At 43.4% G+C, this 60948-nt stretch overlaps 1 protein-coding gene across 2 annotated transcripts; it reads right to left on the bottom strand.

Moving 5' to 3' along the window:
• Positions 1–2739: 2739 nt before the first annotated feature.
• Positions 2740–38983, bottom strand: DRD3 (dopamine receptor D3). 2 transcript variants are annotated; one of them, XM_060149339.1, is made up of 7 exons: positions 38714–38983; positions 27268–27380; positions 15957–16099; positions 8714–8910; positions 4224–4359; positions 4077–4124; positions 2740–2936 (listed from the first exon to the last, which is right to left on the bottom strand). In XM_060149339.1, exons 1-7 carry the CDS (start codon positions 38981–38983, stop codon positions 2740–2742), a joined length of 1104 nt encoding a protein of 367 aa, XP_060005322.1. The 2 variants fall into 2 exon arrangements, with proteins under 2 accessions (XP_060005322.1, XP_060005321.1); XM_060149338.1 differs by having other exon boundaries at positions 4077–4359.
• Positions 38984–60948: the final 21965 nt, after the last annotated feature.

The raw sequence follows: 60948 nt of genomic DNA, 5'->3' as shown, positions 1-60948 counted from the left end.
GGTTTGCCCCACGAACTCTGCTCTGCTTTATTCAGGCCAACATCTCTCCAGAGTCATACTGGCTCTGAAAGTAGAGAGCTCTGAGGTCAAGCGTACTGATTCATCTTGGGAATGTAGAGTTGGAAGAGATAGAATGCAGAATCCCAGGATGAAGAGGCTGAAGTGAGTGCTTGGGGGATGTGTTTGGGATTCCCCTAGGAGGCTCTTCCTGGATCAGAAGAAAATCCCGGGAAGGAGATGTTGTCTCCTAACAGATACTATCTAGGGAGAAAAGTGCCTCTCAGTTTAACGATGGAGATGACAATACGATTTTATCCTTGTATCTGTATGGAGTTTATAGTTTTTATGGGCTTCTCAGGGAGTAGGGTAACGTAGAAAGAGCACTGAACTAGGATTCAGAGGATTTGAATACTTGTGTGTCATTATCCAACCATGGGACAGCAATTCCTGGCCTCGCTTTCCTTTTCTGTAAATGAAGGAGAGGGTAGAACCAAATACTCCCTCGGATCTGTTCCATGATTCTATAAATATAGGTTATGCATATCCCATGTGACTGGTTCAGAGGTTGAATATGGCAGGACAGTGAGAGTAATGCCTTGTGCTGGGTTCTCAGGAAAGTCTAAGGCGGAGGTAGGTGGGGCAGGGTGAGGCTCTCCCAGAGATCTTGCTCCATCTTTTTCTCCCCACCCCTTTGCCACTCTGGTGGGAGGCAGTGCACCATGGTGGTTAATTGCATGAGCTTGGGAATCAGGCAGGCACGTCCTTGAATCCCGGCTCTGCCACTTACTGACTGTGTGACCTGAGGCGAATTTCTTAACCTCCCTCTGTCTCAGTTTCCTCACCTACAAAATGATGTTTATCTTCCGAAAGTCATCATAAGGGTTGATGACCTGATGTAAAGAAATGCAACAAAATATTTGCTATCACTTTTCCTCACAAATCTATGAATACTGATGCTGTTTATATTTCTCTCTGTAAAACTCTGATTTTGACATGAAATTCTGTGGTCTTTCACCCCACTCTCCCACCCATTTGCGTTTATTTTGCTTGAAAAAACTTAGGAATCACGTACTTTGACTTCTTCTGATATTTAATTGTCTCGGTCCCTAGTTCTGCTTGTACCATAAACCTGTTGAGCTAGACGGCTCCAGGTACAAGAACTAGTGGGCAGATAGCATTGTTATCAACGATAACATTTAAAAATATTGGCATTAAAAGCTTTCAGTAGTAACATAACTGACTCACTGGGGAGGGGATATATATTTCCTCTTTATATACTTAAGGGTTAGAGGAATAAGAAGGGGCAAGGGACACCTCAGATTCCATGTAAAATTCCTGTGTATTTTGAGGTTTTAACAGCATTGCAGCAGGTATCTGTCACGCCTATGCCCTAACAGGTCTTAACAGTAAATTTATTGAAGCTCAGGATGATAACATTTCATAAATTATCTACAGATTGTATCTTGATTCTGTAATCAAGAAGAAATAGCTTCTGTAGGTGAAAAGGTAAATGTGAGGATATTCAAGTTTCTTATAAATGCAGTTTTGAATGACATTTACACATTGTTTCTATTATACCTTTAATCTCAGTTGTGAGAGGATGATGTTTAGCATCTGCATTAGGACTTTACAAAGACTGTCCATATGATGGCTTTGGACAGCTAGTCTGTCTCAGTTCTTATGTCCTCTGGCAGTTTAGGTGGGTCCCTACCACCCTTAGACAAGTAACCTGCCAAATACAGGAGCAGGCGGTGGGCTCCTTGAGCGCAGGAGCTGTCTTATTCAATGTCATATATCCAGAACCTGGGAGGTGAATGGCACCTTGTAGACACTTAATAGTTAATGGGTTTCAGGGTCTGAAAGTATTGGATCTCTGTTAAGCAGGAGATGGAGATGCCTGGGTAGGAAAATCTCACGGAGTTATGAAAACACATCTAAAGCACGCTCTGAACCACAAGATTCAACAGTGATACTGTAGTGGGCATTGCCGTTCCTTTGTCACTTAACATCCCCATCTTAAATTACTCTGGAACTGAGACTCTGAGAGTAAGGAAATGGCAACAAAGGGGCTTCTTAGCTAGAGCTAAAATACAGGGGGAGCAAGGTTTGAAAAGGAAGCCCAGGTCCCAGTGTGGGACCATGTTTCCCTCAGGGTGAGGAATTTCCCAAATCAAATGTAGCCAATCAGATTCTACAGAGAGGTGGAAGCATTGGCCTTGCTATTGTATTTCAGGATGCAACGAATGAAAGGAATGACCAAAGAGAGTGGGCCCACGAAAGTACAAGGTTGGCCTGACAGTTAATTAGAAGTTTGAAGGAAGTGAGACTGGCTGTCTGCAAGACGGTTTACTGGCTGAGATTTCAAGGACCCTTGGCAAGTTGAGAATGATGAGATCTGTTCATTTTTCCTTCGCTATAATGAATCATGCTTCTGATGAAAATTGTGTTTGTGTGTGGAGTCGTGTTCTATCATCTTCTCGCTGAATTACCGCTTATCACTTGGGGGCCTCCGAACGACTTGAAGATTGCCAGAGTGAAGTCAGAGTTTAGCTGGGGAGGTAGAACTGTCTGTTCTGGAGGAAGCAGTTCGTTACACCTGCTACTCAGGGACATCTTGCCTTCGGGAATCTTCTTCCCGCCACATGCCAGCAGACATCGCACTGTGTTTTGAGCAGGCCCTGGCCAGTGGCCCGGTGGCCTGGCAGCTAAAAGTGGGCACAGGGAGTCTTCCCTCCTCCTTCAGCAAGACAGGATCTTGAGGAAGGCTTTTCGGAACTCGATGTTGAAGGTGGTATAGATCACAGGGTTCAGGGCGCTGTTCACGTAGCCCAGCCACGTGGTGGCACTGTAGAGCTCTGGGGACACGTGGCATGCTTGGCAGTGGGTATTGAGAATGTGGGTCAAGAAGAAGGGCAGCCAGCAGACAATGAAGGTCCCTAGGTTGCAAAGGAAGAGAAAAACAGGGTCAGGGGTTTGTTTACTCCCTTTGTTGTAACGTGGAAATGAGTCACAGTTGTCTACTTTACGGCAGCTACTACGCTGGAAGTTTCACATACCCTTTTAATTTTTACACCAACCCTATGAAGCAGGTGTGATTAGTCACTTTTTTTTTTTTTTAGGTGAGAAAACTAGATGCTAACATCTTTGATTCAGCCCAAGCCTTTGCTCCTAAATCAGTTTTCTGGTTTGATCTTTAGATAGTCCTTCGCTAGTCTTTTCTACTTCTCAATTCAATTCAAATATTTATTTTATGTCTATCCATGCAAGACATGTTCCTAGGTACTGATAGGAAAAAAGACCTTAAAGATGCAATTCATATAGTTAAGGTTGTTGAGGGGATTAACATAGAGGTTCCCTGGACATGAGAAGTCCCTAAGACATGAGTAGTTTGGGGCTTGTCTGTGACAGTGAACAGGATATGTTCACCATCACTAACTCTGTATGGTACCGCAACTTATCAATTTTTAATTTCTTTATTTAAATAAATTTATATTTTTCTACTATAAAAACCAGCCCTGATTTTACACAGTATGGAAAACTGGGTAAATATGCAAAACTAGAAAGAAGTGAAATAATCACCCACCACACAAAGACAATCAATTACTTTTGACATCTGAGTGAATTAATCTTCAGTCTTTTTTTCTCTGTATTTAAAATAATCTAGATGTTATCATACCATATGACAGTAGTCTTTTGGCATCCTCACATTTTTCACTTAATATTTTAAAATAGGTAAGCAGGTAGGAAATATCCAGTATGTGCTAGATGATTTAATGAATCATTATCTTACTTATTATTTGATTTATCCATTATAATTCCAAGTGATAGACACGAAACACAGCTCAATTATGTGACTTGTTCGGTTTCATAAATTTCAGTCTAGGTGTTTTGAATTTCCACCAGAGTTAAGATTTATTCACAAACTCTTTTCATTTACATTATAAACATTTATAAATATTACAGTCGTTGGATTTCCAATTTCTGTTAACTATGGTTACCTTAGTATCCTCCACCAGCTCCATTGAACTCAACCTAATTCAACGTAATCCAACCCATCCCAACTTAACCTGACTCACCAAGCACCATGACCAGCATCTGGGTTGCCTTCTTCTCCCGCAGCGGCACTCCCCGAGGTTGCAGGGGGCCCAGCTTCAGGGATGTCGACAGCCTGCCATTACTGAGTTTTCGAACCTCTAAGCTGAGCTTAGGTGCCATGGTGGGGCTAAGGGAGTTCCGAGTCCTCCCTTCCCTTTTCAACTCTCCTTCCCCTTCTTGGAAGCCTGGTCTTCCCAAGACAGTATCTTGGCAGATGCTGTAGTAGCGCTTCAGCTCCATGTGTGTCTGACCAGGGGAGAGGGGCTGTAGGTGCAACAAGAGAGGGTCCTGACATTTCTGGGGATATTGTTTATCTTCTGAATGTTCCTGAAAGGGAAACAGAATGCAGTGAAGGAAGAAGGAGCCATCATTGTGTGAAACCTACAGAGGGTGCATCTGAGAGTGGTGGGCTCATGGGAGGTTAAGGTAAACAAAATCTGCTTCCGCCTTTACAACTCAAAAGCACCTACCACATAAAGAACATTTGAGAATCACAATAATCCCTTGAGGAGGGCAGAATAGAATTATAGTCTGGCCTTTTTAAGGTAGAATGACCTGGATACACAGAGGAAAATGTTAAATGGCACCAGTGAGATGTAAGCAGAAAAATCTGGAAAGTGGGAAACGATAAGACAAATGACTCAGTTTCTTCAACAAATAAATTGCAGTGACAACACCACCACCACTTACCAGGTATGGGTCTTATTTGAATTTTGATTCAAATAAACCAACTATAAAAAATCTGTAAGACAATTGGGGAAATTTGAACATTGACTGGATATTTAATGATAGCAGGGAATTATTATTAAATTTTTTAGTGTGATGTGGTATTGTGGTTAGGTGTTTTAGAAAAGAGCCCATATCCTTTAGAGAGTCTTAGAGAAATATGTTTGGCTGAAATGTTGTTATGTTTGAAATTTGCTTCATAACAATCCAGTGGGGGGGTGTGAATGTAGGTGGGAGTGTAGTTGAAGGAAGACGGGGCCGTGAGTTGATAACTGCTGGAGCTGGCTGATGACTACTGAAGGCTTAGTTATATTTGTCTTTCTACTTTTTTAGTTTTGAAATTTTCAATAATAAAAAGTTTAAAAAACCCAGGATTTTCATCTCAGCTTCCTACTTAGTTGATGCATCCTGGGCAAGTTAATTAAATGTCTCTGAGCCTCATTTGTAAAACAGAAAATAAATGAAAAGAAATAGGTTTGGGATGAACAGACTCTGAGAGTAGGAAACTGAAGATATGTGAAAGTTTCTGGTATTTTGGGAGGACGTGTGTGTGCCAACGTCTGAACTTCTTTCCATGTTTGAAATATCAGATGCTGTGTCAATCTTGAGTAGAAGGCAGGACTCCCCAACACCCTTACCAAAGCCATAAAAGCCAGATATTCACTTTCCCCGACCTCCCCACTGGGCAGCTAGAGCTGTGGTACCTGAACCAAGCCCAGCCAATTGGAGATTCGCACCTACAACCTTGAATTAGAGCTCATGAAGCAGGGAGACTTCAGAATTCATCTAGCGGTGGTGACAGTCAATGTTCAGTGTCCCAGGTATTTGAACCAGATTCTTCCTTAAGCATGAACAGCATCTTCTGAAGCTGTTCTTCAGCCTTCTCGTTGAGTCTGAGCTACTTGATATCCTTCCAGTAAATTCCTTTTTTATGTAAGTTAGTCAGCATCAACAACCAAGAACTTTCACTAGTCTCTCCTTAGTTCAAGGAATCATAGTTTTCTAGACACACAGGGCTGGTACACTGTACAAACTTAGAAACATTGTTGGATAAATGAATGAATGTAAGTGGGCTTCAAGATTATTTAGTGTTTTAAAAACTGTGCTCCACAGAGGTGTTTGTAGGAATTCTATCATAAGATAGTTTTTTTTTAATTTGGTTTTCATTTTGATGGAATTTTCTAATAATTAATGTAAGTATACCATGTTTTACCTGAATGACCATTTGTAACCAAGATTATATTTTATGATTGAGCTGGCATCTAGTGATCTTCTAAAAGATGCATTATTTCTGAAACTAAAGGACTAGGGACAAATTTTTGAGAGTGCTTATGAAATCTCGGATTTGGGACTTCCCTGGTGGCACAGAACTTAAGAATTCACCTGCCAATGCAGGGGACATGGGTTTGATCCCTGGTCCAGGAAGATCCCATTTGCCGCGGAGCAACTAAGCCCGTGCGCCACAACTACTGAGCCTGCACTCTAGGACCCGCGTGCCGCAACTACTGAGCCTGCGTGCTGCAACGACTGAAGCCTGTGCGTTGAGGGCCCATGCTCCACAACAAGAGACGCCACTGCAATGAGAAGCCCATGCACCACAGCGAAGAGTAGGCCCCGCTCGCTGCAGCTAGAGAAAGCTCACACAGCAACAAAGACCCAGCATAGCCAAAAAAAAAAAAAAAATTTATGAAATCTCCTATTTGAGAACACTGATCTAGTACAGCTTGTCTCCATTTCACAGATTTGGAAATTCAGTCATGTAGAAGGAAAGTGATTCTTCCAAGATTCTATATTGATGAGTGTACTTTTCAGCTCTCTCTGCAAACTTTTATCACCAGCTCCATGACTGACATGAAGAAACATTGGATTGCGTTGGATCTGCCTGGCAGAGCCCTCCATTCCCAGATGGCAGGACAGAACCTAATTCTCCACACTCCAGGCAACGCTAGCTTCTTGACTCTTCCATCTCTCCTCCGTAGTCAACGCTTTTCCTTCTTTTGGCCTTGGAGCCTTCTTGGACTTTAAATCTCTCATCTATTAAAAAAAATCATTTACAGCAAGAGTCTGTAACAGCTACATCCGGCCCGTGTAAAAGTGGTTAATTAACTATACGGAGATTAGACAAAGCTTAGACGTTCATCGTTATGGGTTTTTGAAGCTTCATTCCTAATATTTACTTGGCTGTGGAGCTCAGGGAGAGGAACACTGGTCTTTTATCTAACACCTTCAGGCTCCATGCAGCACTTGGCTTTCTTGGGGCTGGTTTGAATTGGAAGGATAAGAATCAGGGTGACTATGAAATTGTCTCGTTTTTCCCCATATTTAATGGCAAATACGGCACCTGAAGGTTTCCCATTAGTGTCCCTTTTCGGCGTTTCTTGGATCTGCCCATGTCTGTTTCAGCAATGCCCTGTTTCCTCTAATGCAGGTTGTTCTGGATGGTATCTTCACAACACATCCAAGAGTCATTGGCTCTGGTCATTGGGATCTACCTCAACAGTCCTATGCTTTTGGAATATTATTTGATAATGCCTATTCTGAAGCTCAAACCAGGCAGAGTCTCAGATCTGTTATTTATTACAGATGCAAGTGTGAGCTTGGCGCTAAATTTGATTTTGGGGTGGAAGCGGAATTAAGTCAAGCCAATGTCTTGAGAAAGGGTCTCTTATTCTTTTCCTACAGTCAAAGGCATGGCTTACTCACCATTTTTCCCCATGGCATCTGATGGAAATCTGGCCCTTATTGAAAAACTCACATAGGGTGCAACAGTAGCCAGGAAGACTAGGGTGGGTTGAAGGAGAAACAGTTGTGGGTTAAGCTCTATATAGTTGGACCATATAGGTGACAATGCTTTGAATACAGTGTGTTCATATCCTCCGTCTTGGGTCCTGACCTCCTATTTCACAGGGGCCAATATTTTTGCTCTATGCAGTCTTAGGACTTTGAGTTTGAGGTTCTGATTCTCATTCAAGTCATTATAGGTTGATCTAGACATCCAGTGTGTACCTTCCTTCAACATCAAACTCAATTCTTACTCTATGAAGCCTTTCCGGAGCATACTGACCTTTATCTTTTTATAACCTCTCCAGCATTTAATATTTAGATGCTTAGTTGTCTTCATCTCACATTTGGCAAACGTCCCAGTCAGTGTTGGGCTGCTCATTAATTTTGGGTGGAGGTGTGTTTTATTGGCTTGTCTAAGATTCTAAGCTACATGAAGGCAGAGGCTGTATAATATTCCTGCCGTCTCTTCCCTAGAAGATTGCAAGTGATTGGTATTCATCCATTCATGCTTCAAGTACACCTTGAAGCATGTGCCAGACACTGGAATGAGCAGAATTCACAGCCCAAGCAATCAGAAGATTTCAGTGACCTTCCTTTTCAGAGCCTTGAAAGACCTAGTAAAATGTGTCATTAGCATCTCCCATTCCCTCAGCTGGTTAGTGCCTCAACACAGAGGCAGATCTAGAAAGGACAAGAAGTTTCAGTGGACCCCCCAGTGATTCCTGATGTAATGATCTGGCCAAAAAGTCATTCCTGGAAACCCGGCATCAGCGAATGGTAAAGCTACCACACTAAAACTTCATACCTGTGTGACATCTGAACAGCTGGCCATTTAGGGACAATGAAAGACTTTGAAGGGGAGCAGAAGAAGCCCAGAAGCTATCCTATCATCTTGCTAAGTCAAGCGTGCTCTAGGGAAGACTATCAGTGCACTTTTGAGATTGGATTTCCTACCTTTAAAGCCTAGCCAATATCTGCAGATTAAAAGGTGGGTATCAGATGTGGGTCCTCGATGTGGCAGAACAGGCAAAAGCATGCACTGCTGGACACAAGGCTGGAGGCCACGGGGCTGGGTGTTGTCTTCCTTCTGCCCCTCCAGGGTGCTTACCTGTTGGGGGAAGCCGGGCCTGATGCTGATGCACTGACTGTTCTGTCGAGTGAGGATCCGTTTCCGTCTCCTCTGTCTCAACACCACGTAGATCCTGGCATAGACGAGGACAGTCACTCCAAAGGGCAGGTAGAAGGACACCACTGAAGAGTAGAGGACAAAGTCAGGGTTGGAGATGGAGCAGATGCTGGGGTCTCCTGTGAGTGAGAGAAGGGGAGAGAGCAAAGTAGTTGGCCAAGGATGGGACCTCGGTGGGGAGCACAAAATATGACCTCACATCATGTGTGGTGTCTCCACCATCGAATCCACAGTGGAGCTTCGAGAAGCACTGGCCTGTCCCACCTACCCCCTCATCATGTCCTGGTCTATGTGCTGCCTCCTCCGTGGAGGCTTCCTTGCTTGATTTTCTCAGTCAGGAGCGACTCTTACTTCCTTTGTGCCCCACAGCCCTTTACTGTGCAGTTAGCACACATGGCCTGATTGTTAACTCGTGAGGGTGCCGTGTCAGACACCTACGTCGTCCTCTCGCTGAGAGTAGGAGGTCTAATTCATCCCGATGTCACGCACAGTTCACTAAAAAGAAAATTTACTGATGATCACATGCCAGACACTGCTCTACAATGGGGCTGCAAAGATGAATAAGACACAGTGTCCTCCCTTGAAGGAGCTCCCAGTCTAGACAGACAGACGATCCCTTCCGTATGCTGCGCTAAGCGTCACAGAGGAACGTGGCCTGGGAGGCGGGGGTCGGGGGGTGTCACAGAGCAACAGAGCAGAGGCTCCCAGGAGGGGGGGCGGCCCCCAGAAAAGGGCCTGCCTGTGTGGAGGCATCAGAGGATTGTTGCATGCAATGAAAGAAAGGAGGAAGGCTTCTTTGCTGAGAATGCCAGGTCCCCGGTTTTGAATCTGAGTTGTCGGGCAGGTGGTGGCTGAATACAGGCAAGTCTACTTCTCGGCGAATCCCAGTACTGCTCAGGGTTGAGATGGGAAACAGGCCAGTAAACCCACTGTCATCGTGGGCAATGTGAATCGAGGCACATCCTTGCTTTATGTCCTGAAACGCTCCTGCCCTTCCTCCTTAGGGGGCCCTGCAACTTTGTCTTCTTCACTAGCAGATGTTGAGATCCCTCCAGTAGCCAGAGTAAGGCCTACAACTTGCCCCATCTTGAAAAAGAAAGTGGAAGGAAACTAATATCTTCCAGGTGATTCCAAGGGCTTTAGACACATTATCTTACCTAATAAATGTGCAACATGATGTTGGCAGGTACCATTACTGTCTCTATTCTCAGATGAGCAGACTAAGGCTCAGAGCTATTCAGTAAGTGACCTAACAACACACAGCCTGGATGTGTTCCTCCAGTCGTTTTGACCCCAAAACCAATGTTCTTTCTATGATTTTGACTCTCCACCTCCCTCTACTATTGGGGCACGACAAATTTGTACTTTGTCCTGTCAGCAACAGGTGTTGGCACATCCAGCCAATCTTAATAAAGGGATGGGCATTCTCCAGCCCAAACTCTGGCCTCGGAAGATGCAGCCTCAGGTGTGAACTGGTGGGGAGAGGGCCGTGGCCACATGGGCCCCTTATTCTGCTTCTTGGTCTACGGAGGTAGGTAGAGGCCAGGCAGCCTGAAGTGGGAGACCCAGGTCTCCATTTACTAACTGTGTGACCTTGGGCATGTTACTTAACTGTGCCAAGCCTCAGTTTCATGGTCTGTAAAAGAAGGACAAAAATATTGTCTCATGTAGTGGTTGTGAGACGAAATGGTAACTATTATTATCATTTATTCTTTACTATTATTTATTATATACTTCCTCCGAGCTCTTTGAACTTGAAAGGGAAGGTATCACTTGGAATGAAAATTTGGAGAAGGACTTATAGGGAACAATATTTGTGGGGGAGAGAAGGGAGCAACAGCTAAGAATTAAAACAAAATGAACAAGAAAGCATGTATTCAGTGCTCAGTCAGGCCTTTTAATGACGGCACTGCCACCAGAATCTTTATGAGCTACTCCCAATTCTCTGATTCTCTTGGTAGCGGGGTAAAATTCAGGTAAAATTCATGTCATCTCACCAAAGCCTATATCATCATCTTTTAGGAAATGGCTCATAAAACTCTGAACAGTGGTCACCAAAATGGCATCTTCTGGTCTTCTAGGGGAGTGGGGTTGGGAGTAAGGATAGGGTGGCAGCTGGCGGTCTTTCTGAATCTGTAAGGAGCCACGCTGGCAGTGACCACCCCTCCCCTGCCGTCAGCTCCCCTGCTGTCAGCGTCTGACTATGATTGAAATGCCCCCTCTAATGAGGAGGTACCTCAGCACATTTTGTAGTGAGAGGGGGTCAGAGGGGTGGCAGGGTCACTTTCCGCCTATTCGTCTTGTCACCATCCTTGGTGTGCTAGATAGTCCCCATGCGTCTGCAGATATACCATCTACCCTTCTCTATCCTCCTCTGGGCTTTGGGAGGCTGACCTCTATATTTTATATATTAACTACTACATTTAAAAAGCCAGGAGCCAGAGTGGGTATAGTATGCTTCCATCTGTGTAAACATGGACACACACACACACTCCCATGTGTCCATGCACGGGTGTGTGTATGCACTTGCTTCAAGCGTGGCATGCGGGATCTTAGTTCCCTGACCAGGGATTGAACCCGTGCGTCCTGCAGTGGAAGCTCGGAGTCTTAACCACTGGATCTCCAGGGAAGTCCCGAGCATTATCTTTTAAGGATATGGGTGTTCACTTCTAGGGAGGGGACAGGGGGACTGGCAATCTAGGGTAGAAGGGAGACGTACAGGTAAGTCTGTATATATACCTCATTATACCTTATGTTTTATCATGTGCAAGTATTTATTTTTCCATTAAAAGCATTGAAATATTGAAACGTTGAAATATTGAAAGGATATGTATGAGAAACAGAGTGAAGAGAGAGCACATAGCTATTTCGAAATGGCTGATCAATGATCTTCAGTATACAGTCCCTGAACCTGCATTGTCATCCCTTCCTTCCTTCCCTACCTAAGAAACTGCTGCCTGTCCTTAGAGTTTTGCAGCCTCTCCCAGAATTTCTCCACGTTATGCGCCCCGTGAGGCCTGTCAGCAGGCAGAGTGATGCTGGAGGCGGTTGGGCAGTGAGTGGGGCCCTGCCCTAGCCTCCGCCAGGCCTGGCCTGGGTGTGTGTCCTGTGGGCAGTGCAGAGTGAAACACCACACACGGCAATTCTGAAAGCTTCTCTCTGCTGAGTCCTGAGGAGATGGTGAGGGCAGTGAGGCCCCCAGGAGCTAGGCTTCCCCAGGAGATGAGGTGCTTTGTCTTGATTATTTAACTGAAAGGGTAGTGTGCTGTCAGCATAACAGTTATTGAATGAACGAATACATGAATGATGAATAAATGAGCAAACTGTACAGATGAACATTTTCCATAAGCGCATCAGCGGTCACTAGCTGGAGCAGAATAGGGAAGGCCAGGAGGCTACCCCCCATCCTCCGAGACTGGGATGTTTACCCCAACTAATCTCAACAGCTAAGGAGGAAAGAATGATGATGAGGACTCATCCACTGACTCATTCAACACAAGTTTACAGAGCACCCGCTGTATTCAAGGTGCTGTGCCCGGTGATACACTAAATACCTTTCGTGGGCTAGCCTGGGAACTTGAGTCCCACAGTCATGTGAATGGCAAAGTCAAAAGCAAGTTGCGTTGAGAGATTCATGAACTTCTAGCTCATTGAAGGATTTGTCCTCAATTTGTTTCCAAAGACAGGAGATCTTAATGAATTTGATCGAGGATGAGCCTAGTATTCTCTTTGTTCTTCTCAACCAAGTCCCCCTACCCACAGATGCAGGGTTCTGAAAGCCAGGTGAGGCGTTCTATTGCTAAAATCTAAATAGCCCGCCGCCTCCATTTCTTTGTTTCAGAGGAAAATTAAGTCAGTTGGTAGGACTTTCTCAACTTTAAGTTCTTCTGCCCTTGAAAGTTTCTTAAACCCTGGTCACCAGCTATTGCTTATCCATTCTGGAATTTTTAATAACCCAATAGTTATCTGATTTAACAGAAATTTAAATACTAGTTATTTTTCTTATCTGTAAAATAAAAGGGTCAGGGATCTTTCAGGTTTCCTCTAGTACTAACACTCCATCCTCTGCTGCCATCAGGGGCTGTTGATGATGTGATATTTGGCTCCTGACTGCTGGGTCTCTGCTGGGACCTGGGGCAACACGGGTCAGCCAGGCCCCACAGTCCTGGAACTCTCTGTGACCCAAGATGCTGCTTTATGTGTGCATCTAGACATGGATGTCACTCTTTTTCGGGCAATGAGAGCAATTCCAAGATAGAAGAACCTGAAGTTCAACTTTCCTCCACGTTACGTTCTCTGACAATTCAGAGTCCCACGTGGCAGCCCATTTCCTTAAAAGAAGAGCCCTGCCAGAAAGTTCTGTTTTGTGTTGCACCTCATGGAAGTCCAGCCACTGCCAATACCAGGTGTTGTTGGCAGTATCCTGCCCTTTTCTCCTTCTCACAGGAGGAGTAGAAAAAAATGGCCGAGAGAAGTCATTTATATTGGGCTTTTGAATGAACTTGGGAAATTCCTTAGAGCTGTAAGAGGTGCTGGAGAAACCCACATCTATCAAGATAATGAAGCTTTGCTGTGAAGGTCAGACTGAGGCAGAGAAGGCCAGTGGGGCTTCTCTGCCTTGAGTCCTGCTTACGAATTCCCTGAGAGCAGAGCAAGGACTACCACTGTTTAGATATCCCTTGGAGCAGGGGCATAGTTAAACTTTGAGGCACAGGAACATTTTCTAATACATAATAATAATAACAACAATAACACTAGCTAGTATTTACTGGGCTTTTACAATGGACCTGACACGAGCACAATACATGAATACGTGGAGAGCCTACTGCAGCCTAATTAATAAATTTAAAAGTAAGAGACAGAGAGAGAGATGAGAAAGAAGTGAGCCTATACGTGGTAAGTCATGAGCCTTTTTTGCCTTCTCAATTCTATATTTGAAAATCCTTTTGGAAAGATTTTTCTGAGTTTTGTTTCTGAAACAATAATGATCTCACTGGTGGCAACAACACTGCGTTAGGTCCTCATTCTTCTTCACTTTATATGTTGACTTTAACTGGGAACTCTGTCTAACGTCAGATTTTGACTAAGTGTTACCAGGTGTGTGTGTGTGTGTGTGTGTGTGTGTGTGTGTGTGTGTGTGTGTGCGCCCGCGCGTGCACATGAGAAAGACTGCCCCTGCCAGCCTCTAAGAATGAGGAAGAGGAATCACTCGGCCCAGCAAAAGTTGGTGGGGCTTTGCTGCTGGCCGGGTTAAGGATTGCCTTGGTCTAGCAGTGGTAGGAAGTGGCCCATACTACAAATTCCAACTTAGAAGGCATTTTCTCATAGAAACATGGATATAGAAGGTGGCTTAGTTATCGGACTAACCCCCAAAGCACGTTTAGACTCATTGAAATGGTATTTGAGCGCCAGAGTCAGCTTCTACAGTCGTGTTAGAGAATGTCGCCTTGGTGCATGTGCGTGCACACGCATGTTTGTGTTTATAACGTGACATTGGTGACCGATAATGGGAAGCATTAAAGAGTAATGCAAAGACAATAACAACATATTTTAGGAACACCCTGAGTTAACCAGGCACATCTTGGTTGGATAACTTGGCTACTTAACCTCTAATGCAGCAGAGAAACAAGCCTAACCTTGAGCAGGTGATATGTGTTTGGCACATCTATGTATGTTATCCCAATTTAATCCTCACTTACTTGTAAAAGAACTCTGTGAAGGAGGTAGAGTGGAGTTATAACATATGTAGGCTTAGATTCTAGAGTCAATGAAAATTATAGGGAGTCAAAATTCACCCTGAATCATATATAAAGATACGCATGGTTTGATTACAACCCTGAACAGTAATAAGTAAAGACATATGACACATGCAGTAATATGTCATCTATTATAAAGAGTTCAACCTAACATATAATTTTAGAGATGAAGTTGCTGGACTTACTTGTAGGAGGCCATATATAAAAATAAATATTGAAAACTTCCTAACTAAATACATAGACCTAGTCCACATACTTGATTTTGTTCAAGTTTATGCTGTGCTATATTGTTATCCCAAATTTATCAACAAGGAAGCTTAACTTAGAAAAGTTAAGTAACTTGTTCAAGCAGACGCAGCTGTTAAGCAGCCGAACTGGAGTTTGAATCTAGATTTTTCTGACTCCAGAGCCTCTGTCTTCCTAAATGTATTTTGACTTCTAAATAATTGACCAGCAAATGACTCTTTGAAGACTATATATAAGTTAAGATTTTCCTGTATTTATATGTAATGTGTTACATATAATATATCTGTATATACATAAGTACACAGCTACGTGACTTGTACATATATACCAGCAATTCATGAACCTGGAACATAGTAGGAATTGAATGAATCAATTCGAATGGAGAATATAAGAAATCCAGATGAACACTAGAACATGAGTCAATCAGTTCTGTCTTAGTGAACACTCTGTTTATTTTCAATACCTGTAACTATACTATATGTGCTAATACTTTCCATTCAACACATGAAATTCTTGAGGCTGAAAGATGGTCATGGAACAGACACTGAAGGCACTGTGAGGTGTCAGTTTGGATTGGTGTCATATCTAAAATCCCAGACAACTAAGATATACACATTGTTCATCCATTTGTCCGTCCACCCATCCATCCATCCAATAGAAGATGTACCATGTGCCAAGCACCATGGCCAAAATTTTTGTATATTAAAAAATATAAAATACATCCTCCAGTAATTTAGGAATTCATCCTAGTTCCCAAACACCAGAAATGATTTTTATTGAATAAAAATTAGAACTGTATACCCTACTCCAGGGCTTTCATGATATGTTATTTTGCATAGTAAATCCATTATGAATTACCATCTTTTCGTTAGTAAACTTCACCTGAATTATTCATATAGCATAGTTTTTTAACTGGCACATTTCTTCAAATGAATACAATGGCTTTTCTTTCAAAATAGGAGTAAGCAGACTTTTCATTAATTGGGGCAGAACATTATTCCTGTGCCATTAATTGAAGAGGTTTTGTTAGCGTTAAAGGCCAACGCTTTGCAGTCTATAGCATCCTCATTTGATTACATTGACCAGGGGTGAGAGCACCACTCACAACCATTCAGATGTGCTGTGAAGCACGCCGCTATTGGAAGTGGGGCCGTCATTGTTACCTGTGGTGTTGAAGCCAAAGAGAAGAGGGCAAGACACAGCAAAGGCCAGCACCCAGACAGCCGTGATCATGAGGGTCACGCGCCGACAGGAGCTCTGTCCTGTGCCATGTTGGTAGTGAACTGGCATGACCACTGCAGTGTACCTGTGAAAGGGAGGGGAGAGAGGATAGACATGATGAGAAAGGTTCTAAAGACAAGTTGAAAGAGGTTACTAGAGAAATACTCAGGTTGATAACATGTGGCAGGATAAAAATAATTTGGTTCGAGAAACTTAGAGAGAAGGGTATTTGAGCGAACATAGCAGAAAGGCTGAGACAAGATGGATGAAGTACTCATTGAGGGAGGTGAGCAGAGAAAGGGAGAAAGAATAAAAAGCATAGCATAACAACACTGGGTTGCCGGAGAGCTTCTTACCAATGCTGGTTGACGGCCCAGCATATCCCAGCCTTATATTCACACACCCTTAACCTTGAAGACTCTAGATGCTGGTTTGTGTGCCTTTACGTTCTCCCACAGTTTTTCAGATAATGATGGAACTGTGCCCAAAGAGGATGTTTAGCCCTGCCTGTATCCTAACATTAATTCTAACCCTCGTAGTGACAACTATTCCAAGTAGCAGAGATTTTGTAAATAGAGATGAGTAATATCCAATGAAGGCTTATTTTAAAATCAAGTTTTCATGCTGTCTTAATCTGCTTGGGCTGCTATATCAAAAATACCATACACTGGGTGACTTAAACAATAAATATTTATATTTCACAGTTCAGGAGGCTGGGAAGTCCAGCATCAATGTGCTGGCAGATTTGGTGCCTGGTGAAAACCCACTTCTTGGCTTGTAGACGGCAGTCTTCTTGCTGTGTTCTCACACGGTGGGAGGGCTGAGGGGAGCTCTCTGGAGTCTCTTTTATAAGGGCACTAATCCCATGCATGAGGGTGGAGCCCTAATCACCACCCAAAGGTCCCACCTCCTATACTATCACATTGGCAGTTAGGATTTTAACATATGAATTTGGGGGGGGCACAAACATTCGCTCTACAGCACATGCTTTTACATGGTCAAAGCACAGTTTCTTATTCCTGTTGGATATTGTTGTCTTTTCTGTGGTATATCCACACATACATTCACAGCTGCTTATTGGACTTACCTGCACGATTGCTCCATGGTTGTCCCAAACTCAAATTATCTGAAATAGATCTTCCTATTTCCCTACATCTCTTAATCTGCTTCCACTTCCTGCCTTTCTTCCAGACATCCACACCCAACATTCAGGCTTTCTGACTCTTCTTTGGCCTTTCCATATCATTTGCTCACCCATTCATTTAGCCTTTCATTCATTCAGTATTTATTGAGTTCTCACTATATACCAGGTCTTACTCTGGAAATACAGAGATGTGAAAATGGGACATTGTCTCTGTCCTTACTGAGCTGGGAGTTGAGTGGAGTAGATAGATGAAAAAAATGCTAATATAAAATGAGTATCACGAAGGAAGTAAGCTGGGTGATGTGTTTAAGGATAGTGGAGGATGTAAAGAAGGGGCAAATGACATAAGTGGGTAGGGAAATGAGTGGGGTGAGAGGGAGCCAGTCATGAGGGAAGGTAGGAGAAGAACATTTTAGGCAGAAGGACAGCAGGTCCTGTAAATTTACCCATTATGGTATCTTCCCCATTATCCATGCATTTCTTTTCTACCACTTTTTCTCTGTGATGGCCACAGCCTCCTGGCTGGTCTCCTATTGCTAAGTCCCCAAATAGATTTCATCATGTCCACCCCACCCCATGTTCCCCCCAACTCAGATGAAAACTGTCTGAAATAGGCATAATTCTAAGATGGCCCCCAAGATTTATGCACTGTAGAACTAGTAGAAATCCTGTGATTAGATTACAAATCAACAGACTGAGTAAATCAAAAAGGAGATTATCTTGGGTGAGCCTGATAATTATCAAGGTGAGCCCTTGAAAGGGACTGAGCCCTTCCTTAATTCAGAGAGATTCAAAGCATGAGAAATTATCCTCCTGGCCTGCAAGGGGCAAACTGCCATGTTTGGGAAAAGATCATTTGGCAAGGAAGAGCAAAAGGCCTATGTGAACTGAGAACAGCCCCTGGTTGACAACCACCAAGAAAGTGGGAACCTCAATCTTATAACTGCAAGGAACTGAATTCTACTGACTACCTGAATACGTTTGGAAGACGAAAACACAAGTCAGCCTACACCTCATTTTCAGCTCTGTGAGACCCTTAGCAGAGAACCTACCTACATGGTGCACAGACTTTTTGACCTGTGAGATTAAAAATGGATATAAAGTCACTACATTTGTGATAATTTGTTACACAGCAACAGAAAACAAATACAACATCAATACTTAGCCTTCCTCAACATGACCCCAACTTGCCCAGCCAACCTGACCTTCCGTTGGACGCTGACACTTAACATATAACTGCAGCCATACTGGCCTAGTGACGGGTTATCTTCAACAGTCTTTGTTCAATCCATTATCCCTTTTCCTTCCCTGGGTAGCTCATTTTTTCTCTCCTTTAATCCCAGATCAACTCTCCAGTAACCTTCCCAGTCCTTCTATCTTACAGAGACCTCTGACTCTGAATGCATAGCACTCCTATGCCAATCAATCACGTTGCCCTTCTGCCTGCATTATTGGACTTGCCTCATGGCTGGAGAGAGAGAGACCCCATAGGATTTAAGTTACTTAATGGCTCAAATCATCTTATAGCCTTGGTATTCCATATAGGTTCTTGTACAAAGCAAGTAGTAAGAAGCTGTTGACTGCCTCATGGACTCTGAAGGCCTCCTTCCTCATAAGAGGACAATTCTAATCCTAGCCCAGCTCAAGGGATCTAATATATATGGTTGGGTCTACATATGCTCAATTTTTATTTATTTATTTATTTATTATTGAAGTATAGTTGATTTACAATATGTTAGTTTCAGGTATACAGCAAAGTGAATCAGTTATATATACATTCTTTTTCAGATTCTTTTCCCATATAGGTTATTACAAAATATTGAGTATAGTTCCTGTGCTATACAGTAGGTCCTTGCCTTATCTATTTCATATATAGTAGTGTGTATATGTTACTCCCAAATTCCTAATTTATCTGTCCTGTCCACCTTTCCCCTTTGGTAAGCATAAGTATTTTTCTATGTCTGTGAGTCTGTTTCTGTTTTGTAAGTAAGTTCATCTGTATCATTTCTTTTAGATTCCACATATAAGTGATATATGATATTTGTCTCTGTCTAACTTCACTTAGTATGATAATCTCTAGGTCCATCCATGTTGCTGCAAATGACATTATTTCATTCTTTTTTATGACTGAGTATTATTCCATTGTATATATATACCACATCTTCTTTATTCATTCATCTGTTGATGGACATTTAGGTTGCTTCCATATCTTGGCAATTGTAAATAGTACATATGCTCAATTTTTCATTGTCTCGTCAGTGTCCAGGGAACCTGGAGGCCAGATGCAGAGCAGGAATCCCCTTAGCTCCTCTTGTGCACCTCAAGGCTTGGGGCTGAGGAAGGGAAGGACAGACCCTGGGCTGGAGGGGGTGGGGTAGTGCTCCCTGATGCTCCTCCTATATGTGCCAGCCACCTGACTCATCTGCCTCATATGCATCTGGCCTTAGAGTTCATGTGTTAACATTTGTATCCCCAAAGAGCAGCCTGAGAGTCAGCTCTGAGGGCTGAGATGGAGGCAGACTCTGCAGAACTTGGCCTTGGCACCCTAACATGTGACAGAGGTGGCTCCTTTGTCAAGAGGGAGAAATAGAGTCCTTATTTAATAAGGTCAAATTACGATCCCACCACCAGCCTCAAGGAAGGCCCATGACAACCCAGTTCCCTTCTCCTGATGCACATACACTATAGATCCTCCCTTGAATCCCTAACTTGGCGATACAGGAGCAGGGCAAGCAGCACCTGGCACTCCTCCAGGCCTCTCACTCTCTCAGGACTTCCGACCCTGCTGGGGCAGTGAGCTGGGGCTTCACGTCAAATATGTCAACCAGGGTCTGGCCCTCAGCAGTGATCCCTGAGGCACCGTGGAGGAGAGGCTGAGCCTGAAGCCCCGCAGCTGTCCTGGCCAAAGAGCTGATGAGGGTCAGGAAGGAAAGGTATGGCACACTTCTTCCTGTCCAGACCTGTTGGCCTTCATTTACATAATGACCTTGGACGTAAAAGAACCCGACCATTCCATAATTTGGTAGTGTGCTGCTAAATGCCTAACAACTGGCTCTGCCGGTGAAAAAAGCCCTAATTTATACCATTTGTCAATTTCTGTGGTACAAATACTCCCACCATTGTCCACTTCAAGTTACACCAATGGTTTAATAACCGGCTCAAAAAACTAAAATTTTGCCAATCAGTTCCCACTAGCCATTACAAGCTGACTCGAAGCCCACCACTGAATGTTGCACACTTTCCTAGATCCGCTTTAATATTCAGCAACTTCTTCTCCCGTTAATTCAATGAGTCAGTAAGTGTAGGGAGCATTGGCTCCATTTTATAAAGGAGGAATCAAGGACATAGAGAGGTTACATGATGAAATCAAGTTCCCACAGCTGGTGGTACCAGTCTCCGAGGCCAGGTCTCTCCTGGGTGCCCTGCTCCCTGCCAAGGGCACTGCCAAGTCTCTGAAGCCTTACGGGGGACAAGGGCTTCCTCAGGAAACGTGGCACTGAAAGGTGGTTTGTACTTTGAGAGCATCGCGGCTACCCAGAACTGAGTTTCCCCATCAATTAGCTTGATTGTATTAATTTCCGGGGGTCCTGTTAAAACACATATTCCAAGGCCACACCCTTGGATACTTGTTCCACTCCAGAAGTTTGTATTTTTAACAAGCAAGTGCATCTTACAAGATTAGACAAGTTGGAGAAAGTCTGCATTAGGGAAAATTTCTGTGTCAAAACTCTTGTTAACTTGGGTAAGAAGTGAGAGATGAGACTACGTTTACCACTGTTACATTTATATAGTTTTTCTTCTTAGTTTTAAAACATGATTAAACTTTTAGAATAAATGAGACCCCCCACCCCCCCGCGCCAAATTTGTTTCTAGGGTGAAAAACGCCAGGAAGCTTGCCATCGGGGCTGAAACACAGAGGCTGTTCCGGCATTGGCCATCGGAGGGCACCAGAATGCAGCAAGAACCCAGCCAGCGCGGCGGGGTGAGAAGTTCACGGCTCACCTGGGGCCTCTCCAGGCCCCCAGTGGGGAGGCGGGGAGGGAAATCTCGGCCCCCCTGGTTCCTGCAGCCCTGCAGGGACCCTGAATTCCAACTCAAGCAGACTGCTCAGCCTCTGATCTCCTCCCGAATCGATCGCAGATGACCGACCGCAGGCCAGGGCAGGGCTGGGCGTGGGCCCGATGCGCTCACCCGGCTCTTCCGGGTCTTCGGTCAGAGCGTGAGCGCGCGCTGCGCGTGCTGCCCAGTCGCTACCTGGCCAGCCGCTTCCCTTTGAGCTCCTAGCTTTTTGGGTCTTTTCTGGCGTGACCGGAACGCTGGCAGTGTGCTCAGTGGGTAAGTCAATGGACGTTGGAAACAGACTGATTAGCGTCTGAATCCCGCTTGGCCTGCAGCTGAACCTTGTGACCTGGACCACAGATGTGACTTCTTTGAGACCCAGTTTCCTCATCGCACAAGGGGGATAATGAGTCCGCCTGATAGAGCTGTTATGCGTATTGAATGCGATGATCTCTGGGAAGTTTTTTAGCACAATGCCCGGTCCATCTTAAGCATTCAAAAAATAGTATTATTATTATTGTCATTATTATTGTGCTAGCCCAAGGGATCTGTGATTGTTCGTATCAGTGAGTTTAGGGGTGTCTGCCCCTTATTCCTGATTATCAGGGAACATTAAATTTATTTATTTCTCAAACAAACAAGTATACAGCACTTTCTAGGTGCCAGGCAACTGTTCGAAGTCCTTTACAAACATTAACTCATTTACTCTTCATAACAACGCTTTTGCTCTGATCTCCCCTAAACAGGTCAGGGAACTGAGGCCCAGTGAGGTTAACTGACTTGCTCAAGTTCACCTTGCTATTAAGTGAAAGAGCCAGGATTTCCAGCCATGCAGTGTGACCCAGAGCTAGGGGCCCAGAGTAGGCTAAGCCTCTGAGAAAGGCAGTGAGCTGGAGTAGAAAGAGGCTGGCTGAACCCCCTCTCCTGCACCTACCAGCTGTGTGGTCTGGGCAAGGTTACGCACACAGTCTAGTCTTAAGAATCCTTACCTGTAGAGTGCGGGTAATACACCTACCTTGCTGGGATGTCGTGAGGGTTAGCGATAATGACAAGCTCTTGGTGCCCGGCATGTACATGCTAAAGAAATGGTAGCTATTTCTACCGCTGTTGCCTTTAGATTCACTCAAGTTAGGATTAGCACACAGGTTGCCAGGGCATTGAAGACAAAGGAAACGTGACTGGTTTAGTCCCAGGAAATAGCACCTAGAAAACTGGGTGCCGGCATGGCCAGAGGCCCCTCTCTCGGTGTCCCATCCCCGCCTCCACCAATGAAGGGGCCAGACAGACCGGTGGTGTGGGAGTTGGGAGACTCAGGTTCTAGTTTCAGACCTAAGAGGCTACGGGTCCCCGTGGGGGCATTTAGTTTAACTCATTTCTGCACAAATGAGTTAAACTCTAACGCCCCTTAAGACTCCCAATTCTGTGACGGGGGTCCGTGGGCTTGTGACTCTGCTGAAGGTTTCAGGATCCTCACAGAATTCGACCTCTGCCTGGGGCCCTGTCCCCAAGTGGGAGGGGTGTGTGTGTGAAAAGAGGAAGGTGCGTCCTGGGGAAGCGGCAGTGGGGGAGGAAGGAGGCTGGGCTGGGTGGGAGGACCTGAGTCTAACTCCCCGCCTGGGTTTAATGAGCCCCCGAGCTCTGTGAGGGCTGCTTTTCACCACCTTTTATTTGGTCAGACAGGGGGCTCAATAAATCTTTAGTTCCGTGGACTCCCCTCACGGAATGGTTGAAGGAGAAAGCTTTTTGCAAATGACTGGAAAGCCCTTTGCAAATATAAAGTGCTTATTTAGATGCAAACTAAAAATCCAAGGTGCCTGTGACTCATCTGGTACCTATTGTGCTCGCTGCAGAGACGCGGAGGCTTGCCTGTGTGATGGGTGCCGTTTGAGAGCCACTTAAAGAACTCCCTGGTGAATGAATTTGGTTGCATTATTCCTGGGCTCCTTGCGGAGGACTCGAATTCTCACCGCTTGCTCGGATCTTGTCCTGCTCCTTTGACACTTTCTCAGCCCTCTCCCCGAGTTAGTTCTGACCCAGGATGTGGCGGGAGGGGGCTGGCCTACTGGGAGGCAAGGAGCCAAGGGCGGGTTAGGGGGTTGTGCTCACCCACTCTGCTTTTTACAAAAGAAAAGGCGGCATTAATCCCAACATCCAGAGCTATGCCTACGAATCTAATGACAATGGCATTACTTGCTTTCAAAACCCCTTTTATCATTTCCTTTTCTTTCCTATCTCTTACCACCCTGTTATTACAGATCAGGGCTTCATGACCAAAAAATGCTGAATCCATTTGGTCAAGTTTGTCAGACGGGTGACTAGCATTGTATGAAGACCAAAGGTCTGCATGAATGACTGCATTTTTAATGAATTGACCAACTATTTGGCATCCCATGAACAGAATTTAATGCTGTGTACTGCAAACTGCTGTGAAGGATAATGGAGACGGCTTTTCCAAGGCCTATTTTCAGTCCTAGAAGAGAAAGGAGGCTCCATTTGAAGTTTGGTGAGGATTGGTTCCTATAGACCTACAGGCCAAGAGGGGTGCATCCTTGTCCTTTGCGGTCTAAGGCAGGACCTGTTCCTCAGGTTGCAGGTAGGTGAATGGTATGCATTCTGGGAGTTCTCCCCGTATGGGACAGAAGCCAGTTCAAGGTTTGTTCTTGTTGGTTGTATCTACTAGGTGGTGCAAGTAGAAGCGTGTGTTAAGCATGACCGCTGCCAACAAAATGGTGCTTTTGCGCAAGTTACAAAAAGATACCCTCTCCTGGCTGGTAAAGGGCACCCTCTCTTGGTTTCCTCAAGGCTTGGCAATGAAGCCCTTGGCTGAATTCGGTTCCCACACTCCAGGGCACAGCCTGCACAGCCTCACCTGCCAGCGGCATGTGTGAGAATGTGTGTGGGTGGAGTGTATAGGCCACACTTTCCAAGATGGTAGAGGGTAGGGTCGGACCTGGAAGGCTGGGAGGGGGCTGTCCCAGAGCCTCTTCTAGAAGCTCTCTTTATACAGTTCTTCCCTCCCTCCTCCAAGGCTGATCTGATCCTACTCCCTCATGTCCTTTCTGAAGGTGCAAATTATATTTGTGATATAAGGTGCAAATTATATTTGTGATATAAGCATTGGCTACCCTCAGGCAGGGACCACCGGATTCAGGATTCAGTTAATATTCCCTTTTTTTTGGCCGCGCCAGGTGGCTTGCGGAATCTTAGTTCCCTTGCCAGGGACTGAACCTGTGCCCTCGGCAGTGAAAGCGCGGAGCCCTAACCACTGGACCGCCAGGGAAATTCCCTGGTTTAATATTCCTTGTTCAAAGCTCTGTAATAGGCACAGCGGGGAGATTCACAGGTAATGAGGAACTAGGATGATATAATAGTTTGGGGTGGTGGAGGTGATGCTATAGCAAACCAGATGCAGTCTATTACTTCTGTAAATGATATATTTCTGAGAGCATGTACTAAAACACGTACTAAATGTTCGGAAATCACACAAAAGACTTAGATGTTATTGGAGGAATTCTGTTCTCAGAGAGCTAAAAATATTATAAAATCACTAACTATCCCTTCACTTTTTAACAGCTTTATCAAGATATAATTTGCATACCACACAATTCATCTAAGTATACAACTCAATGTGGATTTTTTGGGTATATTTACAGTTATGCAACTGTATCCCTTTATTTTTAACACATTCTTTAATGGTATTAGTTTCAGCATTATGGACACGTTCTTTAATTTTCCTTCTCAGGCTAGCCAATCAAGTAATAAAAGTCAAGTGATAGCCAAGCAAATGATAAAAGTCAAAGCCCACCGAGTTGTCTGGTTGGGTTTGCAGTATCACTAGAGGATAGGGTTTTCATGCCCATTCTTTGGTTACACACATGCAAGGAAGTTTAGGGCTGTTGATACAGAGGGCACAACAGTGGGTCACGTGAATGTCACACTTGGGGACGTGAGGAGGACGTGTATTAGGACTCCTGCAAAGGGAGCCTGGAGATGCCACAGATGGTTACAGAGGAAGCACTGTGAGAGTACAGGGGTGACTGAATTAAGCTGTAGACATTTGGAAGGGCTTCACGGAAAAGGGGGGCCAGTGTGATCGGCCTTGGAGCACGAGAGGGCTAGAGGGCAACCCAGAAAGAGATGAGATTGAAAAACTAACGTGAGGCCATATTGTGGAAAACTTTGAATCTTAGGCTGTGAAGGTAACTTCAGTTTTTATTCCACAGGCCAGGGAGACACTGAAGGGTTTTGAGTAGGACAATAGACATTCGGGCTTTACTTCTGGGGGAATAATTCTGAGAGTGGTTGAAGGGCCAATTAGGAGGCTGTGGCAGACGTCTAGGTGGGAGGTCATAGGAGCCCCAAATAAGCAGGTGAGGTAAGAAGGGAAAGATGGGTCACATTTAGAAAGCATTTCAGAAATAGAGTCTGTAAGCGTTGATTGCTTAGATGTGGGAGATGAGGAAGAGAAAGGTGTCGAACAAAATCCAAGTTTTCGGAAGAATGATGTTGTCAGTAAGAGATCATCAAGTCAAGATGGTTTGGTGCTGTGATGGTTTGATGGTTTGGTTTTTAACATGTTGCCTTGTAGGAGCCAGTGGTATATCCAGGAAGTAATGTGGTCTGGATATCAGGGGAGAAATTAGGGGTGAGGCTGGAGATTTGACGAGCCTTAGCACAAAGCCTAAGATTGTTAGCTTGGAGTCAGATAGACATGAATTCAAATCCTGACACTGCTTCTCCTCAGCTGTGTGACTGTGCAAATTCCTTAATTAGTCTAAGAAGCTGGAAATGAAGATAGTAATAGTACCTGAGAGTTGTTGTGAAGAGGAAACGAGTTAAGGCTTTGCTGTTGGCGCTATGGAGTGGATGGATAATATTCCTGGGAGAGACTGTAGGAAAAGAAGAGGTGGACGGGGACTTGGAGAAGGGAAGATTGGAGGCTCTTTTATTTTTTATTTATTTATTTTTTTGCGGTACACGGGCCTCTCACTGCCGTGGCCCCTCCCGTTGCGGAGCACAGGCTCGGGACGCACAGGCTCAGCGGCCATGGCTCACGGGCCCAGCCGCTCCGCGGCATGTGGGATCTTTCTGGACCGGGGCACGAACCTGTGTCCCCTGCATCGGCAGGCGGACTCTCAACAACTGCGCCACCAGGGAAGCCCTAGATTGGAGGCTCTTGACTGGCAACAGGGGCCATAAGCTCGAAAGCGACTTCCTTTCCCCAGGGCACTCAGTGTCCTTGGAAAGCCATGGCAGATGTCCTTGGAGCCATGGCAGATCTAAGACTCAGGGAGGGGAAAGGGAAAGAGGAGAGGAAACTGAAAGAGAGGGGAAGAGAGGAACAGAGGTCCCCAGAGCCGAGGCGGTACACTCTTAGGGATAGAGAATGATGTTACTCTGGTGGAACACACAAAGGCTCTAGTCAAAATCCCAGAACTCCACTCCAGCAACCAAAAGGCAATTCTAAAAAACATTGTTCTTTACTTGTTTTTCTTAAACTCTATGAAGGAAATAAATAAATAGGGCACAGCCACATTTTCTAAAATTACCATTCTCCACTCCTCTCTCCCTCCTCACAGGTACTCCCAAGCTCCCAAGCTTTTCTCTCCCCTCTCTGTCTTTTGCCCCTGCTCTATCTCCCTCCCTTTACCAAAACACAATAACAACAGGAACAGTCTCTCCTAACTGTGTCAGCTCATCTCACCTCTTTGTCCCCCTCACCTTTTCTCCCCACAAAAAATTAGGAATCACAAAAGCCCCAAGGGTGGTGGAAAAGCAAAACCAGAATCCTCTGGGGGAAAGGAAAGCTTATAGGATAGTTATTTCTCTCCTGTCACAGGAGTTTCCTCTCACCTACAAACCATCGCTTAAAAGAAAAAGAGAGAAAAGAAAATGTCCCAGAGTTAAGTTGTACATGGCAGTGACCCCAGTGCCATCAGATGCAAAGCCTGTGCCTTGAATATAGCAAGAGCAGCTTCCCTAGGTGGTTTCCCCCACCACCTGACCTAGGCCACCTCTCTCCTAAGTCTGGAAGGGAAGCCCAGCCTTACCTGTCGATGCTGATGGCACAGAGGTTCAGGATGCTGGCTGTACACATCATGACATCCAGAGTGACGAAAACATCACAGCAAACTCGGCTGAAATTCCAGACTCCGCCTGTCACCTGGGTGTCAGAGACAAGGATGTCAGTGTTTCCCCCCAGCGAAGAGACAGCAACCCACTCGACTCTACCACCTTCCCTAGGCTGCCCTGCACAGACGCAGACATGCCCACCCTGTTGGTACAACATCATTACCAAGGGTAGGTAGGCATCGAGGGACTGTCAGGCTGCCCAAGACTGGTTGCCCAAGAAAGGACAAATCCATGTTAGTGCTGGAAGGGATCTTCCAAATCAATTAGTCCAGCATTTCTCAAAGTGTGGTCCACAGCGGGGTGCTCATTAAAGATGTAGATTTCTGAACCCTTCCTTAGACCTCCTGAGTCACAGTCTCTGGATCTGGGGCCCATGAATCTTTGTTTTTAAATAAATAAATCCCCCTGTCTCCCATCACACCAAGGTCTGTGAATTGCTGATCTGGTTCAAACTCAGGAGGCAACTAAAGGTCATCGTGGTTAAGTGATACGCCCATAGATGCACAGCTGGGAGTAAAAGAATTTGGGTGACTGCCAGATGTGTGCACCGTGCCAAAACTGCCTCTCTGAAGCCCTACCCCCAGTGGAGAGCTCACCATATACCAGGAAATAAACTGAGAACACATTTTTCATCAAACTTACCTCCAAAATGAAAATCTGTCTGGCTTCCGGTTTTGAAACTTTAACAACATCTATAAGAGCCTATGTAAAATAAATTCGTGCTGGTGTGCCTGCCTTCGTCACCATGGTCCCACTCACCAAGAGGTCAGGGGGAAGGTGTGTCCAGGGCATTGGAAAGGGGCCCAGATCCTCTTTACTATCCATGGAATCACTGAGGATGGTTCTGACCTCACGCATTTACACGTGTTCCAAGCTCCATAACTCCTCCGAGTAACACTTATACGTAAGTCAGGAATTTAGGTAATTTAAGTGATATTCTAGCACATTTCTATTTTCTTTAAAAATTTTTTTACATTACCTAATTGAGCCAGAGAGATATACTAGGGAGATTATCACTTTCATCCACAAATGTCACTCTTGGGGCCCCGAGGCTTTTGTGCATTTGTCAGCTTCCTGCCCTTGGGGCTGCCATTCTTGGGCGCCATGGTTCTCAAGGGGAAACCTGTGAAGCTTTGTACCCCAGGCTATAGCTGGGTGTTCATGTTATCTCTGCTGGGCAGGCCCAATGGCTATTCAAGAGAAAAGGGAGTGAAACATAGGTACAGTAGCCTCTGAAGTAGGTTCTCAAGGAAAAAGCTACAAAAAATAGTGCATGAAGATGCTGTTGGCCCTCTGTCTAATTTTTCTCATCCAAGATGCTGGTTATATCACCAGGCCACTTGACTATACATCATTGTTTTATGGCACTAATGCAAGTTCCTGAAAGGCTCTCTCTCTTTCCCCTTCCCTACTAATTTCTTTCCCCTTAGATTTATTTCCTTTTCAGCATTTGATCTTTTCCCTAAATTTGGTCATTTCCAAGCTCTACTATGAGAAACTCTGACCGAAAATATTTTGTTTAAAAGCAACAATGAAAAGTTCAAACTAGGGTTGAAGTCATCATTTTTGTTCATTTAGTTGTGGATTTACTTTCTCTCTTTTAGTCCAACCATTTGGCTCTATGTAAATAAAAGCTTAATATGAATTTTAAAGGAATTCTGAGAATGAAAACTTTTTTAAAGGGACATGTATAGTCATAACACAATGAGAGGAACAAGGATAATAGAAGATGGTTTTGCTCAATCCATAGGACAGTTGTAAGCTGTAAAAGCTTCTTGCAAAAGGTGAAATTTGTATACTAAATCTCTTTTAACATATGTTTACTATGCAATTTACGTCTTAAATTGGGGAAAACCACTTTTTTTTTTTTGCAAAATTGTGAATGCCTGTTTGTGTACATATGTTGGGGGACAGTGTAGGTGAGAGAGGATCATTAGAACAATAGAAAACTGCAGGCTTGCTGGATGTCCTGTTTGTTCGTTCATTTGTTTGCTCATTTGTCCATTCATTCATTCATAAAACAAGTACTGTGAAACTCCTAATACTTAGTTCATTGGAGGAGGGTATGTTATGTGCTTTAAATTTTTTAAAAAAATTTATTTAATTTATTTATTTTTGACTGTGTTGGGTCTTCATTGCTGCGCGTGGGCTTTCTCTAGTTGCGGTGAGCAGAGGCTACTCTTCATTGCGAGTGTGTGGGCTTCTCATTGCAGTGGCTTCTCTTGTTGTGGAGCACAGGCTCTAGGTGTGCGGGCTTCAGTAGTCATGGCTTACGGGCTCTAGAGCGCAGGCTCAGTAGTTGTGGCGCACGGGCTTAGTTGCTCTGCGGCATGTGGGATCTTACCAGCCCAGGGCTCAAACCTGTGTCCCCTGCATCGGCAGGCAGATTCTTAACCATTGCACCACCAGGGAAGCCCTGTTACGTGTTTTAAGAGGTTTTTAAAAAAGATCTTCAGGCCCTGTTCTTGAAGAGAACTGCAGAAGCAAGCCATTCTTAAATAAAGTAACTAGAGATCATCATGAGATCCTAATATCATTAATACAAGCTAACATTTATTGAGAACTCAATCTATGTGTGTCACCAACCCATATGACCCATTCCAGAAAGTTCTCTAACTTTGAAACATTGATTCTGATAACTTGATACCTGAATTTTTTAAAACTGTATATGCTCTTAAAGCTTTTTAAAGACAAATTATACACTTATTTGATAGGAGATTAAATGACTGCAACTTAGTCAACCTGATAGGAGCAGGGACTTTTACTTGTTTGCTGCTGCATCCAGGCTCCTAGAGCAATGCCCAGCCTGCAAGTATATTCTGACAGAAGGAATGGTCTCTGACATAATCTGTGTTAATACTAATAATTACCGATGTCTGAACTTTACATACATGGCCTCTATTGCTGATTATGGTCCTGTGAGAGAGGACTATTGTTATCTTCATTGCAGGGAAAGAAACTAAAGCTTGGGGAGGTTCAGTACCTTGCCCAGAGAGGCATGGCTATAGAGGCAGGTGGGGCACTGGAATGTAGGTTGTTACACACCTGTGGTGTGGGGGTGTCAGGCGAGGAAGGGGCAGCTGTTGGAAAGGGATGGAAGTGGGTGGCCACAAGGGAGAAGGAGAAAACCTTGTACCATCAAGGATTTTTGTGTGACAGACCGCATCAACCCCCTTCTAGGGAATGAGACGCCTCCTTCTGATTGCTCGTATCCCAGGGTTGTAGAAAAACAGTGCAAAACAGTGGGGGCTACTGAACTTGGGGCCTAGTGAAAGTATGTACCTGGCAGATTTCTTTGGTCCCTGGTTTCTTGAGCCCCTAAGGACCAAAGCCCTCAAGCTGCCCTCTGGCTTCCAGGCCCCCACTGTGCTACCCCATTCTGGCTCTCCTCTCATCCTGTCTCCAACTCTGCCAGCAAAATCCCCATTCACTCCTTGATCTCAGCTAAGTGTCAAGAAGAAAACAACCTGATTAGCTAATTTAAGTAATTCCCGCTAAGGTGCCATCACTTGGTTTTCCCTAATTGGTGGGATGTGTAATGGAAACACTTAAGTCCTCCACGCCAAGTAAATAATAGTGAAAGATCAATAAAGAGCTGAAAGGGCCAAGAACATGCTAAGTAACTATTACAGCAACCAAATGAGGTAAATGTTCTTTCCAATTTATAGATAAAGAAATGGAGTCTGAGAGGGGTTGAATAATTTGCCTAAGGACACATAGCTAGTAAAAGTAGCTGGGGGCTTCCCTGGTGGCGCAGTGGTTGGGAGTCCACCTGCCGATGCAGGGGACACGGGTTAGTGCCCCTGTCCGGGAAGATCCCACATGCCGCGGAGCGGCTGGGCCTGTGAGCCATGGCTGCTGAGCCTGCGCGTCCGGAGCCTGTGCTCTGCAACGGGAGAGGCCACAACAGTGAGAGGCCCATGTACAGCAAAAAAAAAAAAAAAAAAAAAAAAAAGTAGTGGAATTTCAAACCCTTAATATCAACCATTACTCTGTTTTGCCTCTCAGAGGTCAGCACCCCGACACGCTGCTTCTGGGAAGTGTACAGTTTAACTCCATTCTCATATCATAGGAGGGAGAAGAGTTGGCATTGGTCCGTCTACCCACCCACATAGCCGGTGTTCACTGAGGGCCCATTATAGGGCTGATACCTTGTTGGGGTGGGTGTACTGAAATGAATTAAACCTGTTTTTGTTCCCAGGGCCTCAGAATATAGTATCTGTGTGTTAGGGGGAGTCATGTGTGAATGGGAAGGGATGAACTGAGGGCCCAGGAGATGGACGCTAAGAAAATAACTATGATACAGTATGATAAGTGCTGACAGTGAGATGAGTACTACAGAGTGTTGGGAGAACATGAAAGGTAAAGTGATTTTTGAAATTAAAGGAGAAACAAAGCAAAGCAAAAAAAAAAAAAAATCTGATTGATTTAAGGCTTTTTAGAAACATGATTCTACCTTCTTCCTAAATTTTAATGAATAAAACTCACTTTGGAATTAAACAGCGGCCAGATGGTGTTACTCTCACTTGCTAATGAATATAACTAACTCCCTTTGGCAATACAGAAGGTTGGAGAAGCAAGAGTGTCTTCAGGTACTGAAGTTGGCTATTGATTTTCAACAGACACAGCCTAAGGCAGCATTTCCCAAATTTTCTGGTAAGGCAGCAGTTCCCAAATCACCTGAGGCTCTTGTTAAAATGATTCTTAGGCCCTACTCAGAATAATGTCCCTCCAGTGATTTTTGCTGCCTGGGAGGGTTGGGAAATGCTGGCTCTAGGGGGTGTGGGGGCATGACTTTGTCCCTAAAGAATATATATATATAGATATCTATATCTATATCTATATCTATATCTATATCTATATCTATATCTGAGTCACTTTGCTGTACAGCAGAAATGAACACAAATTGTAAATCAACTGTACTTTAGTAAATTTAAAAAATATATATATATTAAAAAAGAAAGAGGGCTTCCCTGGTGGCGCAGTGGTTGAGAGTCTGCCTGCCGATGCAGGGGACATGGGTTCGTGCCCCGGTCTGGGAGGATCCCACGTGCCGCGGAGCGGCTGGGCCCGTGAGCCAGCTGAGCCTGCGCGTCCGGAGCCTGTGCTCTGCAACGGGAGAGGCCACAACAGTGAGAGGCCCGTGTACCACAAAAAAAAAAAAAAAAAAAAAAAAAGAAAGAAAGAAATGGTTGTCCCTAGAGCCCCTTAAGCATTCTTTATCCCTTGGATGCCTTTGGCCTCATAGTTCCTTCTCAGAAGAATGTTTTTAAATGCATGAAATAAAATACAGTGGATCACAAAGGATAGTGATTATATCAAAATATAGTTACCAAAGTTTTTTTTAAAAAAATATGTGATTCTTTAAGAATGCACTAAATGACAAGACCTAGTAGTTTCGAAGCACTGATGAGTGTAAATGGTATTAGGGGTCTGCAAAAACTGTAATGCGATTTGAAAATATAAATATCTGTGATTTCCACCGGGGACGCTAAGGATTTCTTCTGCTGTGGGTTGATGCTGACATTCATAATTGAAGGAAGTGCTTAATTTCGGTTTAGTGAAAATAAAGAAGTAATTTTATTTATATCCAAGTTGATGGACTCCTCAGGTTAAGAACTCCTTTTCTAAGGGATGGATTTTTAGTTGTTTGTGGGAGATATCCAAGGAGCAAAGATGGAATTACTTCTCTAATTAACCTCTTCATTCCATTTTTGTTTGCCACATTTGAAATCCTTTTTTTTTCCTCCCTCCCTCCCTCCCTCCCTCCTTCCTTCCTTCCTTCCTCCTTTTCTTTTTTTTTTTTTTGCAGGAGGGGATTGCTGTGGGACAAAATAGGGTACTAAATAAGGATTTTTCACTTCTCTGAATCCCAATTTCCTCATCTGTGAAATGGGGTTTTTACAGTTTAGTGGTTCCTACCTGTCAGTTTGTAGCAGATGGCCAGCTGGCTGCACAAATCAGCTGGGGTGGGAATGGGCCTGGGACTAAGGGCTTGTTACAGTTGCTATAGACTTTCAGGACCACCCCTAGAAGTTCCGGTTTGGTAGATCTGGGGTACACCCATCAGTCTGTATTTTGAACAAGCAGCTCCCCATCATAAAGGTTTAGCTCAAAGTTTAGGTTCATGAGAGTCATGGAGGAGCTCTTTTAAAGTGCAGACCCTGAGGCCCATGCCCACAGAGAATCCCGGTCACTGGGATGTGGCCAGAAATTTCTTGAGGTTGGATCATACTTTAGAAATGACGGCAGAAATACTCTCCAAGCCCTTCCAGCTTTCACAGTCTATGACTTCCAGAAAAATCCAGACTTTGGTGAAGAGACTGTGAGAACCCCCTGCTTTTGTTTTCCAGTAGGGAGCTTTTAAATTGCTATCATCTGGGGTTTTTTGAACAATGGTAAAATTCTTCTTAAAACAGTCTTTATTTTTAATAATCAACATCATTACGAGTCCAAAGGCACCTGTCTCCCAAAACAGCACTGCTTCTTCCTGCCATCATTCTCTGACCTTCGATCAGGCTCTCTATGGCGAGTTTCCCTCCCACTTGGCACTCTTTTGCTTGTTTATATTCCCTAACCCTCAAATCTTTTCTCCAGTCCACACTGGGACCCAAGTACTCTGACTTTAGTATTCTAAATGTCCCCCTGGTTGCTTACGCTGCCTTTCTGCCCTGATACAAGTGTATTAAACATCACAAAAGGTGCTTAACCGAGTGGAACAAAATGGAATGTTGGTGCTTAGAGAGGGAGCTCCAAACAGATTGCAGCTTCTAGAGCAGGAAATTAAAAACTTGAGAGCGAATCTGAGATAAAACTCTTTGGTACAGAACAGAAAAGAGTTTTCATGAAAATGCTGCAAACTGAGTTACAGAGATGGCCAGGCCAGGGCCCTCTGGAATATAATTTACTCTGAGGTCACCTGCATGGCTCTTGTCCTCAACTTCTCTGCTAGGCCTGAGGACTGAGGAAACTGAAGAAGGTCAGTGACGGGCCCCCGCTAGTCCCTTTTAATATATTGTCCAGGCCCAGTCTTCTGTGTACCTTCATGATGAGAATGGTACCAGGGAAGGCCACTGTGGTGCATACTTGCTGACTGTCTTCTCTCCTCTTTCCAATAGTCCTTGGATTCCACTGGGAATCCCTGAGATTCCTGAGCAGTTGATGTGGTCTATGGAAGGTACACATAACCTATGCTAAACTGACTATTCTATTCAGTGATTAGTTCAGAGAAAATTGTGTGCCATAAGCCAGTCCAATCCAAGTACATCTTGACACTTCTACTAGAAATTCTGGGACATGGATTTTCTCTTTTGCTGTGAATGGTGTGGTGCACACCTGTGAGGTCTACAGCTTACCCTTTGCCTGTGGATAAGGTCAGTATATGGAAGAAGACAGAGCTGAGAGAACTGTAGAGAAATGGAACTGGAGCCCTGTTCAAATTGTGCCTGCAGCCCACCCTACCACAGGACTTTTTTTTTTTGCGGCACGCGGGCCTCTCACCGTTGCGACCTCTCCCGTTGCAGAGCACAGGCTCTGGGCGCGCAGGCTCAGCGGCCATGGCTCACAGGCCCAGCCGCTCTGCGGCACGTGGGATCTTCCCGGACCAGGGCACGAACCCGCGTCCCCTGCATCGGCAGGCGGACTCTCAACAACTGCGTCACCAGGGAAGCCCCCACAGGACTTTTAAACTTGCTGGCATGAGAGCCAATGCATTCTGTTCATTGTTTAAGTCAATCGGAGTTAAGGTTTCTTTTACTTAACAATAAAATTGTCTAAACTGAGATATTTATAGATCACACTTTTTAGTTATCGAAGCATTTTTTTCAGTTGATGACAGTTGAGCCTAAATCAACCTTGTGAGGTAGGGAAAGTGTAGTTGTCACTTTCATTTTATTCATTTAACTCCACGCCTTCTGACTCCCAATTCTGAGTCTTTCTCACAGCACAACCTTGCATCAGAATAACATTCATCCCAGTGAATTCCAGAAGAAGCACAAAGTTATATGACATTTTATTGCCTACATCACCCCCACATCTTTTTTAATAAAACCCACATTTTCACTTTTCCTTTTCTATCCTCCCTTGCATCTAAAAGTGGCCTTATGTTCCAGGTGTAGCCAAATGCAGTTCCTTAGGGAGATGCTTCAAGCCACTCCAAGGAAAGGGCTTTTATTTACTTTTTCTTTTTCTGCCGTCCCCACCCATCCTATTTTTGAGTATGGCCGTGATGCTTGGGGCTATGGCAGCCCTCTTGTGAGTAGCATGAGGAAGTGAGTTTGCCAAGGATGATGAACAGAAAGAATGGGAGTCTGGTCCTTGATGACACCTGAAGCAGCTGAACCAATACCAACAGAACTCCTTCCTCCAGAATTCTGTTTATGTGAGAAAAGGAACTCCTATTTGTTTAAGCCACAGTGAGTCAAATTTTCCAATATTTACAGTCAAAACATTCATAACTCATATATACTGGTGCCTGTCATGATGAGCCAGTTTTCCTCTGAAGGAAGGGGTCTGGCCAATGTGAGCCAATATTCCCTTCAAACAAGATGGATACATTCAAATCAAAGCACAGGAAGCTGGGAATTTGACAGCTAATTTGGCCCCCTCATGGTGTTCTTATGTTTGTTCTGTCCTCCTGGGGGCCCTCAAACCTCCAGCAGTCTCTGTGGTCAACACTGCATCCTTTCCTCTTTTCAAGGGAGCTCTTTGGTATGATCTTCTAATTACTAGACCAGCTACTCATCATTAGGACAAGTTAGTGAGAGTAACACTTTTTGCTCTTCTCTGGGACATGTGAATTCATGTATTCACGATCACTTTAAGAGCTCAAAGTGCTCTTTTCTGTCGTTAAAGCACCCAGTCTACTTCTGAGGTCCACAGAAAGCAGGCAGGCATTTAAGACTAAGGGAAATATACAGACTGGGGTGGGATAGGGAGACCTGATCCTTTGGAATAGAGCCTTCTATTATCTTAACTGGTTGTCTGTTAATGATGGCTACCTAACGTCATATTCTGTCTTTTATTGAGACAGACCCTTAGTTGACTGTTGGGGAAAGTGACGTAGAGATACTAAGCTGCAATTACTAGAGCCTTGAAGCAAGTGGGTAGGACCAAAAAGAGGTCACAAAGCCCATTTCCCAGTGGAGAGATGTCTCTGCTCCCTCACATCTTTTTTGTATGATTTTAAACTTATGTGACCGTACTCTTGATTACTGAACACCTACCTGTTATAAACAACCTGTTGGACAGAGGGCATCTTGGTTTTAATGAGGGAAAACAAGAGCTCCAGCAGAGCTCTTCTCACAGGGGAAAACCCATAGATAACAACCTGCAGAGAGTCCACTAAGGCCTTTCGCAAGATTTCATGCTGGCCCTCTGTTGCTCAGTTGCTCCGCTATGCTTAGCAGTAGAGTGGGCGTACCACCCATACTGGCAGGTGTGGCTAGAAGGGGATGCCAGGGGTATCTAGTGTGAGAAGGTCACAGTGTCCATCTCCTATACCCGTATCTACAGAGGTTTTCCAATATAATCCATTCAGAGTCCTGGAAGCAATCACAAATGGACAGCAAATGAGTGCCTTGAGTGCACAGACACCAAAAGCCTGGTTTTATTTCAGAGGCCATTAAAATGCTTATCAGAGTGAAGGTTCTCTTCCTGCCTTTCTTTCTGACATTCATCCTCCGGCAGACATAAGAATTCTTGTAATGTATAGGGATGGACAGAAACACTTTTGAGGAGGGTGTGGTGATGTTCTGAATCATTGACTAATCCATCCACCCTGGGTTGTAGCACCTAAAGTCTGCCTCACTCTTGAACAGAAATATCATATACTTCTAACTCCTTTTCAGTATCCTTATTAAAAAATAAAATAAAAGCAAATAGTTCATTGTAACAATAGATGTAGCTGCAGATGGTATAAGCAGGAATGGCCCATCTAATGCATACATTGCAGACCAGATTCATTTAATCATTCATACATCAAATATTTATTTAGTACATATTATGTGCCAGGTAGTATGTTTGGACTACAGGGAAAAAAAGAACAAAGACATAGCTTCTGACTTCAAGGATGTCTCGGCCTAATTGGGTTGACAGAAAGGTCAAGATAATTACAAGACCCTTTGACATCAAGATAATCCTAACTGGGAAAAATTAACGCATATTTTTTTCTCTGAGTATTCCCTTAGGCTTTAAATCTATCCCAATCAGCCTAGTTGTTTTTATTCTTTTCCTTTCCTTTTCTATCTCCTTGATTTCTTTCTTTAATGTCTCCCCATTGAGATCATAAGTCTAATTTTAGTTCCCAGTCATTCTTTAATATGGTTACTCGCCTAAGCAGTCTATGTTCGAGGTTTTTGTTCTCCTGTGATATGTCATACTTAATTAACTGTCATCTTCACTATTAATATTAACTGAGATATTAATTTGATGAATTTTAATTTCTCTTAATCATGGCATCATTTTGAGCCTTCATTGGATACCTTTTTAGAATGATACACAGTGCAGAGGAGAAATATTAATAGGATATTAAGGGTTTAAAAAAAACTCTTTAGTAATTGCATGTTTTCCTGGTAGGAATATCTGTTTCTTGAACAGGTGTAGGCACCCTGATTTCCTTGTTAGCAAATGGATGTTTTGTCTTGATCACCTCCTGACTCTGTTTTGCACTTTCAAATGAAAATACTTTCAAATTTAAGAAATGTTTCTCTCCGGCAGAATTCTCCAGGGTCTGCTGCATTATCTAACTGGTGAGGGAGGCACCAAAAATATAAATTTGGTCTTTTCCTTTGGAAGCGGAGTCTGCGGAGAGCTGGTACCCAGGAGGAAAATGCTGAGTCCGAGGGCAACTGAACCATCAGAAGTCTGATCTATCTGCAGACTGTTCCTGCTCTCTTTTCCTCTCATTCAGTTAAAAAAGAAAATTGTTTTTTTAAAAATTAATTCCTCTGCCCCTACATGCCTCCTGCACATCGCCACCCCTATATACATTGAAACACTGATGAGGATGGCCACTGGACTGCTCCCACCCCACCCCCCGTATCTTTGCAACATGACTGGCACAGAGAGTAAGCCTGGTGCATTTCTAGGACAAGTCCCATCACTCAAGTCCAGTCACCTGGATGCTGGAGGCCTGGGGAGAGAATCATTCCCAGCTCCCTGGTTCTGACGTGGGCAAGTGATGCTGGAATAATGATGCTCTCAGGACCTTCAGGTCCCTCATGAAAGGGCGAATGGCAGGAGCTGTCCTTCCCTCCCTAGACGCTGGATCATGGCAGGGAGCATTCTGACCCCAGATGCCAGGAGCTCACGGAAGACAAAGACAAGCACGGTCACATGGGCAGCTTGCACTTGCAACCTACTCACCTCCAGGTACACCACCCAGGGCATCACCAAGGTGGCCACCAGCAGGTCTGCCACGGCCAGGCTCACCACCAGATAGTTGGTGGTGGTCTGCAGGGCCCGTTCCTTCAGCACGGCCACACACACCAGACCATTTCCAAAGATGATGGCCAGGATGAGCACGCAGTAGGAGAGGGCGTAGTAGGCATGTGGGCGGGCCCGGCTGGCCCCGGTGGAGTTCTCTGCCGCACACGTGGTGTTGATGTGGCCCCCCAGCTGGCTGAGAGGCGCCATAGCCCGGAGGGAGAGGAGGGACCCCGACACGTTTACTGAGAGGAGATAGAAAACAATGTCGGTCAAGTCAGACTCTTTGGAGCTTGGCTGCTTTGGGTATATTTTTTGATTTTTTGATTCGATACATATTTTGGTGAGCACTTTCTATATGCTGGGCACTATTCTAAGCCCTGGATATACAGCAATGAAAAGAATAGAAAAAAATCCCTGCCCTGGTGAAGCCTCCATTCCAGAGAAGACAGTAATAAACAAGATAAATCCAAGATGTGGTATGTTCCATGATGACATGTATTTTGGAGAACAAAAAAATAGGGAAGGGGGTGAGGACAGGGTGAGGATGGTGTGTGTGTGAGTACTTAGGTAAGCAGGAAGCCCTCGTGGAGGTGGTGACAGTTGAGTCACAAACTGGAGGACCTGAGGAAGCCCACTGTGCTGATAGCCAAGCAGGAGGAATGGCAGGTACGAAGGCAGGGCGGCAGGGCAGCTGGCAGGTGGAAGGGACAGCAGGGAGACCAGTGGAAAGAGCCGGGTGAGGCAGGGGCAGAGTGGAAGGGTGTGAGGTTGAGAGGTCGTGCTGGGCCATCGAAAGAACCGTGCTTGGACTCTGAGTGAGATGGGGGGTTGTTGCAGCATTAGAATCCCAGCTCTACCACTTCCAAACTCTGAGGTCTTGGGCATGTAACTTCACCTCTCTGAGCTTCAGTTTCCTCCTCTGTAAAATGGGGGAAATAATGGAACTCGTCCCACAGGGATTTTGTGAAGATGAAATGAGCTATTACATGTGGAAGACGTTGACAGCCATGTCCGACACCTAGAAAGCTATGCAAGTCTTAGCTCTTTTTCTCTGATTGGTCTGTTTCTCTTAGCTTCCCAGCCCCTCTCCTTGTCTCCTCCCTCCCTGTCTCTCTTGCCCGCATTTGCCTTTCCCATGCCTCCCTTCACTTCCTTCAATCTCCCATCCTCTCTCTTGGGTCTTATGTAGCAGGACATGGTGGGTTTGGGAGACTGGGCTGTGGGAGAAAATCTCAAGAATAATGGGGTTTAGAGGAAGTACAGTGGTTTTTATATTTAGGGAAAATCCATGTACCGAACTTTATTTGAAACTTCCTAATTTTTTTTTTGTGGCTGCACCATGTGGCTTGTGGGATCTTAGTTCCCCGACCAGGGATTGAACCCAGGCCATGGCAGTGAAAGTGCCGAATCCTAACCACTGGACCACGAGGGAATTCCTGAAACCTCCTAATTTTTAAAGACTCATGACTAATTTAAAAAATATTTAAGCCTTATGAAATCTCCCATCCCCCTTCACCCCAAAATCCCACATCCATGGGCCAATGACCCATGCATCATCAGTTTTCAATCTCTGCCCTCACTATTCAAACAGGGAAACTGAGACCCAGAGAGATGATTAACAAATCTTAAGTCACAGCTTCTTAGCGGCAGAACTGGCATGCAGGCCTTCCAACGCCCTCCTTTGACATCTGAAGCCATAGCAACTGTCACATCACTAGCCCACTGGGAAAAACCAATCCTCCAACCGTGGGGACTTTGGACATAGCGTGGGAAAAGCGACAGAGCCCATTGGTTGCCCCCATGACACCAACCTGTTGGGGCCAGAAGAGACTCTGGGCTCTTAAAGCCAGGTTTGTGCATGTCTGTGGGGGACAAAAGTCATTGTGTCCTGAAGAAAAATATGGAAATGACTTTGTGCCAAGGGTAGCAGTGCATCAAAGCCACATGCTGGGGGAAGCACAAGGCTTATAGCCTATGGTAGGACCCTGAGACTTGGGTAAGAGTGACTCCTGCCCTGGGCGCTGTGCTTCCGAGGGCTCCACATTGGACCCCATCTGGTCGTATCCTTCCTAGAGGATGAGGTCATGCTCTCCCATGGCACCAAGGAGAAGATCCATCGAGTCCACACTCCCATTCTAGACCATTCTCTTGGTACCAAGGTCTCAGGATTCTCTGCCCAAACTGCTTGGAGCCTATTTCTAGGGGAGCACCAGCCTCATTTTGGATGTGTCACCCTGAAGGAAGACTGTGGCATGTATGTGTGGGACCCATGGGCTCCAGGGGTAGCTGTTTGGAGGAGCTCAGATGAATAGCTTGGATGTAGCCCAAGGTGTGGAGAGAAGAGGACAGAGTCCATGGGACAGGATGTCGGGTGGGGCAGCTTCTCCTGCCCTCTCACATTTTGTATGGAACTCTTAAGGCCCAGGAACCCTAAATTCAGATCTGGCCTTCCAGATTGTTAAGAAGGTGCCTTCATCAAGGCAAGAGGAGTCAACATTTCATTCAATGGCGTTTGTTAATTATAACTAAAATATTTAGACATGGAGTATATGGGCCTCCGTGGGAACTCTTGCTCCAGGCTGTGGCAGAGGTAGAGGCTGGCTCGGTGGCCAGGATTTGCTCTCAATTCTGCTAACTGCTGCTCTCCTTTGATTAGGAGATTGGCTTCATCCTGGCTGTCATTTTGTATGCTATTTTGAATGTTTCAGCCTGGAATGTGAAAGTGTTAAAATGAACAAATAATTGTAAGGGGCGAGTGATTTGGAATGAATTCAGAGAATTGTTTAAAAAAAAATCGTTCTTTATCTTGGCACACTGTTTGCACTAAATATATTTTAAAGCATAATAATAATTTTTGATAATAATTATAATTTTCTCATTATTCAGAGAAGGGCAGCCACTACCCTGGAGATAGCACTGTTGCTGCCAAGAGCTTCTGGAAAAACACAAAGCTTTCTGATTGTTCAAGGATATTTTCACCTTCGAGGCAGGCTCAGGCCCAGAACGCCTTTCCTTCTGCAACTGGGCCACGTTGGAAATCAATGGCCAGAAATCACTCTTCCCTAGGGTCTGTAGTTGGCTTATGATGTCTTAGCCTCATCTTCCCTGTCAGGTAGGAGGGAGGCATTAAACCTTGGGATATTTGTTACCATCTTGCTGGACATTTTACTCTGCCGAGGTTTGACAGCTACTTAAAAATAGTACAGCTAAGTGTCAATGACTAAACTATATGAAAGGAAACCCTCAACTCTGAAAATCAATTCTGAGCCTGACGTTGTAATCACCATTGCATGAGTTTCTGATTTACTTATTTTTTGCATTGCACTGTCTCTGCTGTTAGATTCTTTAGAGCAGCAGGTGGGGGTAAGCCTTGGTTGCCCAGGCAGTTCCTGATGAGTTGTGGGTGTGAAAGCAGAAAATGAGTGAGATGCTAGATTACTCCCCACTTTTCAGCTTCATTGTTTCAACTTCCTCCCTCCTTAGATTAAAAAAAATTTTTTTTTAACCAGCATTGCTTATATAACACAGAACTGGGCTGGGTTTTCTCCTTTCTTTCTCCTTTTGATAGATATGCTATCAGATAGTAAACTGGTCTCAGGTAGGAGAAGTAAAGAGCCTGGAGAATTCATTAACTTGACAATCACTCTCTAAGTAATTCATAATGATAGCCTGGTTTCCTCATCAGCAAAATCAGGATAATCATACCCATCTATAGGGTTATTGTGCAGTCAACTAAAATTATATACGTAAAGTCTTGGCGCTGTTGACAACTGGGGCTGGATAATTCTTTCTTGGGGCAGGGGGTGCTGTCATCTGCATTGTAGGATTTTTAGCAACATCCCTGACATCTATTCACTAGATGCCAGCAGCACTTCCCCTCGCCCCAGCTGTGACAGTGAAAAAAGTCTCCAACATTGTCAAATGTCCCTTGTGGAGCAAAATTGCTCTCTCCATTGAGATTCATGGCTCTAACATAATGTCTGGCACGTTGCACTTAAAATATTGTAGCTTTTATTGTTTAAGGGCAAGTGGGAATAGGTGCATGGGTCAAATAAACTACAATTGCAGAGTGTCTAATGGACTTGGAAATTAGGAGATTACTGATGACCTCAGCAAAGAGTGTTAGTTAAGAGTGGATGGAGGTGAGAAAGTGGAGAAGGCAAGGACTAGAAGATTATTGGTGGTCTTACTCTTTTAAGAATCATTATATATAATACTACTTACAAATTTTAACGAGCCTTTGAATTTCTTACACAGTCTTTATAGTTTATTCTAGCATCTCTTAGAGTGAGTGAATAATCTACTTTAAAAAACAGGGGGACAGAGCATGGTCAGGCCCCCATCAGCTATGACATACATCCTGATTTGATGATATTCAGTCCCTCAGTGTGGAACCACAGTCTGCCTGGAACATCTCTCTGTAGGTTGTCTCGTTTGGGCTCCGGCTTCCATACCAGGCTCCCATTGAGTTTGTTAAGAAGTTATTTATTAAGATTTACAGGGTTTTAATTGTTTGTTCTCTTTTCTCAAGGCTATCAAGTTAAGCAAAAAACAAACAAGAAAAACAGAAACATCTTGAGTTCTCAACCTCCTTCTAAAGACAATATTCACTACCACTTCTGGCTGCTACTGTGTGCCGGGCACTAGTACTGTACAGATATTACCTCGTTTTAATATTTATAGTAACCCTGAAGGTGGATATTGATATCTTCCTTTTATAGGTTAAAAAATTGAGACTCAGTAACTTTCTTAAGATTACACAATGTGTAGGGGGCTACGTTGAGCCTAGCTTTCATCTTGTGTCTCCCTAAATCCAAAACTTGTGACTTATTTAATGTGCCTATGCTGGGGGTGGAAGGTGATGTGGGCAGTCATTTCAAGGTAGAAATGGTTTTTCCTGAACCCAGAACAAAATGCCTTGATAGCAGGGTCACAAGACCAACTACTTATATCATAGATCTCTGTCTTTTGCAACCTCTAAACTTTCACTCAGTTACATCCTGATCTCTGGTCTCCAGAGCTTTTCTGGCTTGGGGCTTCAATGCAAACTTGCTATATTGCCTGAAAAAATTAATAATTATAACTAACATTTTATAAACATTATCTTATTTAAACCTCACAACAACCTGATGAAGGAAATAGGTGCTATTATTATCCCCATTTTTGCAGTTGAAGAAAGTAAGTAACAGAAAGGTTAAGTATCTTGCTGAGGTCATACACCAGTAATTATGGAGTTGATTCAACCCAAGATCTGTCTGTTTCCAGAGCTCCATGTTCTTAACTTCCCCATTATTCCGGTGAAGGAGACAAGCCTGAAATGGGGGCTAATTTTTTTTTTTTTTTCGGTACGCGGGCCTCTCACTGTTGTGGCCTCTCCCGTTGCAGAGCACAGGCTCCGGACGCGCAGGCTCAGCGGCCATGGCTCACGGGCCCAGCCGCTCCGCGGTATGTGGGATCTTCCCGGACCGGGGCACGAACCCGTGTCCCCTGCATCGGCAGGCGGACTCTCAACCACTGCGCCACCAGGGGAGCCCTGGGGGCTAATTTTAAAATCTCGCCTTTTCAGAGTATCTTGTGCACATGACCAGACCAAGCTCAGTGAAGTCAATGCAGGTGCACACTGCACATAGAAACAGTGGGAGTTACATTGTCATTATTATTAGAGGTAGTCTTTAGCATTTCTATGGCACCTTATTCTTGAAAATTGCTGTCTAGTTTATTTTCCTACTGAAAATTCACGAGTGCTTTGAAATACCTAGCCTATTTATATATTTGGGCACATCTACATTGTTGGTAAATGTACAGAGAAAAAACATATCTGGTTACTGAGATCCAGTAGCTAAGGTAATATAGTTTTTCTTCATTAAACTTTCCCAGTAAAGCAGAACATCCCTACTTTCCATCACAAATTCTAATGTCTGAGCATCCTACCATTCTATTCAGAGATAAAATGGGGAACTCAATGGATTAGTCAATCAATCAATAAGCAAATGTTAATTGATGACAAACTTCAATACGTTAGAAAATGAATTTAGTATTCGGTAAAAGCTACTTTGTATTTGTTTAAATTCATATTCCATAATAAGCAGGCTTCTGTATAGATTCTTTAATATCAGGCATGCATTCGGATACTGTCAGTGTTTTCTATGCCCAACATCCCTGCACACTGCTAGCCAAGCAGACCCTTGAAAATGTTCAACTATAAATAAACATGTGTCTGAGTAAGAATCTTTCTCATATGGTATCTGCTTCTCTTTGGCTACAAGAGAGCCAATGCTATGTCAAGCAGCGATTCTTCACTCCTACCCAGGGACAGACATTTTACTGACCTTTTAGTGTCAGTAAGCAAAGGGCTTCACCTGTAAAGTGCAAACAGGCATGCAGAATGTGTTTAGAAATGAATGTTTGTGCATTCATTTTGATAGTATTTGATTAAACTAAAGGCATGAACTGGAAAAATGACTAATTGCAACAACTTCCGTTGACCGAATAAGCTACAGTAAGTAATGAAAGTCCTACAATTAAACAACAACAATACCCTCAAAATCATACGCCATCAGTAAAGAAAATATACACAATTATCATCTCAAGTACTGCATATCTCTGTTGGGAATAATTGGATTCTGACTTGGAAACAGCCTGACTTAAAATAGACCATTGAAAACAGTGCCTCTCCAAACCCTCAGCCCTGGATTACCATTGAAAACAGTGCCTCTCCAAACCCTCAGCCCTGGATTCAGCCCTGCTGAATTGGGGAATTTAAAATAACAGACCCTTCCAATTAAGTAAAACCCTTAAGAGGAAAACAGTCAACTTCCATAAAAATCTCAGGAATAGTAACAGCTTTTTATTTTCCATCTTTTAATTCTGCCTTGATATAGCTTCTAGAGCCCATGAGGATCTAATTTGGGGGAAAAAAAAAGAGAAAGAGAACAGGTTTCTACTGGCCCAAAAATGAGAAGAAAATGAAAACAGTTTCCTCAGGGGTTCAGGTTTTTAAATAAGAGAGGGTACAGAGTTTTAATGCATGTTCTCAGAGAACCACAGAACCCCAAACTGCTTAAATAACCTCTCAGGAAAACACTGTGTATTAAACTAGAAACGAAAAGAAAAACTACTTACCCTGAAAATTTCTTCTGATTTCTGGAGACTGTGGGGTTTAGCACCTCAGCTCCTGCAGCCATTTACTAACAGCAGACATGCCCAAGCAAAGCAAACTTTGCCTTTCCCAAGACACAGAAACTGTGGAAATGAACAGAAAGAAAATCACCCATTTTTGCCTCTCAGGTGAAATCACTTGTGTGCTGCTCTTCCAGCTTCCCTATTAGACCTTACTGCAGGTTTCATAGCTGCTTTCGAATGCATCATTTTCTCTAGAGAATTTGGGAGGGACCCTAAACTGAACGTTGCTTGGGTCAGCCCTTCAGAAGCTCTGTCCTTGGTGCTGAAAGAGAGGTGTAGCAGGATCCGTTTTCCACCTCTCTCTTCTCTTTCCCCTTTGTGCCTCTATGTGCTTTGTGCTGTGCTTTTTAGTATATGTGTATTTTCCCCTCAGTGCTCTTTTGAATCTCAGTTTTCCCACTGTCTTTACTTCTATGCTTTAATTTCTCTTGAATAATTCTCACCTTCCTTAGTTTAATTGTCATTCCAGCTTTTGGTGGGTGTAAAGATGATTGGTTCAGAAGAATGAGCAGATCAACAAATTGATACCACAAGTGGTTAATAGAAATCAGTACACTTTAAAACACAATTGACAGAATAATTGAACTTGGAGGTGTAAGCCTGTCTTGGAGAAGAAGGTTAAAGGAAATATATTACAGCAGAAGCAAAACTGAGGCATGAAGAATAACTGGTGATAAAGTTGAAATAAGTTTAATACTGTGAGAAATGTTAAATGTTTATTTAGTGGCACTCCTTGTTTTCAGAGAACTTTACAATAACATTTGCCAATTCATTCTAACTGCTCTTCTGAGGTATATGTGAGTAATTTTTTAAAACTCAACTTTAGAACTGGCTAAAGGGAGATGCCATGAAGGGCAGCCAGTGAAAGTCAGTTTCTGAAGCAGCACTAGAACTTAAACAATCTTAATTCATTGTCACCTGTTCATATAACATTTAACTATGGAATCCTAACTATTCCCTACGTTCTTGTTTTCGATTTCTTTTCCTTCCTTCAGAAAGGGTTGTAATGCTTTTACTACTTTCTCTGCCAACAGTTGATGTTTGGCAGCTGCAGTCCAGACTGTCATGGGGAAGCTAGTCCCAGTTCAACTATGACAGAGACCTCTGCTGGCTGAGAAAGGCAGCAACAACAAGGTCTAAATATTGCTATTAATAACAGCCATCATTTATTGAGCATGTACTAGTAGCCAGTCATTTTAATGCATTCTCTCTTTTAATCTTTTCAACAACCCTAAAAGGTAGGTACTGCTTTTCCATTCCTAGTTTATAAATAGGGAGATTGAGGCTTAGAGAGGTTAAAATAATTTCTGAAGGTCACACGGCTAACAAGTAGTAGAGCCAGGGTTTGGATTTGACATCAATTAATTCTGGAGCATGTTCTCTTAACTGCTATGCTACAATTCTTCCAAAGATGGAAAATTTAGATTTCCCAGGAGACTGACAATATGTCATAGAGAATAATAATTATGATGACAAAAATGATGATATCAATGATACAATAATGCTATGGTGACTTATAGTTTATAAGGCATTTTCTAATTCATGCTCCCAACTGCATCTTACATAAATCCTCATGATGCCCATTTTTACAGAGGCTGTTATGGATTGAATTGTATCCTCCCCAAATCCATACTCTCAGAATGTGACTATGTTTGGAAATAAGGTCTTTAAAGAGGTGATTAAGTAAAAATGAGGCCATTACGGTGTGCCCTAATACAATCTGACTGGTGTCCTTATAAGAAGAGGGAGAGACACCAGGGAGACACACACAGAGAAAAGGCCACATGAGAACACAGCAAGAAGGCAGCCCTCTGCAAGCCAAGAAGAGAGTCCTCAGGAGAAACCAAACCTGTCAACAAGTTGATCTTGGACTTCTAGCCCCGAGAAGTGTGGGAAAATTAATTTATGTTGTTTAAGCCATCCAAACTGTAGTATTTTGTTACATAAACCCTAGCAAACTAATACAGAAGTTTAGGAAGGTTAGGTGCCATATCCAAGGTTGCTCATGATTTATGGGGCATAAATGTACTGTTATGTGGCATAAATATATCGAATATGCCCTAAAACTGGAATTTCCAGCTTGAATGTAAACCCCTAGGCTCTTCTTCCCTTGGATTTGGGGACCAAGAGAATAAGCACTGTCAAGGTGTGGCATGTCTGATATGTGACAGCAGAGAACGTACGAGTAGAATTTAGCAGAATCATATTAAGGAGCTCAGGGTCTTCTTGCTCATTTTCAGCATCATGGTTCCACTTTGAGTATCCTTTGTGTATTTTCTTTAACTTTTTTTTTTTTTTTTCGCGGTACATGGGCCTCTCACTGTTGTGGCCTCTCCCGTTGCGGAGCACAGGCTCCGGACGTGCGGGCTCAGCGGCCATGGCTCACGGGCCCAGCCGCTCCGCAGCATGTGGGATCCTCCCGGACCGGGGCACAAACCCGTGTCCCCTGCATCGGCAGGCGGACGCTCAACCACTGCGCCACCAGGGAAGCCCTTCTTTAACATTTGATGATATCATATCTGATAATAATGCTGCCCTGATAATGCATGAATGTAGCAGGAAAGGTCACATTTCTCAACTTTCTGTGTTGAGAGTACATGGTGTATCCTCACAGAGCAGCTATAAATGTTGCTGGCAGAATTTTCCTCAGCATTTTTGTAATGTCTTTCTTTGGCAAGTTTCAAAGGAAGATAAAGAGGGAAAATGACCAACATGCCCAAAGTCACCCATCTAGACACTCAACTCAGTCTTGACTGAACTGTCTCCCTAGTAGATTCCCTGACTGCCTTAGGGAACGGAAAGTGGGCGGTGAATAAGGGGGTCCTTTCTCTCAGGACTCCAGTGTAGATGACAGTCAGCAATTGCTCCTTTTAATCTGGCACTTTCCATTCATACAACGCTGAACAAGTTTCAATCTTTTAAGTAAACAGAACTCTTATTCGTGATTGGCGTTGAAGATTTGGAGACCTGCCTTCTGGGAAGGACTCCAGGATGCCTACAAAACTGATATGCTTGGGCAGAAACCAAGAAAAATATAGATCATTCTCATTTTCCTTCCAGGAACCCGTCTCAGTAGCATGACTGGAACATCTTATGTTGCAGTCAACAGTGCTTCCTCAGGGAAGTCTTCATATTCTGAACCTGAACTGGGAGGTTTAGAGCAAGAGTTAAGAGGTGGTGGGTGTCTGATACACAGGCATGCTCAGTGGTTTTGTTTGAAAGGATATTGGCGTGAAGTCTGTGGTAGAAATATTCCCCTCTAGTCTTTGAAATGCTGCTCCAGGGTAGCAGTTCTTCGGTTTCATCACAGGAAGCTTGCCTTCAGCACCAACCACTGAGGGCAACATGACTTTCTCACATCACTTTAAGCCACCACAGAGCTCACACTCAGCAGGACAGCGTGGAGACCAAATGAGGCAGGGTAGGGAGCCAATTTTCAGGGCTCTCACTGTTGTGGCCTCTCCCGTTGCGGAGCACAGGCTCCGGACATGCAGGCTCAGCAGTCATGGCTCACAGGCCCAGCCGCTCCGCGGCATGTGGGATCTTCCTGGACCGGGGCACGAACCCGTGTCCCCTGCATCGGCAGGCGGACTCTCAACCGCTGCGCCACCAGGGAAGCCCCCCAATTTTTTTTTTTTTACGTCTTTATTGGAGTATAATTGCTTTACAATGTTGTGTTAGTTTCTGCTGTACAACAAAGTGAATCAGCTATACATATATCCCCATATCTCTTCTCTCTTGCATCTCCCTCCCTCCCACCCTCCTTATCCCGCCCCTCTAGGTTGTCACAAAGCATCAAGCTGATCTCCCTGTGCTATGCGGCTGCTTCCCACTAGCTATCTATTTTACATTTGGTAGTGTATATATGTCAGTGTTACTCTCTCACTTCGCATGACGATATTAAATTACATAAATACCATCAAAGAATAGCCCTTTGGTATGTTTTTCACTAGAATCAGACCTCAAGTTGTAGAGTGCAAAGGTAATTTGGCAAATGCAGTAAGGGGTCCAGGTAGTATGATGGCATCTTCCTAATTCCAGCCCCCATTCCTCACCAAAGACACGGTGGTCTTGCCATAGATGAGAAAGCCCTAGGTTTTATGTTTGAATTCACTCTGCTGCTGTAATAAATGTATGAAAGAGAAAAATAGGTCAGTTCATTTTTTATTGTCTAGTACTGGGCTCGAACCTTTCTTCTTTTTTACCAGAGAATGGTACCAAGTTACAGTGGAAGGTTCCCAACCAATCAGATTAGTACCCACTCCACTCTTTTACAGGTAGCAGAGTAAGGGTAGGGAAGGAAGTAAATAAGTGATATCTGTCTTCATATTTATATCAACTTTTCTGTGTGCTTGCATCTATCTTACTTGCTTTTTATACTTTCATCTTCACTTTTCCACCTATTTTCTTCCTGTTTTTTCCTACTCTCCATCAGATAATCTTTTATTCTTTTACCTTTTTCTCATTTTCTCCCCCAATATTCTATTTCTTTTCTTCTTCCCCAAATTACATATAAAAGGGAATGGGGATGGGATGGAATTAGAGAAATCTATATCTTAATTAATTTATCATTTATTCAAAAAGGACTTTGGGTTGTTGAGTGTGGCAGATTGTATCTCCCAAAGATGACCACAGTTACATCTCCCATCCTTCATGCTCTTCTAGAACCTTGCCACTGCACCATCAGGAGTAGAGTGTATGCCTCTCTCCTTGAACCTGGTAGGCCTTTGTAACTCCCTCGACTAATAGAGTATGGCAGAAGTGATGCTATGTGATTTTCGAGGTCAGGCCATAAAAATGCCACATACTTCCATTTTGTTCTTTTGGGACACTTGTTCTTGGAACTCAGTCCCCATGCTTTGAGAAAGCCCAAGCAACCCCTGCAGGGATCCACATGGAGAGAAACCAAGACAGTTTGCCCCACAGCCCTGGGTGAGCTTCCAGCTGAAAGCCAGCATCAACTTGCCAAACCTAAGAGTAAGTCATTTTGTAAGTGGCTCCTCCAATCTCCAATGGAGCTGTCCCAGTTGATGCCATGTGGAACAGAGACAAGCTGTCTCTGCAAAGCTCTGCCCAGATTTCAGATTCATTAGCACAATAAATGTTTGATACTGTTTTAAGCAAATAATTATATTGTATAGCAACAGGTAGATTCAATCTTTCTAGAACTTGTCACATTTAGTGTTCAGAAGAGCACATCTCAAATTCTGTCAAATCCCATTCTGAAGCAATTGCCATTTGATTATTTAGCGTGTTTTGTTTGAATCTCAGATGCTGTTTATGTAGCTGATTTTATAAAACTGTGCTACGCAAAGTACGGGCCACGGACCAGGAGCAGCAGCCAGTTTCGCTTTGGAAGTTGTTAGAAATGGAGAATCTTGGGTACCACCCCAGCCTTGCTGAGTCTAGAATCTGCATCTTAACAAGATGCCCAGGTTATTCATTAAAGTTTGAGAAGCACTAGTGTAAAGAAAAACCTGTAAAAGAGATAGAGTTACAGACACGACATGAACAATGTATTATTTATTTTCCATTTGTTTTTACTGCTCCCCTGGAAATCAGGAGGCTGTATGTGTGTGGGGTGAGAGATGAGGGAGAAGTACGAGAAATGTTATGACAGAAGTAGAGATGGCTAAGAAAGCAGGGATCTGGGAGCCCAAAAGAGAGCTAGAAGCTCTAGACTGGGTGAGGCATGTTTCAACTCTTACATTAAGGGGTGAGGGACAATAGGGGGAATAAGATGGAGGGATAGTAGAGGTTCTTTAACTTTTTCATAGTTGACAACATTCTATTATAGAATAGGTTGTGCCTTTTTTTTTTTTGGCAAATCCCTAAATATAGATGAAAAATATATGTTTATTTTGTAAAAAAAAAAAAAAAAAAAAAAGTTTTAAATGCTTTAGGATTTCCCAAGAGGAAATGTTCTCTCAGATTAAAAATAGACTATTATTATTGTTGCCATAAATTGAGGCTTGAGTAAGCCTCTCTTGGGTAAGTGCCTTTATAATAGTTTGATCCCTGCCCTAGAGCACAGAGGAGCTCCTTTATCTTCATACCTGACTTTTCAAGATTCTCAGCATGTATAAGGTATATCTGCAGTCCATTCTCTGTGGGTTACATTTTTGAATCCTCAGAAGTTCAATTCTCCCCAGCAGACAGGAGTTGTAGAACTTTGTATGTTAATGACAATGATCTTGCATTCAGTGGTAGCTTTTGTCCCCTCCACAGCCCCTTTGCAAGCTTGTCATTGATGTCCAGATATCCTACTGCACTGCCCTGATTGAAATACAGTCACTCCCAGAGTAAAGAAAAATGACAGATTATTACAAAGTAGCTGGTTTGAAAAAGGACAAATACAAGCATCCAAACAAGGGTATTTGGTGTCACTAGAACTCTTGGGGGAAGTTTTAAAAACTCAGATTTATTGGGCTGGCATTCCTATTCCTAGAAATGCTCATTTCCTCCTCTTTCTTATCTTATTTTCCCTTAAGAGAGGATTTCTCTCTCACACTGGTTTCAACTCTCTTATGGTTTAAAGCTGTCATATTAAAGTACTGATTGTCGTCAGTTCCTGGTCATATTAGGGTGCTTAGTAGAACCATAACTGGTAGTTCAGGCACAAGAATTGTGCTTATATCCATCTCGATCACACCCCTGAAATGAGACACCAGAGAATTTCAATTTAGTCATGCTGCCTATGCCTTAGGAAGAGAAAAAGAGAAGAAAATATGGGGTATGCCCCCCTCTCCACAAAGGTATCCCACTATGCTTCCCAAAATACAAGGGGAGAATTAAGTTTATTATTCCGGCTGGGGCTTTGGCAAACAACAGGAAAACTTCTCAACTGAATTAAATGATAAGGAGTTGATTATCACACAGAAGATGTACAGAGGTAGGTGACTTCACATTAATTCATTAAGGATCATTTCTATCTTTCTGCTCTGCCAATCTCAGCTTATAGGTCTTGTCCTTAGGCTGGCTTGCCTCATGGTCACAAAATGGCTGCAGCAGCTCCAGGTGTTCATATTCTCACAAAAACATCCAGAAGTGGAAAAAGAGACCTGCTTTTAAGATTAGGAAACCCATTCCAAGTAGTTCCATACCACATTCTTTTACATTTCACTTGCCAGATTTATATCATATGCCCATGCTTGGGCCAATCACTAACAAAGGGAATGGAAACACTGCTATTGACAGATTTATCAGGATATTCTCTTTAGTCACAAGGGAAAAGCCTGGATAACTGAACAAAATACGAGTTTTTGCTAACAAGAAAGAAGGTAGGAAGTGGTAACTGGCTACCTTTGAGATTAAAATGAACCCCCATGTTAAAGAGAATATTCTAAAATGCTATAAGGAATATTATAACAGCATTAAAATGATTTTTAAAAGAATGACAATAATCATGCCACTCTAATTTTCATTTTGCAAATTTCATTCTTGTCCTTGTCCACATGCCCACATACTTTTACGTAGTTGAAACCTTAATTTTGTAGTCATTGTTTATCATGTAAAATAATTGTGAATAATATGTGTACACATTTTACATTATCGTTATCTTAAATGACTAAATTCCCTTTTATTGCATTGACATAACATTTTAATCCAGCCTCTATCATTTGAGCCTTTTACTGTTATTAATATCACTGTGATAAATCTTTATAGTGATATTTGTATTAAGCAAACATGAAGCCTTAAGGTTGTTACTAACACATAGGAAAAGTGATGGCAAGCAGCTGAAAAATCATCAGAGTTGGAGACTAGAGTTTTGTCTTGACTATACTACATGCTTGCTTATACCCTTTGGTTGGTTTATCAACATTTGGGTTTTGGTTCCCTTACTTGGGAAGATGAAGTTGAAATAAATAAATTCTAAGATCATTTCCAGTTTCCATTGTCCATAATTTTATGAATTCTAAGATTCTTTGGAAAGCATCAGTGCTTGGGCCTCAGGCTAGGATACTGAATTAATAGAAGCATAGAGATTGAAAACTGGTGGCCACATTATACCCGGCCACAGTAAACTTGGGTTTAGCCAGCACACTTTTATGTAAAACGAACACAAATACTTTTTAGATGGAGTATGCACTATGTACTTTGGCCGCAGTTTTCTCCTCTGTTGTTTTACACTAGGATGCTTCCGACTTTCATAATACCCACCTGCCCCTGAAGGCTTTGAGTTTGCAACTCCTGGATGGAGATAAGACCGTGGTGATTAAATGAATCACCCACCTGAACACAGCACCTAGGTTTCCATGGAAGTCTTCCTTTGGAGACTGCGAAAGGCAGCCTTACTCATTCGCAAGATCTAGTGATGGTTTCCATGTTATGCACATAAACACCTTGTCAGGCACCAGAGACAGGTTGGAGAGGATGATTGATGGGAGTGGGCTTGTGAAATCACACCTGCTGTCACAGCAGATGGGGAAAAAAGCCGGAGTAACCTGTGGAATTGCTGATCTTTTTTGAAAATTCACTCCTAAAAACATTATTTTAGCTCTTTTACATACTTTAGAAAGAGCTACTGTTAACAAACCAGACTCTAAGGGAGCAACTACTATATGAGATTTCAGGAGTATAATTTCAATAAAACAGCAAGAAGCCTTCACCAACCAGGTGAAGTGGTGTTTGAGCTCCGGGGTGGTGAAGCAACGCTTTCTTTGCCAAGCAAAAAAAATGTCATTCATGCTGCAATTTCTGGCTGGCCGCCCACTGGGCATATAAGCCTGTCCTCAATAATGTTATCCTACTCCATGCATAACATTGCCTTTGGAGCACAGGATGCATCCTAGAGAGGAAAAAAGAGATGAAATAACTTTGCACAGAACAGACCAATAAATGGGCAATGGGAAACATGGGCCATTACACCAATAGGGAATCCATGTAGAACTGAGGAAGTGCTCTGAGGTCTCTGCTTTGACCTCATTCGTCGTTGGCTCTGTCCTACACAGCTTAGCCTTATGTTATCCTAATTTTACTTCATATGCATCTGAGAAATTTATTCAACAACTAGTTACTGAGTTTTCGCTATGTTCACTGCATTGCTTATGGAAGGTACAAAGATGTGTGTTTGCACGTGTGTGGGTACAACATGCACATGTGCTAAGTTAAGAAGCAAAGGGAGAGTTTAACAGGACTAGGCAGCAGGCTGCCAGAGAGAGGCCTCAAGGTAGGATGTGATCAAATTCAAATGAACCCTTCAGACAGAGCCGTGTGTGAGAAAACACAGCATCTGAGTGGAATGGGAAGACTTTCCAGAGAAGCTGGAAACTGATTTGAGTGCTACAGTGCATGGGAGTTAGGTTTGAGCTGGGATATGGTGAAGGAGAATGGTTTCACCTACCAGAGTCCAAAGTCTCAGGCAGTTCAATTTTTTATTCATTCATTTATTTGTTCAACAAATACTTATTGAGCATCGATTTATACCAGGCTTGTTTTATGCCTGGGGATACAGTCAATAATCATGACAGACAGATCCCTGCTCTGGTAGAGTGAGACAGAGAATAAAACCGACTAACAAAAGAAAGTCTCAGGAAGTGGTAAACATTACACAGAGAGGTAGAATTGGGTGATGTGACGGTGATTGGGTGACTATGGTAGAGTAGGTGTTTTCTTCACTTCTCTGAAAATGTGATGGCTAAGCTCAGATCTGAAAGACAAAAAACAGCCAGCCATGCAGAGGTCTGGGGGAAGAGTATTCCTGGCAGAGGGAACAGCTGGCCTGGAGGCCCTGAGATGGGAACATGTTTGGCACATTTGAGAAGGCCAGTGTCACCGGTGTGTAGCAGATGACAGGAGGGGTGGAACAAGGTGAGGCTGGAGAGGGAGTATGCCAGATGGTATAAGAGTTTGGATTTTATTCTAAGTGGGATGGAAGCCATTGGAAGGCGTACACGTGGAGGAGAAATGATATATTTGATATGCACATCTCTCTGGCTCCTGTATAACAACGGATCACAGCAGGAGCAAGAGAGGAAGCAGTGACCAGTGAAGAGGTTGTTGTGGCAATCCAGAGCACGTGGGTGTTTCCTTGGATTCAGTGGTGGTACTGGAGATGGAGAAGTAGTGAATCCATTTGGGTTACATTTTGGATACAGACTTGACAGGACTTACTGATAGGTTGGATATGGGCATGAGGGAAATAGAGTTGCCAAGATAGTGATAGAATGGGACTTGGTTATTAAGAATGTGCAAATTTCTCTGAAATGCTTATGGAAACTCTGTCATCCAACACGAACAGCAATGAGGTCTCTGAACAAAAGTAAGCATACTGTGGAAATAAATGAAGACCAACTAAATGAGAGAACCAAAGACTATTCAGAGCGTGCCACGGCAAGGGAGTCAGCCACTGTCATTTGCGTTTTGGTAGAGATTCAAAGTTAGGCAGAGACCCAGAGGCAGAGCTTCATAGTGCAAAACGGGAAGGCTTCTGCTATTCCCTGATTGATGGCTGTTGGCACGGGGAAGCTCTAAGTGGGCTACCTGGAAGCAGGGCATCCTGTGAGATTGGTTAGGGGTGCATATTTGGCTTTTTCTGGTTAGGACAAAATTAGGGAAGGAGGGACAAAAACTAGGGAAGTTGTCAGTGATTAATCAAGTCCTGGTTCTTTTTGGCTGATTGTTACATAAGTTATTGTTTCGTTTCCTGGATTGTCACTAGAGATAGCAGTTGGGCTTCCTACAAGTCTGACTTATAGCAAACTGGCTTCTGGGGTTGTTTATTATAAATAACTCGTTGGTTTCCTGGGCGGGTTGCTGCAGGTTGTAGGGCAAAGTTCTGTTCGTATATATGGTCTGGCCATTGTCTGATTGTATGTTCAGTCTTTCAATGTCTTGATTAAACTTATTTTTCTCTTTGAAGCAGATCATACATTTCTATATATTTCTTTCTCCAAGCTCCTGTTTATCTATTTCTCTCCTTCTGTTCACTGTTCCCTGTTTCTTTCTCTGTTTCAACCTCAGTTTTCTACTAGAGATCAGGCTTTCCTTCAGTAGCTCATACAGCTCTCACCTCTCCTGGGTGACTATTTTATGAGAGATATTAGTTGAGCTTCTGATCCTAAGACACAGGGTTGTCTAATGACATTTATGTCCACCTATTCCAATTGTCAAAAGAACATTCTACAGGGTTCCAAGCGTGGTTTACCAAGTGGGGTCGGTAGGTGAACTTTGTTGCTGGTCTGAGATAAGATAAATACAAAGATAGAGAGTAAGTGTTCAGAAACATTTATAAAAATTGGACAAAATAATTTTATCTGTTAGTATTTAAATTTTAGGCTTATATGCCTTTCATTTTCATTGCTCCAATCTAATGTATAGGTTGGAAATTTTTAAAAAATCCTGAACTTACATAACATAGAGTTTGAGAAGTACTGTGCTGGACTTCTTACGGTAGCCAGCGCTAGAATACCTGGAATGAGAAGGGAAATAAAGAGGATAGCAGACAGTTAATTCTTACATGGGCCGTCAGAGACAGTGGCGGACCTCACTGAAGAAGGGCTGCTTCTCCAGCCTGGAAGCCCCCCTCTCCCTACCTCTCAGGGCTTCCCGAGTCAGCTCGGCCTACACTGGACTTCTGTTTCTCAAGCTCTGCTGACACAGAGCATCTCTGCTGCATATGAAAGCCTTTATGACTTGGTGGACACTGTGGGCTGGGGGAGGGGTTGAGGAGAAACACACTTTCCTTGTATCCTGATTGGAATTTTTCTCAAACACTTTCCCCTCCCCTTCTTGTGGTTTATGTGTATCTTGGAGTCCTTCGTACACTAAACTGAGTTATTTGTAGTAAGGTGGATGGACCTAGAATCTGTCATACAGAGTGAAGTAAGTCAGAAAGAGAAAAACAAATACCGTATGCTAACGCATATTTGTGGAATTTTAAAAAGTAGTACTGATGAACCCAGTGTCAGGGCAGGAATAAAGACGCAGACATAGAGAACAGACATGAGGGTACGGCAGGGGAAGGGGAAGCTAGGATGAAGTGAGAGAGCAGCACTGACATATATACACTACCAAATGTAAAATAGCTAGCTACTGGGAAGCAGCTGCATCGCACAGTGAGATCAGCTCGGTGCTTTGTGACCACCTAGAGGGGTGGGATAGGGAGGGTGGGAGGGAGTCGCAAGACGGGAGAGATGGGGATATACGTATACGTATAGCTGATTCACTTTGTTGTACAGCAAAAGCTAACACAACATTGTAAAGCATTTCTACTCCAATAAAGATGTGAAAAAAAATAATATTAAAAAAAGACATAAAGGGATACAACATCAAAGTCTAGAAAGGGAAATCTTAAAATAAGCATCTTCAATTTCATTTGTTCAGTTTTTCTGGGTATAGATGAACACATACACACAGTTTGAGTGTGTGAACCAGTGTCACTTAGCTTTTTTGTTGAGTTCACCGAGTAGGAACAACTTAGACTGTCTGGTTGCCCTATTCTTCTGTCACCATACATTCTGGAGTCTCCTGGTCAGTTTTAATTTAAACTATTCTATCCTGTAAGTAAATTCATGTCGGTCAGATTGTGTGTTCTGATTTTTGATTCATAAAATATGGTCAAGGTGTCAACCAGCTTCTGTCCCTGTTCATCTGAGTGACCGAGATAGTAGGCCCTAAATGCTATCCCAAAATGACGCGGCCAATGTGACTTTGGTCTACCTCCAAGTCAGTGTGTTAGACTCAGTTTCCTCTTTTTGTTTCCACCCAACTGGTGGTTTTGTTTCCATCCAACTGAAACTGGTGTTTCAGAAAGCATGCCCTCCAGGTTCCCTCTGAATCCTGAATCCATTATTCTTTCTGCCGTTGACATCTCTAAAGATGTGTGCGGAACGCCAGCGTTTCTGATCTTACACAGCCACATTGTCAGTTTTCCATGTGATGGACTTGGACTTACTACCCGCTTTTCCCTGTTCTTTTCAAGGCAGGCATTCTGTCTTGTCTCAGACAGTCACTTTCTACCTTGCCTCCTTCCATGGGAAAGAGAGACACAGGCTTGGAGCATATGGAAAAGATTTTTTTTTTTTTCCTTTTGAAATCCCTCAAGTAAAACAAAGTCTCCTCTTGCTTTCAAGTCATTTATCACTAATGTTCAGAGCAAAATCTGCTTCATGTAGTCATCCACAATGAAGAAGGAACAACTTTCCTAAGACTTGGGGGAGGCTTGTCTGCTCTCAGTTCTTAGGAAATTCCCCCCGGCAGGTATCTCCAATCATCTCTAATCTACTCATCAGTGATTTTCTTTCAAAAGAAACCACTTGAGGCTGAGCCAGAGGCTTGTCAAGTGCCTTAGTCCTTGTGGGGGACAGGGAGGAAGGGAAGAAGGGTGGGGGAAGAAGGGTGGGCGATGGAGGAGCTCATGAATCTGCTACTAAATAGGAAACTTTTCTGGTGGAAGACTCCCTGGATTCTAAGGGGAGAATGTTATTGCACGCAATTGCTTTTGTCTTATTTGCAAGAACTGGGAGATACTTTCAGAATTCTCTGTAAAATAGAGGCCAAAAATGTGTAGCCCTAGTCTAGTTAAAGGATGTCAAGTGACATTGTGCTGGGTCACCAGACATATCCAAGGATGATGACAAACACCAGCAAAAGTGTAAACATTGAAATGAGGTGACATTAAATGCCTATAATCACAGTCAATAAAATATGTAACATTATGAAAGTACCTCAATTACTCACAAGTTAGCTAAGCAAAGTAACTAAGTTCCATAGCAATCTTTATTACTCATGTAATAGCAGAGACTGGCAAATAGCGACAATAAGACATGAAGTGATTTATTTTTTCTTTTCCATTATGGTTTATTACAGAATATTGAATATAGTTCCCTGTGCTATACAGTAGTTCCCTGTTGTTTATCCACTCTATATATAGTAGTTTGCATCTGCTAGTCCCAAACTCCCAATCCATCCCTCCCATGCGGACCTCCTACACCCCCAGGTCCCAAGCCCCTGGGCAACCACAAGTCTATTCTCTATGTCTGTGAGTCCGTTTCTGTTTCGTAGATAAGTTCATTTGTGTCATATTTTAGATTCCACATATAAGTAATATGGTATTTGTCTTTCTCTTTCTGATTTACTTCACTTAGTATGATAATCTGTAGGTCCATACATGTAGCTGCAAATGGCATTATTTCATTCTTTTTGATGGCTGAGTAATATTCCATTGTATATACATCCACATCTTCTTTATCTGTTCCTCTGTTGATGGACATTTAGGTTGATTCCATGTCTTGGCTATTGTAAATAGTGCTTCTATGAACATAGGGGTGCATGTATCTTTTTGAATTACAGTTTTGTCCAGATATATGTCCAGGAGTGGGATTGCTGATCATATGGCAACTCTATTTTTAGTTTTTTAAGGAACCTCCATACTGTTCTCCATTGTGGCTGCACCAATTTATATTCCCACCAACAGTGTAGAAGGGTTCCCTCTTGTCCACATCCTCTCCAACATATATTATTTGTAGACTTTTAAATGATGGCCCTTCTGATAGGTGTGGGGTGGTACCTCATTGTGGTTTTGATTTGCATTTCCCTAATAATTAGTGATGTTGAGCATCTTTTCATGTGCCTATTGGCCATCTGTATGTCTTCTTTGGAGAAATGTCTATTTAGGTCATTGGACTGTTTGTTTTTTGTTACTTAGTTGTACGAGCTGTTTGTATATTTTGGAAATTAAGCCCTTGTCTGTTGCATCATTTGCAAATATTTTCTCCTAGTCTATAGATTGTCTTTTCATTTTGTTTATGGATTCCTTTGCTGTGCAAAAGCTTATAAGTTTGATTAGGTCTCATTTGTTTATTTTTTCTTTTGTTTCTATTTCTTTGGTAGACCGTCCTAAGAAGACATTGATACGATTTAAGACATCAATTGACTTTTAAAAGTTATCAGCCTTGTGGTTGAAAAATCTAGATAGTTTTACTTTCAGGTTTGAAGTTAATTTGAAGTGAGGAGAGATAACTAGTATACTGCAATGTCGGATAGTTCAA

This window comes from Lagenorhynchus albirostris, chromosome 5, assembly GCF_949774975.1.
Source record: "Lagenorhynchus albirostris chromosome 5, mLagAlb1.1, whole genome shotgun sequence".
Taxonomy (NCBI): domain Eukaryota; kingdom Metazoa; phylum Chordata; class Mammalia; order Artiodactyla; family Delphinidae; genus Lagenorhynchus; species Lagenorhynchus albirostris.
The sequence above is the reverse complement of the archived record's forward strand: the minus strand, read 5'-3'. Positions and strand labels throughout refer to the sequence as shown.

What these genes read in the sequence shown, in the direction of transcription:
- DRD3 (XM_060149338.1), bottom strand. Translation starts at nt 38,983, where the DNA reads ATGGCGCCTCTCAGCCAGCTGGGGGGCCACATCAACACCACGTGTGCG. An exon ending in TGTGCCATCAGCATCGACAG is followed by an intron (nt 16,100 to 27,267) that starts GTAAGGCTGGGC and finishes TCCCTTTCACAG; the next exon opens with GTACACTGCAGTGGTCATGC. An exon ending in CTTTGGCTTCAACACCACAG is followed by an intron (nt 8,911 to 15,956) that starts GTAACAATGACG and finishes TCTCACTCACAG; the next exon opens with GAGACCCCAGCATCTGCTCC.